This window comes from Folsomia candida, unplaced genomic scaffold, assembly GCF_002217175.1.
Source record: "Folsomia candida strain VU population unplaced genomic scaffold, ASM221717v1 Fcan01_Sc004, whole genome shotgun sequence".
NCBI classification, from domain to species: Eukaryota; Metazoa; Arthropoda; class Collembola; order Entomobryomorpha; family Isotomidae; genus Folsomia; species Folsomia candida.
In genome coordinates this window covers 2,553,374-2,624,151 of record NW_019091196.1, presented here as the reverse complement: position 1 = coordinate 2,624,151, position 70,778 = coordinate 2,553,374, and the positions used below count along the sequence as shown (strand labels likewise).

The 70,778-nt window shown below is 34.7% G+C and overlaps 8 protein-coding genes across 9 annotated transcripts in view; 3 read left to right on the top strand and 5 right to left on the bottom strand.

The window, feature by feature from the left end:
- Positions 1-5,231, top strand: part of LOC110848891 — an 8,176-nt gene extending 2,945 nt beyond the window's left edge. For both annotated transcript variants that reach the window (XM_022096234.2, XM_035851487.1), the window contains exons 3-4: positions 3,016-3,177; positions 4,148-5,231. In XM_022096234.2, the coding sequence (XP_021951926.1) occupies positions 3,016-3,177; positions 4,148-4,726 (741 nt within the window). In that variant the 3' untranslated portion in view covers positions 4,727-5,231. The remainder of the gene's footprint in view (positions 1-3,015; positions 3,178-4,147) is intronic.
- A 1,020-nt stretch (positions 5,232-6,251) lies between these two features.
- On the top strand, positions 6,252-12,012 carry LOC110849376. Its single transcript, XM_022096782.2, has 4 exons — positions 6,252-7,089; positions 8,489-8,542; positions 8,630-8,722; positions 8,911-12,012. Exons 1-4 carry the CDS (start codon positions 7,036-7,038, stop codon positions 9,646-9,648), a joined length of 939 nt encoding a protein of 312 aa, XP_021952474.2. The 5' UTR covers positions 6,252-7,035; the 3' UTR covers positions 9,649-12,012.
- Positions 12,013-12,730: 718 nt separating this feature from the next.
- Positions 12,731-20,753, top strand: LOC110848906. Its single transcript, XM_022096256.2, has 7 exons — positions 12,731-13,298; positions 13,395-13,451; positions 15,887-15,997; positions 16,491-16,608; positions 17,140-17,347; positions 18,630-18,879; positions 20,053-20,753. Exons 1-7 carry the CDS (start codon positions 13,233-13,235, stop codon positions 20,617-20,619), a joined length of 1,377 nt encoding a protein of 458 aa, XP_021951948.1. The 5' UTR covers positions 12,731-13,232; the 3' UTR covers positions 20,620-20,753.
- Positions 20,754-29,529: 8,776 nt separating this feature from the next.
- Positions 29,530-34,000, bottom strand: LOC110848316 (CXXC-type zinc finger protein 1-like). The gene is made up of 7 exons (XM_022095499.1): positions 33,539-34,000; positions 33,193-33,210; positions 32,992-33,120; positions 32,783-32,923; positions 32,259-32,390; positions 31,825-32,157; positions 29,530-29,928 (listed from the first exon to the last, which is right to left on the bottom strand). Exons 1-7 carry the CDS (start codon positions 33,998-34,000, stop codon positions 29,530-29,532), a joined length of 1,614 nt encoding a protein of 537 aa, XP_021951191.1.
- Positions 34,001-42,808: 8,808 nt separating this feature from the next.
- Positions 42,809-44,094, bottom strand: LOC110848315 (gamma-aminobutyric acid receptor subunit beta-like). The gene is made up of 2 exons (XM_022095498.1): positions 43,962-44,094; positions 42,809-43,269 (listed from the first exon to the last, which is right to left on the bottom strand). Exons 1-2 carry the CDS (start codon positions 44,092-44,094, stop codon positions 42,809-42,811), a joined length of 594 nt encoding a protein of 197 aa, XP_021951190.1.
- Positions 44,095-44,940: 846 nt separating this feature from the next.
- Positions 44,941-48,104, bottom strand: LOC110848314 (cell surface glycoprotein 1). The gene is made up of 8 exons (XM_035850663.1): positions 47,618-48,104; positions 47,461-47,553; positions 47,274-47,372; positions 47,108-47,200; positions 46,953-47,033; positions 46,805-46,888; positions 45,656-46,741; positions 44,941-45,333 (listed from the first exon to the last, which is right to left on the bottom strand). The coding sequence occupies exons 1-8, from the start codon at positions 47,805-47,807 to the stop codon at positions 45,107-45,109; spliced, it is 1,953 nt and encodes a 650-aa protein (XP_035706556.1). The 5' UTR covers positions 47,808-48,104; the 3' UTR covers positions 44,941-45,106.
- Positions 48,105-48,794: 690 nt separating this feature from the next.
- LOC110848672 lies at positions 48,795-55,734 on the bottom strand. Its single transcript, XM_022095939.2, has 4 exons — positions 54,914-55,734; positions 54,005-54,318; positions 53,216-53,533; positions 48,795-50,059 (listed from the first exon to the last, which is right to left on the bottom strand). Exons 1-4 carry the CDS (start codon positions 55,419-55,421, stop codon positions 49,574-49,576), a joined length of 1,626 nt encoding a protein of 541 aa, XP_021951631.1. The 5' UTR covers positions 55,422-55,734; the 3' UTR covers positions 48,795-49,573.
- Positions 55,735-57,432: 1,698 nt separating this feature from the next.
- LOC110848313 (UPF0187 protein alr2987) lies at positions 57,433-59,711 on the bottom strand. Its single transcript, XM_022095496.1, has 5 exons — positions 59,583-59,711; positions 58,898-59,102; positions 58,212-58,409; positions 58,045-58,094; positions 57,433-57,555 (listed from the first exon to the last, which is right to left on the bottom strand). The coding sequence occupies exons 1-5, from the start codon at positions 59,709-59,711 to the stop codon at positions 57,433-57,435; spliced, it is 705 nt and encodes a 234-aa protein (XP_021951188.1).
- Positions 59,712-70,778: the final 11,067 nt, after the last annotated feature.

The window sequence follows — 70,778 nt, the reverse complement described above, 5'->3', positions numbered from 1 at the left end:
TCGAAAATGTATAGAAGGATCTGTCAAATTTTGTGAAGTTGTAAAATTTGCCCAATTTTGTGAAGTTGTAAAATTTGTAAAATTTTGCAATATTGTGGCAATTTTGTAAAATATTGTAAAACCTTGGCAAATTTTTCAGATTTTGTTAGATTTGAGTTTATAATAAATAGATCTCCAAACCAAGTGACATTCATAGCGTGCATTATTTTAAAAATTAAAAAAAGCACCACAATTTTTAGCTATTGGAAATTGCATATTTGACAACTTTATACCACGCCGGCTTTACATATTTCATACCAAACTTATGCAACTTTTCATCACTCTGCTTTCTAGAGAATTTGTTAAATATCCCATGAAACCACAATATTTATGTCAGATTTAAGCGACATAAATATGTATTTATGATGCTAAACTATGATTCGTCATTATATAATAACTAGATACATACACTACTTGCCCATGGGTTAATTGTACATATTTACTCCCATTATGGCGTGCCAATTGTTCGTACAAAACAAGTCGTCGCGTAATTTACAAAATTTCCTGTTATTTAACAAGTTTAATCGGAAAAAGATACAGATTTTACCTAACGAATCCGAATTATTTAGCAAAATTCAACACGGTCCAAAGTCGAGGCAGGCGAACCGAAATATTTTTTTATTAATTCCAGTGATATTTGACCAAATTTGGACGATTTTGAGACAAGAATCGAAATTAAATTTCCAATTGAAGACAAAATAACAGATTAATTAACGTATAAATTTTATTTTATGAATCAGAAACTACGAGAAATATTAATCTATAAATAAATATATTTCTAGTTTATTAACTTACCCCGCATTTAAATTTATGAGGCAAACCTTCGTAACTCCGTAAATCCTTCGTAAACTTACGAAGATCAGTTTACGAACCATTTTCGTAAGATTTTGTAACTTTTTTGAGCAAAAATTTCCTTCGAGATGTTTCCACAAGTTTCATCAAAAGTTCGTAAGTTTATGAGTTTAGGGGTCATCCATATACTACGTCATCAAAATTTTTCGATTTTATCACCCAGCCAGCCACCTACCCAACGTAAACATTAAGGGATAGGGAATTTTAACATGGGAAAGATAGGAAGACCTAAGCCACCCACCTACTAAAATTATGATGCAATATATGGACATTCCCTTACGGAGTTATGAGACGTGAATTGAATTGGATCTATGATATTTCTGAATCTCCTCCAATATGCTATAAGTTTTTCTATAGAATTCCTCCCACGAAACATCTAGACTAATTGTTAAGTTGTAATTTGTCTATAATTTTCACAATTGGCGTGTCAACTTTGCATGTAAGATAAATCACGTAACTTTTTTTGAAATGCATAAATTTATTAGCAGAAGGCGGCTATTTATGTATTATTCTCAACTTTATCATTTGGTAACGACCGAAGGTCAAATTTTGTGGGTGTCTTGCCTAACTCGCATAAGTCACTAAAATTTCAGTTTTAAAAAAAAAAAATATTTCTAGGTTTTTTGACATTTTTATATTTCAGCTATTATCTCAAAAATTCGTAAGTTTAGGGGGTTACCGAGTTACGAAGGTTGCAGTGAATCGATTTTATGTATTTATTTATTAAACGTCAGAACAGAAACGTTATGACATGTCCGAAATACTAGCACTTATTTTCATAGACAGGAAATTATAGATGCAAGTTTTTTTTCTAGATTTTAACCAGATTTTGAAAACTTAAAATTTCTAAATCTGTTTAAAATTAATAATTATTAATTTCCAGCGATTAAGGCCTAATTTATACTCGTCATTTTAGCGTCATTTTAATTTCACTTTCACGATCGACTCATTTTATACTTTTTCGGTTTCATTTTGCTTTCACGAAAAATTAACGCCATGCCAACAGCAAAATGATTGCAATTTATAGTTGCGTTCATTTCATTTTGCTTTCATTTTGGTTTCACTTTCACGCCGTTTTCCAAAGTTGAAAGTGTTTCAACTTTTGGGAAATGAAAACGGCGTTAATTTCTTTACAATCAACTGTAACTATGGTCGCACTATATCAGGCTGCATTGTAGGGTTTGTTTATACTTGTTACATCATGTATCCTAGGTTTTATTTTGTGACATATTAAATATTTTTATTTTATTTTGCTTTTCTGAACCGTAGTTTAGGGCAACAATTTAGATTCCTTCCAAATTCAGGATTTTAATTTTTAGTTGCTGTGAAAGCAAAATGAAATGATCGGAAAATTAATGTTTCATGAATTTCTGTGAAAAAGTATAAATTACAACGATGAAAATGACGCGAAAGCTATAGTGAAATTAAAAGTAAATGAAAATGAAATGACGAGTATAAACACGGGGTAATACGCGAAATTTATTAGATCAAAGGCTAAAACCATGTAATTGACGGTGACGAACTTTTCATCTAAATTGTATTAACGTATCGCAACAAAACAAAACTTCCTGTTTTGGAGCGTAAGTTAGTCAATTTATGTAAAATGTGAATCGCAAAAATTTATGAAACTTTCGTACAAAATTGACTCATAAAACCACTAATTTCTTTTGTGTACCTTTTTCTGCAAATTCGCTTAAAAAATTTGCAACAAAATTTGTCAAATTAAATTGATACCAAAAATTTATGTCCAAAAAATAAAAAATAAAATTGTTTAAATCGTGAAGACATATTTAGTTTTGTCAAATTTCCTGTCGTGATTATTTACTTATTTTGGTTATGGTTATTTCACAAATTTCTAAAAAAAATGCAAACAAAATTGTCAAGTTGAATGTCTGAAAATCAACAATGAATGTCAAAAAATACAAAAAATTGCTTAATTTCTCCTAATTTTTGTCTAATATCGTGCCATGATGTTTTATTTATTTGGTGAATGACTTGTCTACCAATTATCGCAAATTACTAAAAAATTTGTATAAAAACAAAATGTAGTAAATTTAATTGATGCCAAAAATTGATACCAAAACAAATTTTTTTTGTACTTAATTCCTCCCCATTTTTGTCTAGTATCGTGCCGTGATGGTGATAATAACAATGATATCGTCGTCGATAACGCGTCGAAAAAGCAGTTATCTTCCGCTCAGCGTTATGGAAGAACTTTTACTGCAGCTCATCTATTTCATCCCATTGTTCACGTCGAGTTGCTTTATCCTCATCGGATTAGAAAGTGTAAGTGGATTTATTTCATGGCTAAATAATCACGCAATTCACGCAGTCCTTGGTAACTTTGTAAAATTTGAAAATTTTGCAAAATACTTTTATAAACTTATGCAAAATAAAGAGACGCTTTGATCTGAGTAAGTTTTCAAACATTTAGTAGGTAATTTTCCTAAAAATATACAAAAAATCACGAATTGTCACCCGTACTAAACAATTTAGGGATTAATCAAATATTTACAATTTCTAAATCCTATTTACATATTTGATTGATGTATACTGGAAAGCTATAAAACTTCAAACCTGACTTTTTCTACTCTAATTTTGAATATTTTTTGCAATATTGTTGTTATTATCCCTTGGAATATCAATTTTTTTAAGAAAACACAAGAGTTTCTATCTAAAAACAAGTACTATCAGGGATCTGGAATAATTATTGCTTTATATATTTTTTTTAAATGTCTTCACGGCGTTACTCTTCCACAAGAAATGTTTACTTTCCTTTAATTTTTTGCCTGATTTGTATAGCGATTTACCTATTTGAAATAAAATGTAGATAGATGAACTCTTATAAAAGTTAACATTATATTTCTACCAATATTTGACAATTTATAACAATAAAAATCAACTCGTGCAGGTCTTAAGAAGTGTTTCGGGTGCAAGTAACCACCACTTGGCACGTGGTTGCACGTGGCACGTGCAACAAATGACGACGGGAAAATAGTTTTCTGCAGTTAGTTTCACCTGTAAGAAACTAATTCACGCCGCCATACTTCATACGGCGTGTGGCTAGATGGCGCACATTTCAATAGCACTTTCTTATTTTTCCCTGCAAGAATTGTAGCAAATCCGCAAGAAACGAAACACTGGACTTCAAAAACCATATCGAAAAATCTTAAAAAATTATTCCCCAAAAAAAACCTCCAAAATTTTTCTTACATTATTTATTAAATACATAATTATGTTTTCCTTAAATTTCCAGAATTCCTTCACCTACATGTTCTACTCCACGCTATCTCTCACATTTACCCTTTTCCTCCGCTACGTTGGCGAAATTTCGTACATTTACGCTCAAAATTGGGACGCCCTTAAGGACAAGTTACCCCAACTTTATCTCCATCTAGCGGTCGACACCTGCCTGATTTTCATACTTTTCCTCTACGCGAGAAACCGACTTCGCTGCAAAGAGCGGGATAAAGATCTTTTAAAAAATTCGAAGGATATTTATCACGAAGAAATGGGGGGCGAAACCTTGATTCATAACGACTTAAAGGAAAACCCGGGAGTGACAACGCCCCTTCTCGGACCGGGTAGTAATATCATAGCTCCGGCGAATTACAATAAAAATGTGAATGTTCCCGCGGAAAAGAGTGGAAATGGGGAAACAGGAGACAGTTTGACTTATTATCATTATCCCCCAATTCGAAGGATTGATTCGGCGCGGGGTAAAAAACCGTTGCCGCCGTTACCTCTAAAAGATGGCGGGGAGTTGGATGACGTTTCCTTAATTCCGCCCCCGGTTCCGTTAGCGGGACCGGATTCGGATGATGATGATGATTAAGGATAATTTCAAATTGTAATTTTTAGAGGAATTTGAATTTTGAAAAAAAAATGAATTTGAATTTGAAAATTTGAATTGAAAGATTTTCACACTGATTGTGTTTAAAATTTTAAACTTAATTATAAAATGAGTTTCAAGGTCCTGACTTGGTTTGTAATATGGAGAAACGTGTCCATACGAAATTGCGATTTGTAATTAAATTGGAATTAATATGTATAACTCCAATTAATTTAGGTATATGTAATTGAATAATTAATAAAACTTGTTATAAAATTAAGCCCCTCCCGAAAATGTAGTTAAATAAATAATTATAGTAAATTATGTATTCATACATAATTAAGAATCTTGGTCTGTTAAATGTGATTCATTAAAACTCTTATAATTAATTAAGCCACTTACTAAATATAAAGGAATGTTAATCTGTGTTATAAATATTGTATATGTGATAAAATTAAATAAATTCCCATCCGCACATGTTTGCAAATACCGTGCAAAAATCTCTTAAGTATGCGAATTACCTTCCAACCTGTCGCTAATTACATTAAAATCTCGCAAAATTGTATTTCCATTACCTCATTTTGCACAAATTTTAATACCAATCTCAATATAAGGTCGTCCCGTACATCTTATATGTCTCCGACTACCTACTAATTCCCTTAATATTCCACGATACCCGGGTATTCCCGATATATACATAAATAGTTATAAACATGACGTCAACGATTTACTCAATCATGCATCAATAAGTTTATGCAAAATCCATGCACAACTCAAAATTATGGCATCCCTACTTCGATCCTTTCTTTGTCTCCATTTTGCATGGATTTTTTTGCATGGATTTTTTTGCATGGATTTTTTTGCATGGATTTTTTTGCATGGATTTTTTTTTATTTATAACCTGACCAGGCATACATACAAACAACTCACCCACCCTGAAACCCGGGTACCGGGTATTTTCCATATATATACCTAAATATTTAAACATAACAGTAATAAATACATAATTTACCACATTTCCCAATTCCAAAATCCATGCAAAACTCAAAATCTAAGCGTCCCTACTTCCTTTCTTTGTCTCCCTTTAGCATGGATTATTTCTTATTTCAATCTCTGACTAATATACGAATTGTACGAAACAATTCCTCATAATACAAGATACCCGGGTATTTTCCAGATATATACCTAGATAGTCAAACATAACAGTAATAAATACATAATTTACCACATCAAAACCCATGTAAAACTCAAAATCTAGGCGTCCCTACTTCCTTTCTTTGTCTCCATTTAGCCTGATTTTTTCTTATTTCAATCTCTGACTAACATACATACGTACAATTCTTTATAATAAACCTGACTAAGCATACATACAACTCACTCACCCACTATGTATGTATGTATGATACCCGGGTATTTCCCCCACCAACCACTTCCCGAATAAACCCACCCGACCATCACACTCGGAACGCTGTCTACATTACATTTCCATAAAGTGGGACATGTAAGGATCGATCGGATCCGAGGAGATATACCTCCACTCGTGCTAAACTTGTGTGTTTTGTGTGCAAAATTTTGTGTTGTTGCATTTCTCCTTGTTTAATGCAAAAGTCAATATTTTCCTGTATTTCCGTCGCCACGAGAATACATAAAATTCGGGGAATAAGTATGTAACAAACTCCGTCGTCTCGTATATATTCCGTACGACTCAAAATACTCAAATATTTTTAATTCTCGGGGAGGAGGAATCTACTTTGTTTACTTGGTCGGATTATTCAAGTCAAGGATTTTCAGTCATTTGTTTTCTTGAGTGTTATTTTTATTTGCAAAAACAAAATTTGCGAAGCGTAATTTAGGTTAAAAAATAAAATTTGTGCAAAAATTCTTGTAAGAGGAGAAGATTTTGTCGTATTCAAGGCAAGGATTCGTAGTTATAATCTGACATTTTTTGTGGTTTATTTGCAAAACAAATTTTGCAAAATGCAATTTTAGTTAAAAATAAAATTTGTGCAAAAATTGCTGTAAGAGGAAGACTCCATTTTGGAAAAAAATGGACGTTTACGCTGGCGAAATTATTTTGTAGGTGGTTTTTGCGAAAACTGGAATTAAATGGTGTTATTACAGACAGACGTTTCGCCAATTTGAGGCGTTTTTAGTGTATTTTTTTAATATCTCGCGAATTTTAAATACGGAGAATTTAATGATGAATCTGACATAAAATACTCATTTAAGAAACGTAAAGAAAAAGGGGATATTAGAAATTTGAAGAAATAATACTCTGTACTTAATTAACAAACAGTGAGAGAAATTCGAAAATGTGTTACATAACCTTACGAGGACTTGTCTACTTTGGGGGAAGTATTCACGTGGTAAGCGAAAATTTGTTTAAAATTTCTGATCACACAAAAATTATAAAAATGTCCCAAAATATTTATAAAATCATGGAAAAAAATCGGGTCTTGTAAGTTCAATATGCACCACAATTATCCAATAAATTGAACTATATATACACGCAGAGGAAATTCATGTCATGCTTTGTAACTGTGTAAAGTGCAAAGATTTCTTAATTAAAAAAAAAATCACAATATTTTTAACAATTTGCGCTGAAGCTTTTGCCACATTTTTTATTCTGAGTTTCCAAAGTTGCCTCATTTAAAGGGTAGTGAAGTGAATTATTTTGTTATGAAAATTTTGAAGAAACAATTTTCTTAATGTCCGAGACGTTAAGTTTGCAAAATAATTAAACAAAATTTACGCAGTTTGCACCTTAAAGTATTAGCACCTTGAGTATTTAATACGAATAACTATTTAGAGTAGAAAAGCTCCCACAATCAGCAAATTTTTTTGTCCCGATACAGACTAAAATAAGGATGTGCACACTTATTTTATTAAAAAAATTATTGTGCAATAATTTTTTTGTAAAACAATAATGTCACATAGTTTCATAAAAAAAATCCCGCAAAAATGAAATTCTCTGGGTAATTTATTTTTAGCACATTTGTGGTCATTATTTTTTCGCTCAAAATGGGGAGAATTTTTTTAACTATGTGAAATTATAGTTGTTACACAAAAATTATTGCACCCTTATTTTAATCTGTATCGGAACAAAGTAAGTTGTTATTTTCAAAATTGACCATGGGCTTTTCCACTCTAGATATATTATTAAATATTCCAACGTTTGCACAATAATTACTCAAAACGACACAATTCTCCTTTCGTCCAAGGCGTCAAGTTTTTAAAATAATTAGACAAAATTTACGCAGTTTACAACACAATAATTTCTCAAAATTGTATAACTAAAACATGCCCATAGCTGTGTTTATACTTCACAACATCATCATTTCTACTCCCAATTCGATTTTTTGATAGATCGAAATTTTGAATTGTCTTTGTGATATTTTTGATTATTGTTATTGGTGATATTTTTGATTAGCCAAATTCTGAAAAACATCATTTAGTCCTGGCATCTTGAATTTAGTTTTTAATCTTCAAATTTCAAAAAATTTATTTATGGCGTATAAATTTGCAAAATTTAGTTTTTGCAATGTTTTTTCTTATTTTTAATGTTTTTTTTATTTGTGTGCGAAAAACAAACAAGACTAGTTAAGAACTTGATTAGATTCATTACGCCATCAATTAATTTGACAGAATATTAATGAATTGACTAACTACTTAATTAAGTTCGTAATTTTAATGAATTTCCGACAGTTAAATATTTATTCAGTAATATTTCATATTTCTAATTTGACTGTTTTTTATGACTTGTAGTATCACGGAGTCCAAATGTTGGTCAATATGTATTACGATCTTTTCTCCACCTCGGTATGTACATGATTAAAATTAATCCAATTTAATTTTATACGATTTCAGAAATTTTCAGAAGTTTTCATATATTTCATAATTTTGTAGGCATCGAAGGAAGTCACCGTCTCCCAGGTGGATATCGTGTTCAATTGTTGCTTCTTAACACTGGGAATTCTTATCTTTCGCGGTGTAGAACAGGTATTAGAACCATTTAAAAAATGTTATATAATGAGTTAATTAATTTCTCAAAATTATTCAAAATTTTCACGAAAATAAAAATACCTATATTTTTAAGGGATCCAAAACCTCGCATAAATAAATTACCTAATAACTTACTTAATTTCTCAAAATTTCCACTAAAATAAAAACCCTTCCATTTTTTTCAGGAATCCAAAACCTTCATAAAATGGCCCACCATCGGATTCACCCTCCTCCTCGCGTTTCGATTCATTGTCGAAATTGTCAAACAAGTCGAACGGGAACGTTCCGGGGTTGGCGGGCCTGTTCGAATGAAACCGCCCAACAATACAATCTCACCTTTCTCCTATTCCTCCATGTCGATCGATGTGGACCCGCTAATCTCGGCCGCCGTGGGAATCTACATCTTTATCTTGTTCGTTTACAACCACTCCCTCGAGTACCAACACCTCCAAGAAGAAGCCGAGGAGGAGGAGCAAAATCGAAGCGCGCGAAATAATACGCGCGCCAATAATTCAAATAATCCCGCGGGCGAAATCCCCTCATCCTGCGGGGGCAGTGACGCCTCCTCGGACACCGTACTGCTCATCAATACCACTGCTACGTCACACATTCAAAATTCCCGGATGCTGGCGGGAGATTCAAATAATAATAATAATAATACGATCGGCTTGGGCAGATTTGGCGGGACGATGAATAATAATAATAACACCGACATAATTATTAATACCCGGTCGAACCCGCTTTTTGAACTGGATGGCGTTCGCGTCGATGGAATGAGACGATTTCCTGGGCAGCATTTACCGAATTTGTTGCTTTTCCCGAATCCCACGAGGGTGCAGCAGCATCATCAAAGGAGGGATAATGACGACGCGGGTAGTATGAGTCCCGATACCCCGCCGGAATATAAGGTGGACGCTGTGTAAATTGAGGGCAGAGGTGGGCGCCGCCGATCGTGCGCCGCCCCCGCCGAAAAAATAAATTTGAGTTCTTATCCCTTCAACATTCGAACCCCCGCCGAAAAACTCACCAAAATTAGCCCCGCCGAAGATTGGTCGGCGTCAACCCCTGAATTATTGAATGGGCTAAATTATGAATGATCTCAAATCTAAATGATGCTGGATTAATGTACATACATTTAAATTTATGAAACTTCGTAAAATCAAGCGTAAAGAGGTTGTAAGTGTAATCGATTTTATGAAATTATGAAACATGGATTTTGAAATGAAATATTTATAAAATAATGTAACTACTTCGGCATAAATCTTAATCATTTCGGTTAAGATACTTATGTAATGACGCAATTTACTCGGGTGGGCGTAACCCCGTGAACACTGTAAATTTCGTAGACTTACAAGAATTGAGAAACTTGTGAAAAAACAATCAGCTTGCAAAATTAAACTCCTCTTTTTATTTTGTAAAATAATTTTACAAAGTTACACAGGTTTATATTTGAGTGATTTGCTTATTAAATTTATAAAGAGCCAATTCACAATATGTAAAATTAATATTGTTGAAAACGTGCAAATTTTTCTAGTTTACGGGCTCATCTACAAAATTCAAAATTTGTATTTCAAAAATTACAATTTTGGGTAAAAATTTTCCCCGGAAAAAAATCCGTTACAATTTGTAAGATAAACACGCCAAAATAATTTATAATTTACATTTCGTGGTTAATTGAATTTAAGATTGGTAATTCAAGCTGTATTTGATAATGTTAATTGATATAAAATAGATAGGCAATTCACGAAGGCCTTGGTAACTTTGTAAAATCCATACACTTACGAAGTTTTACAAACTTTACAAACCCAGTTTTTATTCAAGTCCTTATTTTTTATAATTATTTTACAAAATTTACCCATTTTACAAAGTTACAGCGTGAATATTGATAGGCAATTTGGCCCCTTTAAAACATCCGTCACAAAACTTACACAGTTTACAACGTTACAAACATCCGAGCAAATGCATCAATATGAATGTAAGTAAAAGTCATAGAATTATGATACCGTAAAATTTCCAAGTGTAATTCCCTACCCTAACCTTCGTGTGATTATTCGTAAACTATGTAATATCATTTTCGCCGGGCAATAATTGCAATTGTAAATTCTCATTACGCAATAACCTTACTTAATTGTAAAATATTCCTTCCGTGCGTATTCGTAATCTTCTAAACCATGCAAATAAGTTAGTAACAAAATTGTGACTATTTGCGGTAATAATTTTGTTACCAACTTATTTTAACCGTGTAAACCTTACGTTTAATCAACCTCGTGAATTCTCCGTTGTTCAAAGTGATCCTAGTCTGTAACGTGATTAGTTAATTAATTAATTAAGAAAGCAATAAGAAATAAGTAATGTTTCCTGTTTTTAAGATTTTTTCGAGAAATATAGGAAATTAAATTTTAGAGAAAGTTCATCAATTAAATATGTGACACCGTAATTTATGAATGTTTCCGAATAACGTAACGTAACATATTTAGAAGTAAGATTTGAAAAATGTGTACCGGGACCTTGTAATGAATTTTAGAAATTTGGATTAATTACACCAAAAAAGTCGTGTCTTTCAGTGATTTTGAACCTTGGCGAAAATACGACGGATGAAAAATATTTAAGTTTTCGTTTTTTTTTATCCAAAAAATCTTAACAGAATAAGAAATCATAATTAAGAAATCAATTAAGTTAAGAATTAATTTAAATAATTTTATTTAAAAGTAAGCAATTATTGCTTACATCGCACTTGAATTCCTCCCCTAAATTTTACCGGTAACAAAATTGTCACCGCGTAAGTAACGAATTTACTACGGAACGGTAACAACAATTTCGGTAGAATTTCAAATTGACACGCTCCCGTGAAAAATTCCAGAAGAAGATCTTTACAAATTTAACGGTATCAGAATTTATTACAATCGTTCATCGGTGGTAAATCATTACCAACACGGACGACTGTTAACTAAATATTAATTTATTACCAGCGATGTCAACTTTTTCTGTTTAAATTTAAACTTCCTCGACGGAATCAAAATTTGATAAAAAACTTAAACTAAAATTCAATACTCTAAAAAATTTTGCGGAAACTTTTCCGGGAATTTTTTAAGCCGAAAAATGATTAACGATTACGCAAAAATTAAACCCTAATTGTTCAAGATTTACATACATAAATGTCAAAATTTTACCCTAATTTAAATTAATCTTATCCGACATACGTATGTGTAACACCACTGCTTTCTTACCATTTTATAAAAATTCAAAATTGAATGGAATAAAATACTTGGAATAAAAAATGAAAAAAAGATTATAATTTTGTGTCTAATTTTTTTGGGGAATTTTAACCTTAAAATTGTGCTTGATGCAAATCATCATTGTTTATAATCAATGGTTTATAATCGCATTGATCTCATTTTTTTTGGCAAATTTGCATGATTTTTGGCACTGTCAAAGATTCAGTTAAAGTGCTCCGATATATTTTTGGCATTGATTCAGATCTTAGATTTGCCAGCGATTTAACCATTGGATTTGTGACAAAAAGTTGGAAAAAGGGTGTCGTTCTCGACTAATTTTGTGTGCAATGTGTTATTAATTATGCTGCAATTTTTAAGCAAATATGTTCCAGGTTAAAAATGTCTGCGAAAAATTCACCATATTTAAATTTGCAGTGGTTCTAGTTGGTGTAAAATTTTCAATAAAAAAATCTACAATAAAAAAGTCTACAATAAAAAAATTTACAATTCACCCTTAATACTCTATCTTTCACAAAGTAACTGTACACCTTTTAGCCATAATTTGTGACAAATATTTAATATGCAAAAAATTGGGATTTAAAATGCTATAAATTTTGTTAAATTATACAAATTATTTGAAACCTTGTTTCAATTGAATACATATTTTCGTTAAAAAAATGCATTAAGCTAAACAAAATTTGTGAAGTTTTGCCGTCAAATTCCGGAACCCTGTTTTTTCCCCCAACTTTCACAGACCAGATTATTTTAACGGAGCAGTTTTGCAATAGTGCAAAATCCTCTCCGAACGTGCTCTGCAATATGGATAAGTGGAAAGTTAAGGGGAAAAAAGTATGCAAATTGTGTACCATCTTAAATATATCCCGTCCCATCCCATCCGGCTCCTTAAAACCTAAAAGCGAATCAGAATTAATTATTTCCGCAAATTTGCAATTTTGCAAAAAAAATATACAACTTGTTTTTAGTTTTTTTAAGTGAAGGAGAGCTATAATTTTTCAACTATGTGATTAAAAGTATGCAAATTCTACATCATCTTACATAAATATATCCCATCCTATCCGGCTCCTTGCTACAGGAAATAAACGCTAAAAACAAATCATAATTATTTTAGCAAACTCGCAATTTTGCAAAAAAATGTGACTTGTTATAAGTTTTTTAAAGTGAAGGCGAACTATAATTTTGTGATCATGTGATTTTTAAAAAATTTCTGAGAAAAGTATACGTAGTAATTTTTGTGATATTAAATTTTGTGGTAAGTTTTTTTTTCTAAAAAAATGGGCAAATTTTGGGTGCAACCAAGCTTCCGGGGATTAGCATATCTTGCCGCGGGAAATTTCTTGGTGAGTGTAAATTAAATAAATAAATGAAAATTATAGTTTAAATTAATAATTATTATTTATTACTTATTTTTCATTGATTAGTAATTATTTAATTAGGCAAGGATCATCCTGTTCTTGGATAAACTGGCCAATTCGTTTTTCTCCTATGAAATGGTATGAATTTTTAGCGATGGGGCATTTCACACACTTGGCAAAATCCAAGAATTCTATAAACTTACAAAAGTTTACAAATATTCTGAAGAAAAATTAGCTTACAAATTTCTGAAAACTTGCTCAGATCAAGGACGTCTCTATATTTTGAATAAGTTTATTAAATTAATTTGTAAAATGCACCGATTTTACAAAGTTATCAAGTAACGCGTGAATTGCCTAATGACGAAGAAACGGGAGAATTCAAGCGTTATAAATATAGATTTTTAATATTATTAGTTTTTTTAATTAAAAAATAATTGTAAAACGGCGTAAAATTATTTCTATTTTATACAAAATTATACATTTTGACTAACTTAAACGGATCTAAATAATTCATATACCTTAAAATTTGAGTACCGTCGATTGCAAATTTTGCACAATAATTGGATACACTGTAAAACTACAAAATTAAAATGAAAAACTGGAAAAGATTGATAATTAGGGGTATATAAATACTCAAGTTTCGAAAAATGTCACTTTGTGTTTAATGATAATGTACAAAATAATTCATTCATATTTAGTTTTACAAAGTTACCAAGCACTTCGTGAATTGTCTCAATGTAATTTATTAGTTGTCAGAATTGGTACATGTTCTGCGATTTTGTAATTTTGTTGGACTCAAGGGTTTGATATTTTTTTAATTAGGAGAATTTAACGAGTATTTTGAATTTTGGTGTATTTTTGTAAAATGAGTTGATCTTACAGCCATCAGGTTGAACAATGTTGACATGCCAATATAAAATAAAATTTTGTAAGTATTTTAATTTTGCAAAGTTTGCATATTTAAATAAAAATCGTAGCAAAATTAATCCCACGAATATGTAAAGATTTTAGATTTTTTTTCTAATTTTCAAACCAAGAAAAGTGTTTTTCTAATATTTCTTGATGAAGACATTTTATTTTCTTAAAAATAAATACTCGTAATCAAAGGTAATGCTTATTATTAGAAAATGCTATTAAAGAGATATTTGTTGTAGTTGTCGATGTAGTAATTACATAGATTGGTATTTAAGAGTATTATTTTTTTCTGAAAGTTTTCAATTTTTTTAGGGACCTGGGGATTTTAGACTGTTCTTTGTAAAGTTGGCGATTCAAAAGTGACTCGTGAATCATGAATTCGTAATCCACTTTTTATGTTATTTTTGAGCGGGAAAAAACGGCAAATGACCAATAAAATCTTGATTTTTCGCAAACAATTCAATAGTTTTGTCATTGCTGAAAACAAAAATTAAAAAAAAAATTGTCAAATTAAAAAGTTAGACATTTGTCAGATTGAAAAAGTGAAAAATGTGAGAAAATGTGAGAAATTCGTGAAATTTTAGCCCCATAAATAATTATTCTGAGAATTAATATTATTATTAAGTTGAAATAAGATAGGGCGTCAATGCTTGGAAATTGGTGGATTTTTTTTATAGAAATTTTGTAATTTTCAAAGTGGTAAATTAACTTTCAAAACAATTAACAATTTCTGCCCCTTTAAATTAAGGAGGTGCTCCACGTGTCAAAAATTCGAAATAAGACCTCACAAAATTATGAAATTGATTCCCACACAAAATTGTATCTAGTGATATTTTCCATTATTTAAAAATTTGTCTTTTGTATAAACCTATTACAAACTTTCGGAAAAAAATCCTTAAATTGAGATAAGATTGATACCAGAACTAAATATGAATTATTTGGAAAATATCATTAGAAAGTGAGGACATTTTTGGAAATTTATATATTTTACATAATCCACAAGTACCAGCTTTTCAGTTTAATTGTATAGCTTTATAGTGTGTAAAATTATTGTGCAAAATTTACAATCGGCAGAAAACACATATATTTTCAGGTATATTCTTTAATTTATGTTAGCCAAAAATTAAAAGTTTCGTAATTTGACGCCGTTTCGCAATTATTTGTATATTTTAAGAAACAAAATATTAATTAGATCGCGTGTTCGGCGTGTAAATGTTTATATTTTTATTATAATATATGTTTATAAATGTTTATAAATGTATAAATGTAAGCGTATAAATGTAATATAAATGTTTTCCATTTCATGGTAATTAGACACTTCAATTCACACAGGCCTTGGTAATTTTGCAAAATCCGTATTAAAAAAACAAACTTTTACAAAATAAAGAGAGCAAGGTTACAAAAATTTAGGAGCTAATTTTCTTTCTGAAATAAGTTGGCATTTACAAAGTTACGCAAGAATTGTCTCCGTGGAGAATGAAATGTTTGTAAGAAATTTGAAATCCGAATTTATCAGAAAAATTTGTTAAATTTTGTAAATGTGGAAGAGTTGAGATAGATTTTGTGACTAATTTAGAAGACAAAACAAATTTAATTTAACATTAAGAACATTTTGTAAAGTTTGTATATAATTTTGTATATGTTTCACTTTTTTTCAGGTGCTGCTATACAGTGCCCACCTGGACACCCACATTCTACTCTTTTTCCAAGCCGTGTTCATGATTCCGGTAGCTTTCTTGGGGCTACTGGTTTTCTACGGGGTTGAAAAGGTGGGTTACACATAAAAATTAGGGTTATTGTTTTTCCTAAAATTTCGTAATTTTATCATTTTTCAAATCCCTAATTTTAGAAATATTTTTGTAATTAGAAAACTTTTATCTTGCAGAAATATTTCAATCTCTTTTTATATTTTTTTTCATAATTTCTACTTTTTTGTATTTTTCACAATTTCTACTTTTTTGTATTTTTTTCATTACGTCATATGTATTGTTCGTAATTTTTAATAGAAAATACTTTCACTCTTTAAATTTTAGCAATCTTTTAAACTCGTTTTATAAATATTTTTAGACAATGTCGCAATTTTTATTTTTATTTTTTGGGATTTGTGACGCATTTTTCTCAAAACTTTCACCTTTTTAAATTATACCAATCTTTCAATCTCGTTATATATGTATTTTTTGGACAATTTCATAACTTTTTTATTTATCTTTTCACCCTGTACTTTTTCGTATTTTTGTAAACTTTGACCTTTTTGCATTGTAGCAATCCTTCAACCTCGTTCTGTATCCGACGTTGATGTTACTTTTCCTAATTTTGCTACGATACGGGGCAGAAGCCGCGTTGATTACGATTCACTGGGAGGACCACTGTTTGGACAGAGGTATAATTTTTACAAATTTTCAAAAATTATTTAGTATTTACCCAATTCACTCGGATTTTTGTAACTTAACAAACTTCTAAAAGTTTGTTTCCACAAATTCCCAATGAAAATAAAGTTCCAAATCTATCGTAAACATCGATTACTAAACATCGATTGCGTCTATATTTTCTAACAATTTGTAAAAATAATTGTACACAATTTACTGCGTTACAAAACTTCGAGTGAACTGACTTGAAACAAATTTTGCGAACAATGAAATAATTTCGATTTGATATTATTTACGAAGAGATCTTTTGCACGTCAAGCACCGAAAATTACTGGGTCGCAAAATTTAATACCAGGATTTGCAAAACTTTGAGAAATATTATGTTGTTGTTTTACGAGAAACTAAAAAATTGTTAGTTTGCGAAAAGTTTTTCTTAATACGGGGTGAAAACAAATCCCTTTATGGGAATGTCTTGTCTGTCTGTCCTTCTTCGCAAATCGTCAAGTTTTAATTTCTTGTAATTTTGCAATCTTTAAATATTGCAGGGGCGAATTTAGTCTTCTACTTTGTCCTTGACCTCCTCGCTATAATCGTGCTGCTCATCTACATCTACGTCTCGCTCGCGGCGCCAACCGCGTCCGAAACGATAACGCCATCGAGGATGAACTCGTTACGGAGAAGGCTCCAAAGACTGCACAACTTCCGAACGGGAGATGTCGGAGAGGATTTAGAAGCTGCTGGGCTAAATTCGAAGTAAGTTAATTAATTAATTAATTAATAATGGTGCAATTAAATATGTGGCTTGCTACCAGTGTGTCGAATTATGCCGTAATCGGCAAAAGAATGTATTTTGCACAATTTTTTTGGCATAATCCTCCAGAAAATTTCTACGGATTTAATTCTGCCGAATTATATGCGCATAATTTTCTGCACAAATCCCTCTGATAAAGTTTTTGCAGATAACACGGCAAAATATCCGTATTAAATTTTTTCATAAAATCGGGCCAAATTGTTGCAAAACTGTGGCACAAATTTCTGCAAAAAAAATAAATTTCTATATAACATCGAGCCAAAAATATTTTTACTCGGAATTGCTTTCGAAGTTTACATCTGTAAAGTTAATACATGATGAATTAAATTTTAATCAAGAACAAAATCTTGGATAAATTATTTAATCGTTAAGTATCACTACCATAAATAAATTTAAGTAATACTTAATATCGATTAATAAATTTTAATCTAGATTATATTGAAATGCTTTACATATAAGATTAAAACAACATATTTTCGTAAATAAATAATCTTGTTTAAAATAATAATACATGTAGCTCTTACATTAGTGATTAATGGCTAATAATAATTTTTTGTTTACGAAGTATAATTAAAATAAATTCATATTTGTTTAACCTCATAAATTTTGAAAAATATTTTTGAACTATTTTTTTCACATCTATTAATATTAATTAACGTATAAATGATTAATCATTAAATTCTTCGCTTTAGTCCTCAAAGCAATTCACGCAGTCCTTGGTAAATTGATAACATCCGTGCGTTTTATAAAACTGTTATCAAATAAAGAGATCTGAGTAAGTTGACAAAAATTTTTACTTTCATTTTCCTTCGAAATGTTAGTAACAATTTGTAAGTTTACGGATTTTACAAAGTTACCAAGTCCTGTGTGAATTGCATGTCTGTTTTTTTTACAGCACTTCATAACAATCAATTGATTATCAAGAACGTAATAATCTTAAACATAATTAATGCACGAATTGTAAAAACAAATTTTCTTGGCGTTTTTAGCGTACAAATTTTAATCGTATTTTTCTTTGGGATTTTTTTTCGAAAATTATATTCTTAGAAATACAAATTTTGGATTTTATAGTCAACTAGAAAAATTTGGGGTCCGACAATGGACAAATTTCAATCAATTTTTTGTGTAATTTTGTTCCAAAGTTACGAAGCACTGCGTGAATTAATTTCGTACTCCTACAAAATGATTAAAAGTTGTTGAAGTTAATTGCTAATTAATTGGCAGGAGTAGCACCGACCCGTTAATCACGCGCGTGACGGGTGTAACCAAGAAGAAGAAAAAGCCACCAGCGCCACCTCCCGAGGACGTCATTAGTCTGGAAGAGGCTTTAAAAATCCCGCCCCCGCGGCCACCCCCGTCGCCCAAATTTAATTACAAACTCCGCCGAAATGTCGCCCATTTGGAGAAAGACGAGGAGAAAGTCCTCGTCCAAGAGTTGGACAAGCAGAGGTTACGAAATTCGCAGATTTTGCAGGTAATTAAATTGGTGGCATACACAATTATTTTTAATCGTAATTAAATAATTGTACATAATTAAAGTAGAAATTCTAGAATTAAATAACTCTTTTTTGATTATTAAAAAAAATTGTATCAATAGTTGATGCACCTTTTTTATAATTTATGCGCCGAAATTAAATTAAATTGACGATACAAACATTCAAATCATACAAAAAATAATTCTGTGAAAATTTAAAATATTTAATTGCTATTCAATTAATTTATTATTCTTAGTAGTTTACAATTACTTATTTATTTAATCCACCTCTAATTTTGATATTTTTCGTACTAAAAAATATGATTTTTTTTAGAAATCAAATACGTAAATCCCGAATAATGCCAAAAATTGTTACCCAGCCGGGAATCGAACCACGGCTCCCTTGAATTCATGTCAAGTGCTCTGACCTCTGAGCTACTAGGGCAATTAGTAACATTATAGGGACTTTTACTGATATTTGTCTGTGGCCTTTTTCTGTGAATTTCTACTTTCTTTTACGGTGGTAACGAACTGTTGCCTACCAAAGAAAGTTCACTTTTGGCCTAAAAATCATGTTTACATACTCATCCTCAGTATACTTTACTGCCTTCACATAAAATTTGAATTTTATAATTTGTAAATTTCATAGAGTTTTCAAAATACAGATGAAATGTAACTGCGTCAAGTCGGAGTTGAAATAATTATCTAGTCTCGAAATCTTTGTACGTATTAAAAAAAATAAGTTTTTCAAGTAATTTAATAAATAAGGTTTTAAATCATATTTCCAACCTTATTGGTGTAGTCCGTCGCCAAGAGATCGAAATCGCCCTCCACCTTATTGGTGGAATCCGTTTTTAAAAGGTTAATAATTTAATTGCGGGATGAATCAATTCGTTTCCTCCGCGTAGCCGTTAGTGATTGACGAATCCTGATTTATGAGCGATGATTTTTTTTATTTTTGTGATATCAAATCGTTTTATTGGATGTTTTTTAATGTCGAAAAATAAATTATTTAAATTAATGATTGATTTGCACATTAGCAAAATTATGTTGTATTTTCAGACCTAGTATAATTATTATTGGACGGATATTTTTGCCTTTTATGAAAATTTTAACCGTTCTATTTTTTAAAATTTCCAAATCTAAAAATCTAATTTTATTTTATTTTTCTAGGAGGACGAAGAAGGCGAAAAATTAGCCGAACGCGATACCGAATCTCCCACACCAACTTTCACCCTAAGTTTAAAAAAAGTTTTACCAGTTTACGAAAACGAGCCGAAAAGAAGGTCTCTCCTTTTTGAAACGGATTTGGACGAAGTCGCAAATTCCGTCATGTTCCAAGGACAAACCGGAAGTCGTCCCATTACACCGGAAGTGAAGTCATCGTCATCAAGGGGAAGTCGTCCAATCACACCGGAAGTGAAGGCCTCGACACCGGAAGTGAAAGCATCACCAGTTGAACCAAACCCATCGCCTCTTCCCCCTGTCGAAAATGATAAGCCCGACCAAAATTGTAAACCGGAAGTTGATAACCCTGTCGAAGAAGATGACGATGAGTGGGAGTACGAATACGAAGTGGAGGACGAACCAGAAAATGATAAGGCAGACGAAACTGCTTTACCACCCGAAGAAGAAACCAGAGTAAAAGTGGAATCGGGTAAAATTCCGGAAGAAGAAATATGTCAGCACGAACCGGAAACCACAATTTCTGATAAAGGATTCAAAACGACGGCGGTATGATGAAGGGGGCTGAATTCGAATAATTTCAAAATGTTTATGGGGTAAAAAATGTGTAAGTTTAAATTATGTGTCAATCTGTTTGTTTCGTGTATGGAAATAAAAGCGAAAATTTCTTTTAAATTCGATTCAATAAAGAATCATTTGGAAGGACATAAAGACAGACCATTGGCTGATTGGCTACATTAGCCCCATATTTGAGTGAAATAATAGAAGACCGATAAATTTTTATGGGTGTTTTTTTGCCCACGTTATTTTGTGCGTATTTTTTTCGGACGTTATGTTGTGCGTGTTAGTTTACGCGAGTAATTTTGGGCATGATATTTTACAAAATTATTTTGCACATTTGATAAATATTTTCACACGACTTGACGCCATTAAGGTTATTTTTTGCTTTGTACGAAATATTAATAATTGTAGGTCCAGCACGGTCTTTGTTTTAGCAATTTACAAAACTACTTGCAAAATTAGGTGTAAAATTCATAATGCAAAAACACTTTACGTTTCATAAATTAATTTTCAAAATTTGTACGCACCATGTTTGTCAAAAAATACAGAAATATTCAAAAATTTCTAAAAAGATCTGGGAATCCCAGAACCTAAGAAATTTGCATGTTTCTTGTACAGATAAATTTGCAAATTTATAAATTTGCAAATGGTTAATGTTTAAGACATAATACCCGCTATGATAAATATGTAAATGAGAGACTTGTTTACAAAAAATCAGATATGCCAATAGATCAAAAGTTCAGTTTCTTTCCATCCTAACAAAGATTAGGCCTGTTTATTCGTTAATAAATATATGAACATTCATGGTGGTTGATAAAGTATATACAAAATTTCTACATAAAAATTTACATTTGAAATTTCTCCATTACTTTTTGGGTTCACAAGTGTGACTTCCATGAATATATGCGCCACAAGATGAACATTGCGTGGCAGGACCGCTGTCATCATCCGACCCCCAGCTTGGCCACGTCCGCGTCCCACAAGTCGAAATTCGGGACGAGGATCCGGTGGTCACTCGGTGGTGAAAGAGATGTTGGAACGTCATCGTCAAGGCTTGTGATAAGCTAATTGGAGGAAACAAGACGAAAATTACTTAAAAAGTTAAACAATAATTGCACTCTTAAAAAACCGGTATTGAATCATTATCGGAGAACTTAAATGACTCTAATGGCACTGGTAATAACGGCCATTACCGTTTAATAATGGTGTCTCAATGAAAAATTCACTATTCAGGAACAATCTACTACCAATCCGGTAGCAAGTTATTACCAAATCAATACTAGTACAGAGTATATACCAGATTTTTAACAGTGTGTATGAAAAAGTTAAACCAACCTGAGATGCAAAATTGATTTGAATTATTTTTGCTACAGTTTTCTTCTGATAGTCTCGAGTTCCAACAAAGTTGTGAATTTTGGTTCTTCCTAGATTCCATTTTATATGCAAATTTACACATTTTTGGTCATGATACAAATTTCATGAGCTTCATTCACAGAAAGGTCGATGCATATAAACACACAGTATTTAAAAGTCGAGTTAGAACAAAGTTGCGAATTTTGTTCGTTCGCATTTTCCATGAAGATTTAATTATTTTGCTCATGATTTTAGTTCATGAGCTTCATTCACAGAAAATTCGATGCATTTAAAAACAAAGTATGTAAATGTTATTATCTAAATTTTAATGGGATTCATCATGATATCGAGACTCGCAAGTGAGTCAGGTTGCCGCACTGGGTTAACATTGCTTATCTAAAAATAGCCACGTATTTAGGAGCATGACGCGGATTAGATTAGTATAAGCCGCACAATTAGATATGGTTATAACAGATGACTCAATGATTACACTGTTAAAATTCTGGTAGAGTCAGATATATATTCCATGCTGGTATTGATTTGGTAATAACTTTCTACCGGACTGGTAGTGGTTTGTTTCTGGCTCACTACCACAACATTACTAAACCGTAATACCCGTTATTACAGTGCCGGTAGAGTCAATCTACATATATGTACTCCGATCTGTAATAAGTTAATACCAGGTTTTATAAGAGTGTTTGTATGCATATATGCAAAATGATAAGCAACAACTTATCATCGTCATCGTTCTGTTTTTCAGTCATGATCATGACAATTCATGACACTCACTTATCTTGCACAGCTTCATGAAGTCGATTCTCAAACCGGATGTGGCTGCATGTGAGCATTAAAACGGAGACAAACTGTGCACGCATTTCTTATGGGGAGCTTATCATGACAAACATGAAGATAACCTATCTCTCGTAAATTTAAATTGAATACATGATAACTTCTTAACATCTTAAATTTGATTTGAAACGTTTCTCAAGATTTCTTGCCGTGTCAGACACCCTAAATTATCATGAAGGGCAGACACTGTTGTAGTATACCACATCCGGTAATATACTCCGAACTCGTACTGATTTTGTAGTAACTTCTTACCAGATTGGTAATAATTGGATTACACGGAGTTTAGTGGAAAAATCGAAGAAAAAGTTTGCTTTATTTCGTCAATATTTCGAATGCTATCTGCCATTGATAATTGTTTGTGTTTCTGCCTGGTAAATTTTTTATTACTATAATATCACTAAACGGTAATGCGCGTTATTACCGTGCCGGTAAAGTCATACTTGTACTCCGACCAGTAATGATTTAATACCAGTTGTGTACCTCACGGCTCACCGCGATTTTAGACATCAAACTAATTACAATCACCTAAATAAATATGTTCGGGTGAAAAAAATTGCGATAAAACTAAACTGACACCCAGTTCTAAAACTATTCGTGCAAAATTCTTATTAAAAAACTACAGAAACGATTAACACAACACGCAGCTTAATTTAACGATGATATTGATAAGTGCATGGTTTACAATTTATTCGTAATATTTTTACTCCCCATTTATCCAATTGTATCATAAATTTGTACAAAATTTAAATTTTTGCACCGTTTCCAAAAGTAATGAATCGCTCCTTTAACCATTTCCAAATAAGAATTTTTTCCCGATAACCATATCGTGGGGATAAGTTGAGATTGCGGCCTTGATTCAGAAGCCTGCCCCACTGCCAAAGTAGCCTCGGACGAGGTAGCTGACGCCAAGCAGGGTGACGACGACGCCGAGTCTGGTCGAACCGTTCATGTTGCCATTACTGTCGTTAAAACCGTTGCAAAAGTCCGTTCTAAAGCACATGGTCGGTCTCTCATTAGGATCAGCAGTTCTCGGTAGTATCCTGTTAGTAATGTTGTATTTGTATTGAATAGCACTATGTCCAGAATCGGAGTGCCAGCAACCTCTGCCCAGTGTTTTATGGGCGAAACAACGTAAATCAAAGGGGTCTCCTTTAAAGCAAAAAGAAAATCGCGATTAGAAGAGATTTCAAAATTTTAGATTGATTAAAAAAATAATTAAGCTTGACGGAAAATCCTCGCGCTTTATTCGACCTGCTGAACACGTGACTAGATTGATTGACACGTGCCGCAAATAATTACATGCAATTTATCATCGTAATTCTCCATCTACTGGTACGGCAGTTGTCGTAAAATCTCAAATTGCACATTTTTCAAGGTCAACGCGGATGATTCTAAATTCAAATCCGTCACGCTTAATTATTTTAAAATCAATATTACAAAAAACACACCAGTGACCCAGGCGGATGGACATTCAGCCTGGCTGGATGCTTGCTTTTGGGTGTCTGTATTGAAGTTTTCGCATTTCCCGGAGGCGTTCACTTTCTTCCGATAATTGATAACCGAGGGGTTGTCTTCAGAAGAGCCAGAGGAAGGATTCTTTGCCAGCTCGGCCGCGTAGTCGACAGTTCCTCGGCAAATGTAGCATTTGAGTCCTATCGAGGAAAATAAAAAGATGCAAATTATGTATAAGTAGTAATCTGTTTCGATCAGTTTACTTGCATATTTTTCTCAACTCACCATCCGCCGAGGGGACGAAGACCATCGTGACGGCGGTGATGGTGACGACGAAGAGCAGGGCCGAGATTTTCATCTCGTTCCAGCTCGAAATACGGGGTTGCGGTCCGGAGTGAAGGAAGGCTGGGTTCGGAAGATGGTCAACTCGAGCAGAAAACAAATTGCGAGACTTGGACAGAAAATAAAACTGTCCGCCTTGAAAAGTTGAAGAAACTGAAATTTTTTGGCACTTTTTCGTCAATTTTCAAACTGGGCGTTCTGGGGAGGGAAGTTGGCAGGGAAATTTCGCTCTGAATTTCAGAAATTGTAAAACTTACGGGGCTAACGCCGTGATGATAGAAAAGCTATTAATTATGGTGATTCATTAATTTCTAGTTTGGACCATTGTTTCCAATTCTAAGTATTTTCACCTGATTTGCATTTGTATGTAAACCAACAATGAAATGAAAACCGGGCATAATTTAAATTTTATTTAAATATTTATGTACACAGGAATAAATGTATCTAGTAACTATTGTCTATTCAATATGTAGGGTGAAATTTAGATTGCTTTGTCGGTTTTTAGTAACCATATACTAATAGGTACATAATTAATTATTGAACCTTGTTTATGTATATGTATAATGCATATTGGGGAGTATTATTATCCCCTCTTGAGTAGGTATACATAATATGTATTACATAAAATGTTAAAAATGTTAAAATGTTAAAATGTGACAGTTTTACATCGCCAGGACTCAGATTTCTCTGCTTTTCAGCCTCAGATGGCGACTTCTTGCCATAATTTCGTAGCAAGTTGTCTCATCCCCACAGAGAACGGACTCTGCTAGGGGCTGTACACAGTGACATTGCCATTCCGTATGGCTGGGCTCACCCTGTCACGAGACAGCACCTACCCCGTACTAACACCGAGCCGAGTAGGATTAGCAATAGCTTCCCGGCCAGAGGAATCGAACGTGTGACTGCGTGGTGACAATCCTACCCTCGTACCTCTGAGCCATAGGGCCTTGCTTCTATATATGTATGTAAGTATTGCAAGTATTAAATTTTATATATATATGAAATTTATCTATAGATATAACCATTTTAGTAATCCGATCCGATCCGAAATCCGTCGGATTGATCCGAATCGGATCGGATTGGTCGGTTAATCCGCCTCGGATCAATCCGATACCCGGATTAATCCGAGTCGGATTGATCCGATGACCCCAAAATCCGATCCGATCCGATCCGCACCCATTCCTACTAAGAAGGCAAAAAAAATGCGAGCCTGGGACAGAAAATAAAACTGTCCGCCTTGAAAAGTTGCGAGAAACTGAAATTTTTTGGCACTTTTTCCTCACTTTTCAAACTGGGCGTTTTGAAGGAGATCAGTTGGCAGGGAAATTTCAGGCTGAATTTCAGAAATTGTAAAAACTACGGGGCAGGGGACGTGGGGCGTGGGGATAGAAATGCGATCAATCATGATTAATACCTATTTCCACGTGTACGTACTTATTTTGCATACTATGAACTGGCATAAGTATTGATTCTTAAGATAATTTGCATGTGTATGTATAAACGAAAGATTGTTAAGGGACAAAGGTATTTCTTTGGCCTGAATTTTGACCATGTTGCCAGCATGGAGGATTTGTGAAATTTCTTTTAAAAAATCGTACAAGTCTTCTTCTTCATTTTGATGTATGTCTCAGAAATCCTCCATGTTGGCATCGATGTGAAAATCACATCCGAAGGGGGTCGGTTTTGACAAAATATGCAGTACTCAACCCCAAAAATACCAAATTATGGTAACTATGTAACATATTTGAATTTTATTTTATTATCGTGATGATAAAATTAGCCCCAGCCAGGACTTTTGGAACCGTCGTGTCCGTCCTTCTGTCTGTATATCAGGATTATGATAACTCCCGTTAACCTTATCCTATCGACTTGAAATTTGGTACACATGTAGTATGGGGCAAATGGTGAGTTAAGTACGAAGATGAGCAAATCAGTTAACTGGTTGACCGGTGTGGGTCGTCTGGATGGGTCGGGTATTATCACCAAAAGTTCAAAATTGTCACAGAAAGCTGAAATTTGGTACAGAGATTACTAATGGCTCCTAAAAAAAGAATATTGATTGAGATGGGAGAACTTTTTGTCTGCAGAGACCCGAGGGAGTGACCCATACCGATTTTTAAAAATCGTCATATCGAGTTGAAATTTGGTAAAGAGGTTGCTTCTCATGAAAGAGTATGCAATTAAAAGTGAGCAAGGTGTAACCAGAGTGGCCCATAGGGTGACCCCTTTCTAAAAGTTGGTATTCTAAAAGTTGGTAGACCGATATTCGAGACATTGGTCATATGCACTATTGATTGGGAAATGGTTAAGCGTTATGGAATTTCTCAGAAAACACGTGCGGGCTGAAATTCAAATCAAATCCATCATCTATTTCCCAATCAATATGCACAAATGTGTACAAAAGTGTACAATAGCTGCATCCATAGTCCATGATTTGTTAGTGATTTGGTGATGCTTTCACAGGTTCATGATTTCAGCATATTAATCACCATAAGAGTTATAAAATCGACCAATCAGAAAATCGGAATAAAAATATTTTTTTAAATTAAGACGAAATCATGAACAAATCACGGACTATGGATACAGCTAATGTAATGACCGAATTACTATTTGAATCACCCAGTAGGGTCACCCCCACTGGTTTTCTAAAACGGTCGTAGAAGACTGAAATTTGGTATGATCCGTAGGGGTTTCAGCCGAGAAATTTTTAGCCTCCATACCATAGCAATTTTTAAAACTACGTCTGCGTACGAAATATAGCTTTGGATGTTCAAGATTTTAACGAAGCGAGCCCCACGGGTGTTGGTGGTGAAGGGGGCAGATTTGTAATTACTTCAAAAATTTAGAAGCGGATTCTGTTCCCGACTAGGACTAAGGAAAAATGAGATCTGTACTGTAGTTTTTTTAAATAATTAATATTACTGGTAAATACCATACGAAAAGACATGAGATTTTGAAATTAACAGAAATATGAATAGCTCGGCTCGGGCTATATCAAGTTCACCGTTGTTGAGTTAAAATTAAAATTAAATGGTTACAAATCGGCTCCTGGCAACAAAAAAAATGGGTGCTGCAAGGCCCAGGAAAATTGCTTATCCCTTAATAATCTTTAAATTTTAACTAGGTATTTATTATGTACATGTATTAGAGTAAAAAATAAGATAACTAAACTGACACCCAGTTCTAAAACCACACTTCAGAAAAACTCGGTGTAAAATGCTTATTAAATTATTATGCAGACGACCAACAGGCAGCTTAATTTGACGATTATATTATAAGTGGTTTACAGGTTATTTATAACATTTCCGCTCCGCATTTATCCAATTGTAAATAATTATTAAAAATTTGTACACACTTTAAATTTTGCACCGTTTCAAAAAGTAATAAATCGCCTCTTTAAACATTTCCAAATAAGAATTTATCCCTGATAACCGCATCGCTTATCAGATTCAGAAGCCTGCACCGCTGCCAAAGTAGCGTTGGACGAGGTAACTGACGCCGAAAAAGACGACGACGAGTCCGGTCGAACCATTCATGTTGCCGGTACTGCCGTTAAAACCGTTGCAAAGGTCTGTCCGATAGCACACGCTCGGTTTCTTGTTAGGGTCAAATGTTCTCTCAACGTTGAATTTAAGGTTGTATTTTTCTCGAACTCTACTATATGCAAAACCCGAGCCAACGCACCCCCTTCCAAGTTCCTTGTGGGCAAAACAACGTCTGCTATCTTGGTATGAAAAGAGAGAACCATGATTACGAAAGGTTTCAAAGATTTAGGACCGATAAGATGTGTTGGCGTCCGTACCGACGAAGGTTATCGGTCCGTTGCTATTTTGAGAACAATGTTGTACACTAAATCCGCGCAGGATTGAACTTTTATAGAAATTGAGAATTCTGAGAAACTATACCACTTTCAGTCTCATATTCCTTTAAATCATGCTGACGGGGGGAACTTAGTTTCTCAATTTCTATAACAGTTCAATCCTGCGTGGATTTTTTAGTATATTTGGTCGAAAGCCACACCTTTGTCCCAGTCGGATGGACATTCTGCCTGACTGGATGGTACTTGTTGGGTCTCTGTATTGAAGTCGTCGCATTTCCCGGAGGCATCCACTTTCTTCAGATAATTGATAATTGAGGTACTATTTGCAGCAGAGTTAGGATCTTTTGCCAGCTCGGTCGCGAAGTTGACAGGTCCTCGGCAAATGTAGCATTTGAGTCCTACCGGGGGAAATAATGAAAAAATGCGAAATTGCGAATTAATCTGGGTCATCAGCTTATTTACATATTTTCTGAACTCACCAACCGCCGAGGGGACGAAGACCATCGTGACGGCGACGATGAAAAGCAGTGCTGCCGAGATTTTCATCTTCTTTGACGTTTCAAGTCCAGTTCGAAATGCGGGGTCGCGGACCGTGATGAACAATGATACAAAGGTGGCCAACTCGAGCAGAGAACAAGGTCAAGCAGTAAAAAATACTGGACTGCGACAGAAAACACGACTGTCCACTTGACATTTTTCGAAGGTTTTCAAACTGGGCGTTTAGATCAGTTGGCACAGAAATTTTGCTGAACATTTCAGAAATTATAAAAATTACGGGGCACAGGAGGGGAGGAAAATTGAGGACTATTGCTTTCCAAGTTCTATTTTCAAGTGTATGCCGTATTTCGCACATGGATATGAAATGGCATAAAATGATTCTTAATAAAATCAAACCTGGACTGGACATAATTTAAGTTTTACGTGCTCTAGATTTTAATTTCTGTTCAAACACAACCAAAGTTTTCTTTCACACTGAAAATTCTTCAATAAATCATACATTTCAAACCCGACATTAAACTTAAAATTGAAGTTAAAATACAAATTAAATCTTGAAAAACTCGAACTTGTCTTCATGTCATCAGTCATGGTCAATCGATCGTGATGATCTCGTGTTCTTGGTCACATTTCACTTCGTCATGATGCGCAACTACATTGTCCTCGCCCATGTTGACCACATCAGATTGCTTGACCGACTCAGCAGTTTGTCCCTTGTTCTCGATGTCCTTGAAAGACGCGTCCACGACTACATTTTCCTCGGCCGTTTTGGTCGCATCAGATTTCTTGACCGCCTCAGTTTCCCTCTTTTTCTCGATGTCCTTGAAATACGCATCCTCTTTGGCCAAAAGTTCGACAACTTGGTGCGGAACATAGCTCGAGTCGTGGGCAATTGTTGAGTGGAGCATCATTCCCACGACGCCTTGACCTCGTTGCCGCATCGCGGCCCGGACTCGACCTTCCTCTTGGACAAGGGTGTCCAGCTTGGACCACTGCGAGAAGCAGGCAAAAAATGAAAGTTAGTCTTTGAAAACTACGGCAAAAAAATTTCTATATCGTTTAGGGCGTCGAAAATATGAAGATTTTCCGGCTTTCGATTATTCGGGTTCACCAAAAGTTTGGTGAAACCGGTTTTTGATTAATCAGGAAAATTTTAAGAATCCGGATTTCAATACTGTGTAAAACCGGTTTTATCCAGGGAGCTCATGCTCGAACACGTCGTTAGCTTAGCGACGTCGTAAAAATTAGTGACACATGCTCAAAATAATTTTTAGCGATGTCGGTATTGCTAAAGGACACCTTTGAGCATGTGTCCTTAGCACTTGTCGTTAGTAGCGACACCGACGTATGCTCAAAACTTTGATTGTCGGTAAGACCTTGGAATTTGTCAAGTTTTCGACGCCTAAATAGCTGTCGAAACGAGATAAATTTGTCGTAATTTGCTGTTAATTAGGATCCGTTCATATATTATGTAAACATTTTATGGGGGGAGGGGGTCGAGATGCTATTGACGATTGTTGACGAGGGATTGGGTATGTTGGTTTGCATATGTTGATGCCAACTTTGTTTCGGGCAAATTGAGTCGCTGGATTGCGAAATTCTTAATGAGTTTCCGCAACTCAGCTCAAACTCATTATTGTTCAAATCACTCATTTTGAAACGAGTCGTTTGAAATGAATTGAATGAATGAAATGAATTGACTCAAACTCAATTCAACTCATCCTCAGCAACTCATGAGTCAAATGCGTTGACTCGAACAGTTCGAGTCGAACTCATTGGCAGTCCTAATCGAGAGAGATTGAAGGAAAACAATATAATTATGCCGCGGTTACGTGCTTATCAAAAATGAGATTTATGAATTTTTAGATAATTCGCAATTTTTTCGCAATTCGCAATTTTTCACAGTAAATTTGCTTAAAAATTAATTGGCAAATTTTTTCAAAACGATTTTTTTAAAACGATTTGTTTATAGTATAAAAATTTAGCTTTAGATTAAAATATCAAAGTTGCATTTACCCTCAAATTAATTTAAAAACTAATTTTAAATTTTGTGCACTCAATATTAAGAGGACCCGTATTTTTACATTTTTCTGAATACCCGTTTTAGTCCGTAACGGAATTTTCAAACAAATTTTAAGCTAAAATCTTGATTTTGTAAATTCTGTAACTTTTTAAATTATGACATAATTTTAAAAACTCGAAAACATGTCTGCTCACAATGACTTCCCCATTTTACTTCAGAATTTTCTTTGATAGTTTGACAAGTTATTACAAGTGGGTTGAAATTTTATCCCACTCCTACACCTAAAATAAAGTGGTAGTAGACGTAAGAACAAAACTCCTCAGTTACCAAGATCGTTGTGAACCACTCCCTTAATCGGAAATAGATTACAAATTTTAACGATTTTTTTCCGACAATGTCGTTAAACTCATAACGACAACATTTTCCGACGCCTTGACGACAAATGATGAGCATACGTCGTTATAATTTGTTACTAAGGCGTCGTTAATTTACGACGTCGGTAAGTTAAGGACGCGTTCGAGCATGAGCTCCCAGGTATTTAAAACAAGTCTAGTAATTAATGTAGAAAATCAGAATTTTTAAAAATTTGTACCAAGGATAAACCGGTTGTGAAAACCAGTTTAAAATCGGTTTTGCACAGAATCGAAAACAGGTTTGCTAAAATTTTCTAGATTACTTGAAAACCGGTTTTACAATTTTCAGATATGCGTTTTTACAATTTTATTTTCAGTTATAAAACAAAATGAATTTCTTCTTAAAATCCAAAACCGGTTTTTGAACCAGGTTTGTGAAAATTCTAAAACCGGTCTTAAACTGGTTTTTAATCGGTTTTACAAAATCAGAAGCCCTGATATCACCACGTCACCTGCAGATCCCGCTCCACATCGATGGCAGCTCGTTGGACGCGCTCCCATTGAAAATGCTTGTTACACTTGGCCCGATTGTAGCGACACATTTCATCCTTTACCGAAGGGTGCTCGATCTTGGAAGGAAATCCGCACATGATTTTGGCCGGATTGAGAGCGGCGTCATTTTTGTGCTTCTTGATCCTCTTGACCTCGTGGAGGATGCAGAGCGAGGCGTACTTGCGACAGTACGTGCCCGCCCTGGGGTCGTAGAAGTCGAAGAAGATCGGTAACTGGGAGCAACTCGGTTTGAAGGGAAGCTTGTAAGAGACCAATTCATGCTTGGATTCCATCTGTAACGTATTTAATTATCGATTAATTAAGTAATTAAGTAATTAATTAATAATTACTATTTATGTTTGACCTTTAAGTAACAGTTTTCCATATGTTTAACCAACTTGTTCACTTTGACATGCTTCCCGCACGAGACACAGTCCATCGACCCCTCCTCCACCGGGACCGGAGAATCAGGGGGGTTACCTTCAAACGGAAGTTGTTCCACGGCCAAGATGTACTCCTCGAGTCGCTAAATATTGCAAAATTAGATCAAAATCAATACTGATCACGTAGGGCTCGATGGCTAATCGCCAAAATCGTCAAAATCAACACATTTTTAATCATTTCTCGCCTCTGGGAATTTATTTTAAAATTCTGAACGACAAATTTGTAGTCAGTGAGCTAATTAATAGAATGGCGTTCAGTTTTTTGAGCCAGTTTTGACGAGTTCCAATTTTTCTGAAGGCTTGTTAAACTTGAGATCTCCTCCTTCAAAAAGTGTCAAAATCTGGAGCTTATATTTTTCAAAAAATTGGCAACTCTCTCCTCTACAAATTCGTCATCTAAAATTTCAAAATAAATTCCCAGAATCGAAAAATGATTAAAAATCTGCCGATTAATCGAGTCCTTCATTCAACTCACGAGCCTCTTCTTTTCCAAGCTGCTAAGAACTTCTCTCTGCGCCTCAATCTTTCCTCGCAGTTCGCGCAACTTGTCCCGATCGCGGAGAATAGCGACGCCCTTTTTGCTTGCTTTCATAGCTTTGAGTTTTAATGGCATGAACTATAAAATGCAAAATCAAGAAATTATTATCGATACATTTTTAAATTAGTCTATCTAATTTCCCTCACCTCATGCAATCTGTGCGTCATCAGTTCAATACAACACGTCTGACTGCAATATTTTGACCCTGGTCGCGCACTCTCGATGCAATCCAAGCCGAGACATTGTCGATCCCAGTCGTCGTCGTCACTCTCGCTCTAAGAGGAGGCAGGTTCACCATTTGTCGATTCCAGTGGTTGAGAAAAGTAGAGTTTATGTTGGCAGGATGCCTTCCCCTTGGTCGAAACCTGTCGAAAAACAGAATTAACATCAATATTTACCATTACAGGGACATTCGTGAACTTCACAACGCAAAGAGGTCTGCGGGGGTGGTCATGGTCCAATGATATCGGGACACATGTTAAAAGGTAAAAAGAAATGTCTTGGTCGAAATTTATCTGAGGGAACGTTAGTAAACTTCATAACGCAAAGAGGGGTCGGGGGGGAGGTCAAGGGTCAATGATATCTTGCCTAATGTTAAAAGGGTATGGGTGAGTGTCCAAAAAACTAAAAATTTGCATATTATGAAGATTATCGACGTCCCCCAACACCAAATTATACCATGTCGTCACTCACCTTTCGTCCACTTCCACTTCCACCCTCACTTTGATGTCGCTTCTTCTTACTACTCGACGTGGGGGTTGATTTCTTCGAGGGGGTAAGTTTCTTAGTGGGGGTAGGTTTCTTGGAGGGGGTAGTTTTCGTCGTGGGCGTAGATTTCTTCGCCATCTTCTTCCCCGGCGGAGTCATCTCCATCTTGGCCATTGATTTTGCTAATGAGAATGACGACGACGACGACGACGGTGGGAGCGATGACATGGCCAACTTTCGACGTAATAGATCCATCGAACTGACCAGGTCGTTTTCCCCTTCGGAAGAGAGGTCCACCACGTTCACCTCGTCGTCAACCTCGGAGGCGGTGTCAGTCTTGTCGTCAACCTGGGAGGCGGTGTCAGTCTCTTCGTCACCTTCAAAAAAATTACGACGTTCCGAGCAAGAAGAACGGTCCCCCTGACCGTGTGGATGATGGGAGGCCATTAATTATGGCGAATTTAAAATTTTAACTGTTAATTTAATTTTAATTGCTGAAACAACTTTTTGTTGTCGTCTGCTTGGAGCGGGTGTACGTTGACGATTGAGACTTGAGAAAAAACCGAGTTTCTCAGCTGGACAACCAGGTGACGTCTCGTCGTCACTGAACTGACGAGTTTTTGCACTTTATATTTCGCAATTAAATTAATTTTCACAGTTAATTTTTAATTATTGAGATTGTCAATTTTAATTATTAAAATTGTTCTGCAGCTGTATTTATGACAGCCAGCGAGAGACTTTGATTTAATTTGACTGACAAAATGATGAAGTGCAGTTTTTTTACAAATAAATAATTTCTGATCTATGTTTTCCCCAAATTTCAAAATTTTTATTATTAATTATCTTTATCTTATCATTATCATCATTTTAAGCTAACATTGCATGCGTGAATACCACTGCCCAATACACCACGGCAAAAATTGTGAAGGTCACAGGGAAAATAATTTTCGACCAGTTATCAATCTCCCTCCAAAGGACGACCCTTGGATGGAATTCTTCCCCGAATTGGTCATGCCTCTCGTCCCGAATTCGGGACCAAATTAGGGGCAAGGTGGCCCCACAACAGACCCGTTTTTCTACCAGGGAGGGTAAATTACTGGTGGCGATACTCCGTCCCGATAAGACGACGGAACCAAGGCGGCGTTTCGGGTAGGGGGGACGCTCGGCAAGTTGGGGTGGTGGTGGTGGGGTGGAAGGTTGGGGGGGAAGTTGTTGTTGTTGATCTCGTAGTTCTTGCCATAACCAGAATGCTGAGTATGGTGTGGGGGGTGTGGTCGGGGATAATTGGGGGGTTGAGGTTTCTGCGGGTTTTTTCCAGGGTCGGGTATCTACGGATGAAGATGAAAGGAAGAGTTTAAGGAAGGAATGTTATTTATGAATTTTCTAAAATGCAAAAATTGCTTGAAGCAACCTTGCGCAATTGGCAAAAATGGATGAACGTTTGAATATCGCTGTATTAACTTTGTATATTTTGTAGAAATCAAAAATCCAGAGATACTGCTTCATTTGTTATATGTAAGAGTTCAAAGTGATCCAGGATGAATAATTATATTATAAAACTGGTTCAATTAGGTATGAAGAATTTGAGAAATTGTAAGAGTTTGACGTCAAAATAAAATAAAGTGATGAAAGTCAGCCCTTGATCTGTATCAATATATTTATAATGGATTTATCCACCTACTAAAAAAAAGTTTACTATTTTTTAGTAATTCGTGGTCTTTGAAAAGTTGCGTTTGTTAATTTACGAAAGTTAGTGAGCTGCAAATATTCGAGTGAATTGTCTCGAAATTTGCTTGAATCTTTGTAATGCTTTGTAATAACTTTGTAAACTTTATAAATTTTGTTATTTTACAAAATCGAGAAACACGCCTTTGACTTTTGTCAATTTATTTCAAGTGGATTTGTTAACCTTGATTTTTGATGGGATTTTGAAGTTTACGAAAGTTACTAGTGAAAATGAAGTTGCAAATATTCGAGTTAATTCTTTCGCTCGATATAAACTTATTTTAGTATTTTACCCAAATTTTATAAAATTTTGAGAAAATCACTACAAATTTCGAATACCTGGTTTCATTCCGTGTAGCTGTGGCGTTGTGGGGCTTGGTTCGGCACTTGTGGTCGCTTGGTTGTTCGCTATAAATTCGTACTTCGAATGAAGAGAATTGTTCCGATCCAGATAGATTTTTGTGAGGGACAAAACCTGAAAAATGTATTTTTCGGTGGTAGCAATTATTAAGGCTAGCCTCCATGACGTGATCGTCTCAAATATCATTGAATAATTTAAGCTGCGCGAAATTTGCATCCACCTTCGCACTTTGAATTACATTACCCGAATGAGCCGAATTATTTTATTATTTTACACCAGTTATTTTCATTTTGGCGTAGAAATCATACTAACTTGAATAATTTGATCGCCAGTTATTTTTATTTATAACACCAGTTATTTTTATTTATAACACCAGTTATTTTTATTTATAACACCAGTTATTTTTATTTATAACACCAGTTATTTTTATTTATAACACCAGTTATTTTTATTTATAACACCAGTTATTTTTATTTATAACACCAGTTATTTTTATTTATAACACCAGTTATTTTTATTTATAACACCAGTTATTTTTATTTATAACACCAGTTATTTTTATTTATAACACCAGTTATTTTTATTTATAACACCAGTTATTTTTATTTATAACACCAGTTATTTTTATTTATAACACCAGTTATTTTTATTTATAACACCAGTTATTTTTATTTATAACACCAGTTATTTTTATTTTGGCGTTGAAAATGAAAATAACTGGTGTTATAAATAAAAATAACTGGTGTAAAATAATAGGATAATTCGGCTCATTCGGCTAATGTAATCGCGGATCCAGTACTTCCTTCAGGTGGACGGACTCGACTCATCACAAGATTTCCCATTCCCATACTTTTACATACATAAATACACAGCAATATTCATCAATTTCAAACTAATTTTGCAAGACTTAGAAATCGAATTTCGAAATTCTGTACACCGCTATTTTTGATAATTAGCTGCTTAAAAATATGCACTTAAAATTTATAAATATGGATAAGCCAATCTTGCCTGATGATTAGCATGTGTTCTTATGGAAATTACACTAATTGTGGCATCCAGCCATTCTCAAACTACCAAAATGTTTGATGTTGGCTCGAGTACAACGACCACGACATGCTCTACAATATTGTCGAGCAGAATTTCGAAATTCGTCCTAGTTGCTGAGAATTAATTAAAAATATAGGGTCGTGACGTCACTGTTATGACGTAGGCGGCGCGTCATGGAAGCTTGCGTTAAGATATACATTTAACAGATCGAGTCAGATTGGGCCATAAATTAATTTACAAAGCTAAAAAGTTAGTAGCATTAAATTTTGGAAATTTTATGTAAACCTAGTCTATTTTTATAACTTAATAATTTCTGCGAATTGAAGTAATCAGCTCGCCGTACGAAAATCAAGAAACCAATTTACGCCACTAAATTTTGCAAATTTTCGCAATTTTATAAAAATCTCAAAAAAGTAACCAAGAAATTCTCGCTAAAAAAATCTTTTTTTGCACCTAATTTAACCCGCAACAAATGCACGGCGCAAGAAACGACTTCCCGCCTCTAAAATACGGCGCGTCGCCAAATGACGCGCATACCTGTTCACTTACATTCATTTGACTGATTATGACAGTGAATGAAAATGAATTTGTCAGAAATCGGGATGATTGACTTTGAACGAAAAATGAATTTGTCAGAAATCGGGATGATTGACTTTGAACGAAAACTGAATTTTTGAACATGCAGTTTCTTGTACCTTTGCATTTCTCACGTTTCTTACTTTTCATTGCAAAAAAAATGTAGCAAACCCGAAAGAAATTAAACCCTAATTTTTCCATTTTTGACATAATTTATGGGTGGTCCATAAATTATGTCACGCTGAGGATGGGGGGGAGGGGTTCCAAGCATCCGTGACAAAGTGTGACATACGGGGAGGGGGGGTTCGGCCGATCCGTGACATCACGTTTTCCAGACCTAACTTAATGCAAACTTTAACTCACATTTTAATTCTCCGACTATGACTAAACTAAAGTTTCGTAATTATTTCGAAATATATGTCCAACTGAACATCAAACCTTTGCATCCAAAGCAATCAAGTTTTAGATTTTGATATTTTCAACCAAGTTTCCAAAATTTTGTTCAAACCTTTAAATAATTTGCACAGTATCCAATTATTTCTAAATTACAAAAAAAAATTAATTCATGATGCCATAAAGTCTGCACAATTTCAAAAAATCGTCATAATTTTGCAAAAATTCATTTAACAATTAAAAAACATTACTAAATCTCCAAAAATTTGCACAATTTAAAAAATTCGTACAAGACGACCCTATTTTTTATGGTTTCAAAAATGTGTACTAATTGAAGACAACTGCATGATTCAAAAATGTTAACAATTAAAAAAATGTATCGCAATAACATATAAGAAAACTGAAAAATTTGACGGATTTTTTCAACTTTTTTGAAACTCTTAAAAACTGAAAATAATAAAAAATGAACAGGAATTTTGGAAATGTTATCCACAAATCTATCACGCTATGACTTTTCACTCTATCACGGGTGTGATATGAGTATAAATAGAGCTAATATTTAATTGTTGCTATCCTGTAAAATTACACGGGTTTCACTCAGTTAACGCGAAAAATTTCGTTTCAACCGTAATTTATACTATGTACATCTTCTTTGACAAAGGCTTCATGAATTATCGGCCAAATAAATTTAATTTATGCAAAATCCTGGTGACTCAGTACATAAGACTCCTCTCTCAGTTTTGAGGGTAATATTAATTACCCCTTATTTACTACTCGCACCTCATTTATAGAAGATATGTATATATGTATCTTATCCCTGGTATAGGAAAAATTAACATTTTCAGGCGTGACGTGACAAGAGGGGGGGGAGGGGTCACGACGAGCGTGACAACAGGGGTGGGGGGGTCCTAAAAAAGGGCTTTTTTGCGTGACATAATTTATGGATCACCCCTAAATAATTATTCTTCCGAATTTTACCTGATTTCCCCTCCGCTCCACTTCCGTCACTGAATAGACCACTTTCACCACCACGAATTCCGCCAGGGCGCAGAAAACCCACGAAATACAGCCGAAAACCCAGACGTCGACCGCTTTGACGTACGCGACCGGCGGAAATTCCGATTTGAGACCTTGCAGATGTATTTGCAAGCTGAGGATGCACGCCATCAGGAGATAACCTCGGGCCGCCGTGACGTCCAATTCCAGCCAAAAGCCGAACCAGGATAAGGCCACGATAAGCGTGGAGGGTATAAAGGATTGTACGAGATGGGAAGAAATTAATCGTTCAAAGCGAAATGGTCCGACGAGCTGGGAAACGTTTCCTGAATAGTTTTTATGGGAAATTTAACTATTTATTTAGAAAATTAAGGTAGAAATTAAATTCCTACAAAATACGCAAAATTGAGACAATATAAAAAAAATATAATATTTTCACATATTTTCCTTTTAGAAATTATAATTTCGGTTTTTATGAATTTTTTATTTCCAATTTATTAAGTATTAAGGACTTGTTTCATGAATTGTAAAACAATTTCGGAACTTAATTTGACTGAGGTGAATCTGAGCAATCCTTCAAGTTGTAAATTTCACATGAATTAAAATTCTCATGAAAAAAGCAAAATTATAATTTCCACAGAAAATGCGTAACGCTTTTCCACACGTGAAACTTTATTGTTTCATCTTGACGTAAGTTTTAACGAATTTTAAAAATCGTTTCTGGCCTTAATAATGTGACTCGGATTATCCTGCTCCATTTCAATAAGTTTAAAAATTCACAAAAATGAATATCCTGATCAAAAAAGCGGAATTATAATTTTTACGGAGTATGCTTATTCCACGTGTGAGTGGAATATTATATTGTTTTGAATGTGTTAAATCTTGACGTCCTCTTCATGAATTTCAAAAACTTTTAAATTCTTAACTTGACTCAGATGTTAAACGCCTCTTCGAAATTTAACCATAATTAAGATTTTCTTAAAAACCACAATTATAATTTCTACAGAGAATGCATTACGCTTTTTCCAAATGGGAATATTATATTTTTTTAATTAGTTAAATTTTGACGTCTTTTTCATGAATTGCAAAAAATTATCGGGGCTTAATTTGACTAAGATATGCTTGAAGAATCCGGAAATTTCGCAAAAACTAAAATTGTCATAAAAATCGAATTAAAATTTAGTGTACACAAAATTTTTTAAATTTATTAAAACGACGCCAAAATCTTAAAACTTTTAAAAATTAATAAAATGTTCACACGTGTAAAAAAAATTGTAACATAATTTTCTGGGTAAATTACAAGTTCAAATTATTATTTTTTTAGATTTCGAACTTATTTATTAGCGCAAAGTGTAACAGAATCTATAAGTCAAATGAAGTGCTGCAAAACAGTTCTTAAAATTATTGAAAAAGACGTCAAAGTTTAGCAAATTTGAAGAAGTTAAAACATTCACATTTATTTCAAACGTTTATAAGTTAATAAAGTAATTATGTAATTGCACAGTTCGCATACTGAATTTTCTTCAAAAAATTAGTAGAATCGTTGAGTCCTTAGAAAAGGGATAGAAATATGTTTATAAAATATTTTTCACTAAAAAACCGAATTATTTTGCAAAATTTTCAATTCAGTATAATTTCGCAAAGCTTTAAAGATTATTAACCCTTTAACTAAAATTCAGCATGAAAATTGTACAATTACATAATTTATTACTTTATTAACTTAAAAACATTTTAAAATGTGATTTTGTAAGTTTCTTTAAATTTGTTAAATTTTGACGTCTTTTCGTGAACGTGAAACATTGGTCTTAACTAAATTTAATTCAGATCTTCAGGGTCGATTGCCGCAAGGTGAAAATTTCACAACAATAAACACATTATTGTAAAAAATAAAAATTAGAATTACTACCGAAAATGCGTTTGAGTTTTTCAACACGTGAATATTATAATTTTTCGATTTTGTTAAATTTTGGCGTCTTTTTCATGACTTTCAAAAAATTTTCTGGGCTTGACTCACAATGTAGGTTTCCGAACTAAATATGCTCATAGATTTTTGATCACAAATATAATTTGCAAATTGCACTGTCTGCTAATGCGCAGATTTGGCGGAGATATTTGCACAAAAATCGGGGAAAAATGCTCAGCAAATTTGGAAAATGAAAAATTTACCAGCGTTTGGGGTGCGTTTTCTCCTTTTTTTTATGCAAATATCTCTGCTAAACTTGAGCATTGGCAGATAGTTCCATTTTCAAATTTCATACTAATTATATTTGTGATCGATTGGCACTAGTTTGGTCCAAATCTGTGAGCATACGTTGGGAGACCTCCATTGCCAGATTAGTCTGCTCCAATCTAGTTATAAATTTCACAAAAATTAAAATTCGTACAAATACAGAAATTATAATTTTTACAGGAAATTCGTTAGGCGTTTTCCTACGAATTTGTTAAATTTTATTTTGACATATTTTTCATGGACTTCAAACTTTGTTGCTTTGCTAAATAAATTTGAATCAGGTCCTCCTGATCGATTACAGAAAGTTGGAAATTTTACAAAGATTAAAATTCTCGTAAAAGCCGAAAATTTAATTACTACAGAAAATGCGTTACGCTGTTTCAACACATGAATAAACACATTTTTAAAATGTGATAATTGTAATTTCCTTAAATTTGTTAAATTTTAGCGTCTTTTTCATGAATTTCAAAACCTTTCTGCACTTAAATTGAATTAGATTAGAGTCACGATTCCTCCAAGTTGGAAATTTTCAAAAAAATTAAATTATCATTAAACCTAAAATATCATTTCTACAAAAAAAATGCTTCTTTCACTTTCTCCTGTCCATGAATATTTTTAATATTTTCGAATTTGTTAAGTCTTGACGTTATTTTCACTAATTTAAAAAATTGTTTCTAGGCTTAATTTGATTTAGGTACGCTTTCTCCGACTCCAAAGTTGGAAATTTCACAGAAATTTAAAAAAACGAAATTATAATTTCTTCAGGAAAATCTACGCTTTTTTCAGGTAGAAAAGGTTATATTTTTTTCGAATTTTTCAATTTTAACGTCGTTGTATTATATTTTCAAAATTGTTATTCTGTTTCTTAATTTCACGCAGATTATTCCCCATCATTGCCACCAAGTTGAACATTCCATAAAAAATTAAAATTCTCTTAACAAGCGAAATACCGAAAAAAAATTTCCACCTGTGAATATTTTTAATAGTTTCGAATTTAGACTTTGACGTCTTTTTCATGAATTTAAAAAAATTCTCCCCGCATCTCTTTTCATAAAGATTGTTATGTTGTCTGCAATTTTTGATGTGCAAAATGTTGGTGTGCAAACTTTCGATGTGCAAAATTTTGTTGTGCAAAATTTTCGTCTGCAAAATTTTGGTATGCAAAAAATTAACCGATTCATCGCATATCACGAGTACCTTGTAGCGGAACATATTCGAACCTCTTGTACGGTTGAATTTCCGGAATAACGACCATAAATTGGATCAAACGCATCGGCCGGATGTCAAACCCCCTCCACACAAATACCAATCGGTTCGTGTCATACGCAACTGTGGACACAAAATTGCAAAATTAATTAAATTCCAAAATTAATTATGCATATTTAACGTATTACTTATCGCCAAAATCGTTAAAATCAACACATTTTTAGTCATTTCTCGCCTCTGGGAATTTATGTAAAAATTAACGACTAATTTGAACGACTAATTTGCAGATCAGGTCATTGCAAATTTTTTAAACCTATAAACTCCAGATATTGACAATTTTTTTATGGATTAGATCTCACGTCTAAGAAGCCTTCAGAAAAATTGGAACTCGCCGAAACTAGCTTAAAAAACTCAACGCCATTCCATCAATCAACTCACTGCATACAAATACGTCGTCCAGAATTTTAAAATAAGTTCCCAGAGCCGAGGAATATTTAAAAATGTTAGCCAATTTCGATGAGCTACAATTTTTCTGAAGACTTCTTAACCTTGAGATCTCCTACTTGAAAAAGTTCTCAAAATCTGGCCTCCAGATTTTGGAGTGCATATTTTAAAAAAATGCTGTACAAATTTGTCATCCAGAATTTTAAAATAAATTCCCAGCGCGGAGAAATTATTAAAAATGCCTTGATTTTAACAGATTTTGGCGAAAAATTGTTAATTAATGCTCACAACTCTGCACCAGTATCGGACAGTACTGGACGTCCAACGGATAAAATTCAAAATCCATATCACACGCCACCGTGGCGTTGAGAATCATGGTGTAGGCGAGCGTGTGGTTCGCAAAAATTACAAGATTCGCCAACTTCCCGTTGAACCCTTTGATCCCGGTGAACTTGGAGTTGACCAAGTACGGGTCCGGGATCCAGATTTGGGACGCGAAACCGGGCGGCGCAATGACATAAGAGGTCGACGACGACGTATTCGTACAGGCGTCGGGGTCAACGGGGTCAACATCGTCGGGGTCAGGATCGGGGTCAACTAGACTCACGCGGGGATCAACCCAGGTCAACGTCCAGCGCATGTTGACCCGGAATTCGAGTTCCGACGTGAGAATTGGGGCGACCGTTTGGACGTAAACTTTCAGCGAGACTTCGACCGGATGTGGGAGTGGGGGGAAGGCTGGAAATTTTAATTTTAATTAAAATTTCATTTCATTACAATGTCAAAAAATGAAAAGTACATTTTTTAATATTTAAAATTTAGAAATTTTTAATTTGGATGGGAAACAGCAGAGTGAAAAACTTTATAAAATTATGGAAATTTTATAAAAATTTTGCACAAAAGTATAGTTCCTGTTGGAATGAAGACAATCTGTTGTGCCCGATAGCGAAACAAAATGTGAAACAAATTAATAACCAACGGTGTCAAAATTTTACAATTTTTTATATTTTAAGTCTGTCGACTTTGCAAACAGTGGATTGAAAAACTTTAGAAAATTGTGGAAACGATGGTAAAATTTTCGCATGCAAATATAATTCAAACCGGAACAAACAACATCTTTATCAAGTAATTGCGAAATAAAAATGTTTTAAAAAAATCATAACGGTGTAAAGAAATTACTATTTTTGATATTTTAACTTTATGGAGTTTTAAATATTCTGGATTGCAAAAAAATAGCGTCAAAAACGTTGTATGTAAAATCGTGGAAATATTTCTAAAATTTTCACATGAAAATATAATTGAAGCCGGAATAAAGTCTAATTAAAAAAAAAACTAAAAAAAATCTTACAACGATTTCAAAAAATTGCATCGTGTTTTTCCCATTTTTAATATAATTTTCAAAATTAAAAAAAACATCGCAGTTACCTTACCCTTATCATAATCCGCCGATAAGGTAACCCCACCCGCAGTTCGATTAAGACCGAGGCAAAAATGCTTATCCGACAAGGAGAATCCCAAGGTCAAGTAGGTCACAAGGACGGGAACTTTGCCTCGGTTTGGCATTTTACCCGGGTATTATTTTTTTCTCACAAGTATCCGACCATACCCTTCACTCCGACTGGACTGGACCATGAACCCAGTAGGACCGGGTAACTGCGATTCGTTATTGGTACAATATTCACCAAAAATTAATAACTACATATTTGCCCGAATCCTGATTTTACCGGATTATGCAAATTACCACGTTATGCAAATTACCCTTATCGATTTCGCATAATCGTAAAATAATCGATACCAAATCAATCAAGGTGAAGACAGAATTGCAGTTGGACCGATGTAACGTTATCAAAAATCATGTAAAATTTTTCAGACTCATAAATGCATTGTTGTCGACATGAGTTACGCCCACTAAATTTTAACATGTGGCGCAAATGGAGGCGTTACATCGTCACTTATGAATTGCCCTTAATATCAGAAAAAAATCAAATCAATGTTTGCCCAGACAAGTTATTTTTGCACTTTTATTACAACAGTAATCAACAAAAGGTATCAGATTGAGCACCAATTTAGTAGCGGACAATAAAATACGGACACAACCTTCCACAATTTTTTGAAAGAAAGAATGTTCCCAAATTTTTAAAAATTCTTGAAAAATGTGTCTTCAATTAATAGAAATTGATAAAAATGGAGGTCTCCCACCGTATGCTGTCCGATTTTGAGCAAATTAGTGTCAATCTATCGCAAATTTAATTAGGATAAAATATGCGCAAGGCACGATCTCCCAATGGGCACGTTTGGCAGAGATATTTGCATCCGAAGAGGAGAAAACGCGCAGGAAATTTGGAAAGTTTGTCGACTTTAAGGAGTGTTTTCTACTCTTCGGATGCAAATATCTCTGCCAAACGTGCCCATTGGGAGATCGTGCCTTTCGCAAATTGCATAGTAATTAAATTTGCCATCGACTGACACTAATTTGCTAAAAATCGGAGAGCATACGGTGGTAGACCTCCATTGGTTGAAAATAACCTAATAAATTTACTTAAATTTCGCGTAAATTTTGCAACTTGTGTATCATTTATTCTAAGGGTTCATCCATATCGACGAATGAGAGGGCGGGTTGAATACCGCAATCTGAAGAGTCTGAAGAACCTGAAGAATCCGAAGAATCTGAAGAATCTGATGAAACCGGGAGGGACGAAGCGTCCGGAAAGAGCTTGAAGCCGGAAGGACGACACGGAGGAAAGATTTCGATGCGAGCGTAAGGAAAGCGGACCAAGGCGTACAAAAGATCTTCAATCGGATCTGGAAACAAAAATTCGAGTTAGAATTTTGGGACATCTTTTTACTTGAAATTTTAGTAACGAAATTTTTAGAAATACTAGAAGTTGGCAAAAAGATGTAATTTCGAGTGTTTTGTTTCTTGCGGGTATGCTACTTTTTTGCAGTGCAAAGCAAGAAAACGCAAGAAATGCGAGGTGCAAAAAACTGGGAGAAAGTGCAAGAAATATGCGCCATCCAGCCACGCACAGTTTCAAGTATGTACCCAAAACATTGGAAATTTGGAAAATTTGAAAAATTTGGAATTACTTTAGTCAATAATTTTTCCCAAAAAGTTTCCACCCACCTTTCGCCCAGTTCGGAATCTCCTTCCCTTCCCGGTACGCCTTGGAGTCTTCCTTCCCCTCAAACTCGGTCAAAATCGAGTACGGAGTAATATCATAGGATGACGACTCCTTTCGAGATGACGCCGATTTTTCCCCACTTCCGGTCCCACTAGGACATTCAGTTTCATCAGCGGCAGCCTCCAATTCCTGCGCGAGCGAACGTGGCGTCGTTCTTGGCGTGACACTGGAGTCGTTTCGGGTCACAATTTTGTGAAACGGTCGTCTCGGCGTGGTCGCCGAAAGCGGGGGAAACAGCAGCGGAGACGAAGACGAGAACACGTACTCGGCTCGAGGGGGATCTTCCTCCTCGGAAAGTGTGAGACGTCGTCGTCGCCGAGTTGGTGTCGAAATTGGGGGTGGTTTGTCATCTTCGTTCTTTTGTTCATCCTCCTCCTCCGAAATTGGCGTGGGGGGAAGCTCCTCCTCCGAAAGTGTGAGTCGTCGCGGCGGAGTTATTGATGTCGAAATTGGTGGTGGCGGTTCATCCTCCCCCGCCGAAGTTGGTGTGGTGGGAACTTCCTTCTCCAACGTAGTGAGATGTCGTTGTCGCCGAGTTGGCGTCGAAACTGGGGACCGTTTGTCATCTTTATTGCTCGGTTGATCCTCCCCCTCCGAGATTGGCGTGGGGGGAAGCTCCTCCTCCGAAATTGTGAGACGTTGTCGTCGTCGCGGTGGACTTGTTGGCGTCGAAATTGTTGGTGGGGGTTGATCCTCCCCCTTCAAAATTCTGGTGGGGGGAACTTCCTTCTCCAACATGATGTCACGTCGTCGTCGCCGAGTTGGCGTCGAAATTGGTGGCGGTTTGTCATCATCTTTCTTCCTTCGTTCGTCCTCCTCCTCCGAAATTGGCGTGGGGAGAGACACCGGCGTTAAGGGTCGCATTGACGGAACGTTCTTAGGCTTTAGACCGATTCTTGGGGAGAAAATGCGTGGCCGGAAGAGGGACGAGGATGGAGTTATCGATCCGTGGATGATTTTTCTCGCGAGAACGACAGGATCTGGGGTCGGTGGGGTGGAAAAGATGGGGGATGGTGGTAGTGGAGGGGCTGGATTTGAGTAAATAATTTAGGAGTGGACCGGGTTTAAAATTAGGATTGATAAGAACTTACCCGACTGTCGTAATATCGGCGATGAATCTGGTGGACGATCATTTTGTGGATCTGTTGGTTTATTTTCTTTGTCTTTGCGATCCTCTAGAAAATAAATTGGGTGAGTGATAAGATGGGTGGATAAGATGAATAAATGATAACAACTTACCCTCCACTTGAGCAAAAGTGACCTTCTTTTCGCCACATTTTCGTCCTCTTTTCGCACTCTTGCTCTTTTCCAGACTCTCAACTGCAAAGATAAGAACAGATATTTGATAAGATCCGAAATTGAAAATTTTATGTCGTAAATGATAAACAACTTACCCTCCACATATTCAGCTGTGGGATTAATACTAACAGCTAACTTATCTTGGCAACGTTTCCGTCCTCTTTTCGTACTCTTATCTGAACTCTCAACTGCAAAGATAAGACCAAATATTGGATAAGAACCCACATTCTAAATTTTCTCTCGTGAATGATAACAACTTACCCTCCACCTGTTCAATTTTAGGAGGGGCAGCAAAAGGGACCTTATCTTCGCAACGTTTTCGTCCCTTTTTGGCACGTTTGCTCTTATCTGGACTCTCAACTGCAGAAATAAGATTATTGTGATTGATAACAGATATTTGATAACTACCAAAATGCCAAATTTTCTCTCGTGAATGATAACAACTTACCCTCTCTTTGTCCAACTTTATCAGGAAGAGCGGCCTTCTTTTCGCCACATTTTCGTCCTCTCTTCGCCCTCTTGCTCTTTTCTTGACCCTCAACTGCACAAAGCAAAGATAAGATCAAACTTTTGATAAGAACTGATAAAAATCTAAATTTTCTCACCTTGAACATGACCACTTTTCACATCGTCCTTCGTTTCCTCCACTTTCGCCTTCTTCTTCGCCACCCGTTTGGATTTCGATCGTGAAGACGGCCCCGCTGCTGGATTTCGCTCAATTACGTCGACAGTTGTGGTCTTCGTGGCCGCGGCGGCGGTGATGCGACGTGCCCCTGCTCGAGTAATGACAACCATGATGATAAGTAGACCAGAAATTTGGCGAAAAGTTACTATTTTTTGCGAAAAAAAATATTCCTCCCCAAAAATTTTCCATTTATTTATTTTCAGAGAAGAAAATTTTGCCCACAATTTCCCTGCCAACTTGTGGAAAAAGTATCGAGAAAATTCAGAGCGAATGTTCCCATTGTTCCCAGTAGGAACTTGTCTTAAAATTTCAGGCGACAAATTTGTACGCAGTGAGTTGATTAATGGATTAGCGTTGAGTTTTTTGAGCCAGTTTCGAACAGTTCCAATTTTTCTGAAGGCTTCTTAACCTTGAGATCTTCTCCTTCAAAAAGTGTCAAAATTTGGAGTGTATATATTTTTTTAATCGGCAACTCCCTGCTCTACAAATTTGTCGTCCAGAATTTTAAAATAAATTCCCAGATGCGAGAAACAATTAAAAATGTGCTGATTTTGACGATGAGTCCTACGTTAATATAGGTGTTTCTTATTTCACCAAGTTTGTTACCTAATTTTGCAAAATTGCAAAAATGTGGCAACAAATTTGCAACGTCATGCTCTACAAATTTGTTGGCCAGATGTTTAAAATCTGTTGGCTAAGCTAAAATGCGGATAAATGATTAGAACTGTGCTGATTTGAGTCATCTACTCCTCCTACATTAATCAGAAATACGGCCACGACAATTAACAATTTCGACCGATAACAAAATCGGATTAGGATCATGCCCTGACGACGACATGAACATGCAGTGATCAAGGACCTCGATAGAGACATGGCTGCAAATAAGGTTTACTTTGATAAGTTGGAAAAGTCCGGTCTCTGCAAGGACTTGAACTCCCAAAATAAAGAAGATGACGCCAACCAAGCGGAATGCCCAGCCTATTGGAAAGGTATGTTGTAGCTTTATATATATACATACATATTTATATTTACACAAGCTGCAGAGGTACGACGAGGGCAAAATGCTTTATCAAAATTTCGAAATTTCGGTTATCCGATTCAATTCAATTCAACATTTATTCGAGTGTTAATGGATATCAGGTTACAAAAAAACTGGTTTGAAAACCATATAAAATCTATAAAAAGCAATAAAAATGAAATACAATAAAATAAATACGAGTCTCATAGGTCCGAAAGTCGGATCACCGACTCAACTCCTCTTTTTTGCCTTGCAGGAAAATTTTGTTACTACAGTAAGGACGTCACGAAAGGTGGCAGCGGATGCGGGGATGAAGATAATGCCCGTCGTTTCGGACCCCTTAACCAGTGCGGGGATGAAGATGACTCGTGTAGATGTGACAGGGAACATCAGAGAGACGAGCAAGGCCAACAACGTGAATGATGCGTCCAAACTCGTCGTCGTCGTCGTCGCCCTGCTCGGCGTCAGCTACCTCGTCCAACGCCACTTCGGCAGCGGTTTCTGAATCAAGGCGGCAATCTGATAAGCGATGCGGTTATCAGGGATAAATTCAGATTTGTAAATGTGTAAATTGTGAATGCCATCCTTAAATTGAACGAGACAAACACACGCTCACATTTTTCCACGTATGAGACTAAATTTTTGATAAATTATTACAATTCCTAGTGCAAATTTTTTGCACATTTTTGCACTTCATACTATTTATCGCTCAGCAATCTTTGAATTGACATATGTATGTAAACAAATATGTATATGCTAACATTTTTCCGCTTATGTGCCTAAGTTTTTGATAATTTATTACAATTTTCACCGAAAATTTTTTGCACACATTTTTTGCACTGCATACATATTATTTAATTATCGATCAGCATCCACTTCATACAGAAATTTCTGCCCTTTGATCAATTTCCGATTGTAGCTCGTACTCTGAATAAAAACTAAATACTTGTCGGAATCTTTCGGACTCTGTTTTCCCACCTTGCCCGCCTCTATCCCGGAAAATTCCCGGGCAGCGGCCCACCCCGTGTAAAAATCCCCGGAGGTCTTATCCATGAGAACGATTTCCTTCTTATCGGAAACATTCTCGGGTTTCGTAAACTGATAAAACCCGCGCCCAACTTTGAAAACGAGGCCGCGGTCTTGCGCAAAATCCTTGATGGATTGGTCCTCATCGACGACCAGGACTTGGAAGCGGCTCGGACTGACGGGCAGCAGACCGGAAGCGGACGTGACAGAAGTTGCCGTTTTTGTACTTCGACCCCTTAATTGGTCGAATAATCCTCGTAAATTGTTCACCATTCGTCCCGCCGTGGATAATTCGTCTTCAAATTGTGCGAGTCGATTCTAAGAAAGGAATGAAGGAATTATATAAATGTGTAAACTGTACAAATTTTACAAAATTTCGGAATCAAATTTTTCCAGAAAGATTTTCAATTTAAAAGTTTGTATCTTAATAATTTGCTAAGTTTTAATTGTCGTGAATCTGCGATAATTGTGAAACTCAATTAAAAACTAACTCCACGCAAGCTTTGCACTTATGTTTAGCATAGTAAACTTTGCATAATTTTACAAAATTTCCGGAGTCAAATTTTTCCAAAAACCTTTACAATTTAAAAGTTTGTATCCCAATTTTAATTCATGTGAAACCGTGCAAATTTTGTAAGGTGAATTTAAAATTTAACCCAAAACTAGTGTTATATAAAAGCTTAACGCAAGTTAGCACTTATGCGGAGCACAGTAAACTTTGCAAAATTTGGCAAAATTTCAGAGTCAAACTTTCCTCATAATTTTGCAAACCTACGAAGAACAAAATTCCTTAGAGTATTTAATAATAATAACTAGAGTAGAAAAGCCCCCAAAATCAACAAATTTTTCTGTTCCGATACAGAGAAAAATAAGGGTGCAATAATTTTCGGTGGCAACAAATCTTGCATAGTTTCACAAAAAAAATCATGTAAAAATTTGGATTTCGGATGAAATTTCCTAAATATATTTCTGGTACGCACTTTTCCTGACACTAAAATTATTTAGTCGTATTTCTACGCTCGAAATGGGGAGAAAAAGGTGCAGTAACTGCATGTCGAACAGCGCCGGACACAACTCTATCTTTCTTCCGGTATTGGAAACAAGAAATGTCAGTAAACATTGGTCATTAAATAGGATTCTTCCAGGTTCCCCAAAGACGAAAAAGAACGCCAAAATTGGATACATTTTGTACGAGTGGCCAACCAGATTTCTGACTGGACTCCAACACAAAACTGCTTTATATGTTCTGATCACTTCCGGGCTGGCTGCTTTCAAATATGCGAATCACGAGCTAGAGTGCAAAAGGGTCATTATCCAACCTTGGCAAACGGAAATGAAATCCCAAATGTAAAATTAATATCCATATTATTAATTATATAGCTCTCTGTAATCAATCACGTATTTCAGGAGAATATATGTACGGTTGTCGAATCAGAAAATTCGAACTTGTCGGATTGCGTGAAGTGTTCTGATCTTCAAGCACTGATAGAAATAATACAAGAAAATCTAGCAGCTGCGCTGAAAGGTTGGGCGTTGTGCAGGTCGAAGCTTACCTCAGCGGTACAAGAACTTCATACGCTAAAGCAGAAGGAACGCAGATCCCAATTAAAACGGAAAAATGATTCCTGTCATTCAGAAAAGAACCTGGAGAAAAAATTCAAAAGTAATGCTACTCAAACCACCGTGACAAAATTTCGCAACTCTGAATTATCTGGGATTCTTGTCGAGCTACTTAATTGTCACTCAGCTCACAAATCTGCTAAGTATACCGAAGCGGTCAAGGAATTTAGCCTAAATATGCACTATTATTCAGCTAAGGCATATGATTTTCTGAGGAAGTCCGTTGGGAATCAACTTCCTCACCCACGAATTTTTCATAGTTGGACAAAATTCATAGATATTCGTCCCGGTAATTAGTTGCACTATTCAATTAATATTTAGCAATTTGTTGACAATTTATATATCCAGGTTTTATCAAAATTAAGATTAAAAAGACAATCAATGGGGAAGTTACCGTTACGGAAAAGTGGATTTTGCTTAAAGATTCTAGAGTACTTGCGTCAAAGGCTTATATACTTGCATATCAAGTATTGAGTTGCTTCTGAATGATATGTCGTCTGGCCTAATTGAATTGTCGTAAGTTTTCTCAAGATGCTCACAAAATTGGCAGGAGAATGACCATGACTTATGCAATTTTTAGTTATCTTCCGGTCTACAAATTGTGCCAAGATGCAATTGAAATCTTCTTCTCTATTATACGATCACGATTTGGAAATAATAATAATCCTAATTCTATGCAACTTGAATCAGCCTTGAAGAGAATAATATGCACGAATATTAAACCAAGCAGCACTGGAAATTGTAATGTGGAGGATGAATTTTCAACAAATATATGTCCATTGGGAAGAATTTTTGAGCATGTTGAGGCGGAAGAAGACGAGGAAGATGAAACACCAGAAATACCGGACACTATTATTTTATCGCAATTTGTCAGTAATGTTGTGGCCTATATTGCTGGGTTTGTGGGCCGATCCTTATTTAGAAAAATTAGCTGTGCGGATTGCATTGCGGCATTGGTGCCTGAAGATATGTCTGCAGTCAAATCAAGATCTGACTTTGTACTTATTAATGAAAAGAACAATGGAGGACTATTTATTCCATCAGCCGACTTAATTAAGATTTGTGATATCACTGAAAAAGAAATTCGAGCCTGCAAATTACGTGGATTATCCGAAGTAAAAATGAAAAATATTGTTGATAATGTCGTAAAAAGGAGTTCAAGATGCCAGCTATTTCAAAAGCTTCGAGTTACAAATTCATTATCGCATTCATTATTTGGTGACCATGTGATAGCCCTTATTCGTAAAATTTCAGAACAATACACAAAAGTTCGCCTTCATTATATGGCAAAGGAAGCCACCTTAAAAATTTCTCCCCAGACTAATCGAAGTGTATGTACGAAGTCTGTTCACTTTCAAGGAAATTAATCTTGTGTTTAATTTCTACATAATTTAATTATAATTTGGTCATTTAGTTATACGATGCATGATGTAGGGGGGTTTATTAAGTATTTTTTGACCAGAATTAAATATTTTTTTGAAGCTATGTGAGATTATTGTTGTTATACAAAATTATTGCACCCTTATTTTAGTCTGTATCGGAACAAAAAAGTTTGTTATTTTCAAAATTTACCATGGGCTTTTCCACTCTAGTTATTATTATTAAATACTCTAAGCAAAATTCTAATTCACTCGAATATACATATGTAAATTTGCAAACACTTGTGTTTGCAAAAGTAAGTTGTAACTTAAATTTTTGAAATAAAACTAAATTCACGCAAACTTCGCACTTATGTGTGGAAAAAGTTTGTAAATTTTACAAAATTTCGGAATAAAATTGTCCTTACAATTTTTACGACTACAAAATTTGAATTCACGCGAATCTATGTAAACTTTATAAACAGTATTTAAGTACCTGCTGTGACCCTCCCGCATCCGCATTGTCTCCTTCATGGTAACAAACCGCGACCAAAAAGTCCGTAACGCTCGAGAGCTGATGCAACCTTAAGTGAAAGCCTAGCGTAACGCTGGCCAGTTCCCGGTAAAAGAAGTCCGCTCTCGATTGGTCCAACGCTTGTACGGCGTAGACCCGAATCCCCGCCTCCTTCAACTTTCCCGCCTCCACCCGCCAATCAATTTTACCCGGGTTATCCCTCACTTCATGCGGAGGGGCATCCCCGATCAGCACGAGCGACTTGTTAGCCCCCTTCGTCCAGTCGAATTTGCTCCATACCTGGTCAAAAATTCAGTTTTCTTTCAAAAGTTAGTCATCCCGATTTCTGAATTTTCATTCACATTCAGTCATTTTCGTTCAAATTCATTACATTTCACTTCACTTCATCGGACTTCATTTCTTACTTCGCCCCATGTATAGGATAGGGTGAAGAATGAAATGAGTGAAAAATCCATTCATTCATCCGAATGCGAGGGACCAACCAATAATTCTTTCAATCATTTTCATTCAAATGTCAGGAAATTCATTTTCATTCAAATGTCAGGAAATTAATTTTCCTTCAGTATTCTCATAATCAGTAAAACTAATGAAGGTGAACAGGTATAACAAAAATCCTTTCATTCAATTCGAAATGACGGAATCCGTCAGTCATTTTCATTCAAATGACAGGCAATTCATTTTCATTCATTATCACAATAAGTAAAATGAATGAATGAATGTGAACAGGTATATAATTAATTTGTTCCATACGTGTCGCAAGACGAGTTCGTAACACTCCGGAAAATCTCCGCCATACGTGGACCCTACATTTGTGACGAAATCGATTAGCGTGGCAACGTCCGGACCGGCGCAGAATTTATACCCGTTCGCCGCCTTGATCAAGTAGTTACTCCCTTCGTCGCAGTAATCGCCATGGGCCAGGATTCCGATCCGGATGGAGGGAATGTTGGTCGTGAGGCGGGACAGGGTGTCGCGAATGACGGACCGCACCGTGGACAGGCAGGGATACATGCTGCCCGTCGTGTCGAAGGAGAAGACGATTTCGACCGTGGCGGAGGCGTCACCTGGCGGGAAATTTATTTATTTTATTAAGGTGCCATAACTCCGGCATAGATTTTTAGTCTCACTCTACCCCTGTTCAATTACCGTCCAAGTAAATATTTTTTTACCGACAATGGGGACGCAAACCATGTTCAACCCAGATTATTTTTTGCCCACCTCAGTTTGAAATAGTAACTCTTGAGAAATTTTGTTTCAAATTTTGAGACATTTTGCTCGGCACTTGTAGATTCGAAAAATTCAGCAGGTTTTGAGTCCCGCAAGTTCGCGAAAATTCCCCGTTTTTACAGCAGTTGTGCGTTTTCGCGAACTTACGGGGCTAAAAAGTTGCTAACATTTTCACATCTGTAAATGCCGAACAAAATTTCAAACAACAAGAGTTACCATTTCAAACTGAGATGGGCAAAAAATAATCTGGGTTGAACATGGTTTGCGCCCCCATGTGAGCATTTTTACAAATAACTTATTTTCTTTAAATTTTGAAACTGAATATTTATGAAAGTTTAAGGATTTTACAAAGTTACCAAGAACGCGTGAATTGCCAAAACCGTGATTGGTCATCGAATCCTACCTTAATATACGTCCTTCTAATTTTCTTACCTGAACTAACTGGAGTCGAACTTGGCCCAGATGACGAAATTGTTACGGGGCGTGTCGGCGATACGGTTCGCCCCCTTTTGGCCGGTGGTCCATCGGAACTTGGTGGCGTCACAGGTCGAGGGACGCTACCAGGAACTTTTTTATACAGGAATGTCGTCCCTCCAATCAAATTTCGATTGTAGCTCGTGGATTGCACAAAAATTTTGAATTTCTTCAAAATTTCAGCGTCAATTTCATACTTTTTCTTATTTTTCTTATTCTTTCCCTCCTCCAAACCCAACACTTTTCGAACCGATTTCCCACAAATTAACGTTCCCGGATCGGAAATTCGTTGCACTAGGATTTCCTTCGTGTCCTGAATCGTTTCCGGTTTTGATAGCTCGTAAAATCCGGAACCTTTCGTAAATGTAAGGCTTTTCGATTCTATGAAAGTTTTTATGGAAATTTTACTATTTTCGTTTCCCCCAACACGGACAGATTCGAATTGGTTGAGGGAAATTGTGTCCATTTTGATTAAATAATTGTGAATTTGGCAAGGTTTAAACTTTAAGCGATGTGCGAAATGGAGTTTCACTGAAGTATGTATTTATTTGCGAATAAAATAATGCAAAATTAATTGCGAATGTAAAGAGACAATTGAATGATTAATTGTGAATTTTGCACGGTTTAAAATACGATTGATGTACAAAAATCGGGCTACACCGTAGTATGTTTATTGCGAATAAAATGATCTGTAAAACACGACTGATGTGCGAAATCGGGCTAAACCGAAGTATTTATACATATGCATGTATTGCGAATTGCGAATTCTGAGTAATCTGCAAAGTGAACAAGACAAGACTTGTGCATGGCTACGAGACGAATCAGTCATACGAAAATCAAGGTCTCTTTTTGTAATGGAAACATGTAACAGGCAAAGATTAGATTAGATGACATGAAGCAGCACAGGTTACAACGTGGTTTCGCATGTATGAATTTTTTGCAAGGATTGTATTGTGTATACAAAAGTATATCGCGTCAAATGATTTGTGGCTGCATGCAGTCAATTTCAGTACTCCAGTCTCATCAGGTATTGAATTTACTGTATTATTTATTTATCATATTGCGATAACACCTCAAAAACTTACAGTTTGAAAAGAATTATGTACATATATCATACCCAAATTAATACGCTTTACTTTCATTCTAGAATTACTTTCATACATTTTTATAAAATTCAAATAAAATTCAAGTTCTTATATGCAAAAATAAATTCTTAATTAATAAATATGATAAGTAAAATAAGTAATTATAAATTCTTAATTGTTATATTAATATAACATGTTTTAGAATTTGAATTTTATTTGAATGTAATTCTGGTTGTATGTAATTCAACCAGAATTACATCTGAATTAAAATATATGTACATATACATATATGTATACTTACTTTTTCCACCGGAATTTTGGTGTGACTATTACGGCATGGCATGACTTCCCCAGCAAACTTTTGTTGGGAACAAGGTTCGATTTTTATTAATAATATTTTCAAGTTCAAGTAGTAGGGTAATTATTCCTGGGAGAAATTGGGAACTTTAAAACTTTTATTTTTTCTAAATTCGGAGTCTAAAAGGCTACGAAAAAGGAGTACATATCTCAAGAAATTCAATAATGTTATCTAATCAAAAGTTTATTATTTTTAAACGTATTTTTTTTACATTAATTATTAACCAGGTTTAATCAATTATCAATCAGATTTTTCTGCCTCGTCCGCAATCTTCTTTGCATTTTTTTTATGATACGTAAAAACTATCACTAATTTCGTTAAAAGCTTTAAATCATCAAATCAGATAATATTATAATATTAGTTTTTCACAAATACATTTTCCTAAATTTCCAAATTTCGACATATGTCTTATTTTATTTAAATACAAGCCAATTTAAGTTAACTTCACATTTGTCACATTTACATACATATTATCGATAAATTAGCATATTATCATACATGACAGATTAATTAATAAATTGGTATAAAATAACTTTATAAATCTACACAGCAATATTAACTTACCTACAATTAGCCATACGGTGCGGTTATAATGAGAAAAATCTTATTTATATGTTTAAAGAGCCGAATTATTATTTAGATCAATGGGAAGCAAAAATATTATGAATGTGTAAATTTTATCCTCTTTCATGAATAAAATAATGGTCAAACATTAAAAAATCATAACTATTTAAATTTTCTAAGACAAATTGCTTACAATACAAATCTTTTAAGTGCCAGGGGTATCGGATTGTACTTAGCTGGTTTACAATTAACTCTCTCACAATTGCATACAAAAGTGCTTCATGATGGAAAAACTTGTTACACTATCAATTTTGTGTAAATACAATTGTTGTCAAGAATTATAAAACAGGTTACAAAACGTGCAGTGATATTATTCAATAATTAATTAATTAATTTCGTGCCATTATGTAATTAATAGTACATACGTTAAAGTTCTGAAATTTAGATTTTAAATTATCGTTTTGCGTCACCTATTTTTTCAACATGGTATCCGTCTCTTCATCAGCGGCTGACGATGACCCTGATTCGTTGATGATGACGCATTTTAAGGAGTCATGAAAACCCATTCCAGAAACACGGGCAGCGGTCATGGCCTAGAAATAAAATAAGGTTTTGGATAGTACAACGTCGATGTAAAAGTGGATATTTGAAAATCGTACCATAATTGTTCTAACCTCCTCTACCGGGTGATCGATGAGTTCTGAGGCATTTAGTTGAGATTCGGGGGCGAGCGGGTGATTTTTTTAGTGAAAACATCCAGCTTTCCGTGTTGGGGATGCGGCATCCTATTATTGTGTGGATTTCTTTTCTAATTAGTTTGCACAACTCGTCGAGGGGCTGGAAACATCAATAATCAAAGAGTTTATTGTGAAAGATTCAGCAAAATTTAATACTTTAATTAGCACAAAATTTAATGAAAAACGGTATCGTTTTTTAAATTGCTAAGCGGCTCGAAAAAAGTGACGCAGTTAAATTTTTTTAAGTTAAATTCCCAAACCGAGTGGAGAATTTTAATTAGCTTTATAACCTATTGTAAATGTAGAATCCCATAATTATCCTTAATAATTAAACAATGTAATTACCAAATCGTTCGCATCATATCCGAAAGGATTCTCAATTTCTCTCCCAATTCCTATAGTTGCATCAATTGTATTTACGTAATATTATTTGACACTTTATCATTCTATGGGGCACCATCCCATAGAAACGGTGTCAATTAATCGTGGTATTTATTTATTTTTTTTATTACCCAAAATTCGAAGCAAAGCAAATGACGCCAGGGTAACGGCAGGGATGGTAAACCAATCTAGTACGCCAACCATTTGGTAGGGGAGAGAGAGTAGATAAAGCCACACGGCTTGATGCAAATGGACAGAATAAGCGAGTGGAATGGGTGTTCTGAGGATACGTTCAAGACCTGTAACACATTCCACAAGGGTGGTCAGGGCTGGAAGAGAGAATAATTCAAAATTATTGGTCGCATATGCAAATATCATGGTTACATCTCGTAAATACATATAATTTTTTAAAATCCAAATATTACACATTATATTACTGCACTGTTAAAAATCTGGTATAGACCACGCAGGTATTGATCGTTATTAAAGCTGCTACCGATTGGTATTAAAATTATTCCATACAAATTCGCTATCGATATGGTAAAAACCCGAATTATCACTACACGATATTTGAACCACTTTATATATGAATACCTCTTGGTATTATTTTCGTACTGGATTTATAAGTGTGCACAACACCAATACATTACATAAAAATTAAAAATATGTATGGCTGTGCACGTTTCCGAGAATAATTTCTGGAGACGTCCAAACTCGCCATTGAACTGCACACATATTTCTAAGTGAACATGGCAGCATAATAAAATGACTAATTGACGAGTTAATTATGTAACTGTTAACTAATTAAGTTACTTACCATTATTCATCAAAGTTAGGGAGGAAGGGTCGATGATGTCGCGGTCTTTGACACTTTTGATGTAGGAAGCGATATAATAGCTCAATTCGATGGGGATGTTGGTCGTCAGCATAGTTTCGCCGATAAACGTTCCCTTCGTATCAAGGGGTTGGTTTAAGCTCTGGTTAGAGAAGTGGGGGATATGTCCGATGAGTTCTTTTAAGTCCTGTGAAGAGAGGATTTTTATTCATATAGATTGCCAATTAGGGAGGTAATTTCATACGAAGACTTGGTTGAAACTTTATGCAAAGATTTTCTTTTCAAAATATTACAATTTTCGTCACTTTTAAGGATAATGGGTGTCAGTCATGAATCATGACTGACACCCATTATCATATCATGAGTCATGATATATTTTAATAAATAAAGAATTTATAATAAAACCAACAAGGCATAGTTGTTTACCAAAATTTACCAAAATCTCTTTAGAAGAGATTTTGGTGATATTTTTTTAAATTAGGAAAATTAACCAAAAATTGTCAGTTACAAAATTTATTAACGTCTTAATAATCTTAACGTTAATAAATTTAATTTAAATTTATTAACGTCATTAATTAATGTAAATTTTGTAGCATAATTTTTGGTAAGCCTTTTGCAAAGCAACAAATTTATGTGAATACCCCCAAAAATTAGTGTATTTTGTTACATCTTTATCATAAGAGTATTCCTCTCGGAGGTAGTTTTTGGTTGCGTAAGCAAATGCGAGCAATAGGTTAATTGCGGAAGCTTTCTCCACGACGTCTTTTGACTCATGTCCTTCAGTCTCCCTCACCATGACCCAAATACCGGGTCAAAGTCTGAAATGTAAAACAGTATGGAATAATATTAAGAATTTTAATGAATTTAAAGATTTGTAGCCAGCTGAATGAATTAATTAATTCTGCATCAGCTTTATAATAACACGTATTATTGCGAATACTTACTCGAATAGCGAGGGTCATAGTGGACCAGATTTTTCGACCTTCCCAGTATCTGAAGATGAAAAGTATGACGAATTTAATACCAATTTGGAATAAGACTACCTACGACATTTGATTATTTGCCAAAAGATCAATGGCGTAAATCTCTGCAATTTAAAAAAAAAAATTTTGGCGGACAAGTACGGATTGGACTAGTAAGAAATAACTAACTAATAATTATTTTGCATATTTTACAAAAAAATCATATGTGCTGATTTCTTAGTCAATAATTTAAAATTGTAAAATCCAATCTATAAATTGTCCAGTTTTTCACATTCCACATTTTTATCTCCATCTTATCCTCATCATCATCATTTAAATACACCAACCTATCGTAGGCAGTGTTGGTCCTGAAGACTAGCAGCAAACCGGTCACCACGCCCAAAACTGGAAACGTTTGGGGCAAGTTCATCGTTAATCCGTCGACATATTTGTGGATGCAAACTATCGCTCCGGTATAGACTGCGATCATGAAGATCTGCAGCCATATGTTGAGGATCACGGTTCCTCTTAAACGGAACATGAAGGGTCGAGCAATCTTGACTTATCGCACTCCAATTAAATTGGGAAAAAACAGAAAATCTCAACTTTACCCCAGTTTATTAACACTTTTATAACTTAATCCCTGTTTGCCTCTTTACGTATCCTCACCACGACGCAACTTTAGCACTCTTTATCTGACAGATATTTCACATACACATGTAACATTGTTGAAATTTCGTTAAAAAATTTCTAGCCAGACAGTTATGAATTACACCGATCACAACCAAAATCTCTGTTAGCAAATGATAAAATTTGTCTCACCAGTTACCACATAAATTCACAGATAATTCAACCTTTGCCAAAAATTGTGCAGATGATACATAATTTAGATAAACTCGAAATGTTATTTGCTCGTTACATATATGTATTGCATTATGTATATCAGAAATTTTCATTAAGAAAGCGAAGTTTGATCATTACGTAAATAAGTAATCCTGCGATTCAATCACCTATAAAATGTTATTATTACTCAAACTTGTCCTATAATGGAGGTCACCCCTTAGAATCTTACATTTTGATAGACTTAGTTGCAATCAATTATAAATTGGAAAAGCATTTCATTATCCACCAATGTGCAGATGTGGCAAATATATTTGCATCCGAAGAGGAGAAAAGCTACCTTAAAGTTGATAAATTTTACACTTTCCAAATTTACTGCGTGCTTCCTCCTCTTTGGATGCAAATGTGTCTGCCAAATCATTAGCAGATGTCATACCAATTAAATTTAAATTCTAAATTAAATTTAGCTGTCTGGCTAGAAATCGTTTAACGAAATTTCAACCATGTTACACGTGGATATCCCCGGAGTAGAAATGTCGCAACCGTTTTCTGCCACAATGTAAGACAACTAAAAACTAAAATCTCAATTATTTGTGATAAGTTAAAGTTACATACATGCATGTTGATTTTCAGCTTTGGAAGCATTTAATTGTGATGAGCATATATGAAAGAAAAAAATATCGGCACCATGATTCATATGGTATTCTTTTTAATAATCAATCACCATAAAAATTAGAGTATGCGTGGTTGCAAAATCAAAATTGAGGCGGTTCCACAGCAGTTTCGGCAAAACGCAAAGTGACAACTTTCATAATGCGTGGAATTGCTATTACAATGTATTTTGACGGCACGATCGCTAAAGTACTTACAATGGAGGTCTCCCAGCGAGTCCTCTCAGATTTTGACCAACTAAACTCCGTTTCACATTACGCGAGTTATTATAAATAATAAAATAATTCGGCTTATTCGGGTAATGTACACAATGTGATGAACTCACGTAATTTGAAACGGAGTTTAGTGTTAATTGATCACGAATTAATTAGGACGAAATTTGCAAAAGATACTATCTGCCAATGGGCACGTTTGGCAGAGATATTTGCATCCGAAGAGGAGCAAATGCGCAGTAAATTCGACAAATTTTACACTCTCCAAACTTACTGTGTGGTTTCTCCTCTTGGGATGCAAATATCTTTGCCAAACTTGCCCATTGGTAGATCGTGTCTTTCGCTAATTCATACTAATTAGATTTATGATCGATTGGCACTAATTTGTCCAAAATCGGAGAGCATCCGCTGAGAGACCTCCAATGCGAGTAGGATTCTTGTCAGAATTTCCCAGCTTGTGCTCTCCGATTTTGAGCAAATTAGTGTAAATCGATTACAAATTTAAATATTGCGAAAGACACGGTCTCCCAGTGGGCACTTTTGGCAGAGATATTTGCATCCGAAGAGGAGAAAACTCGGAATAAATTTGGATAGTGTAAAGTTTGCCTAATTTTGGGCACTTTTTCTCCTTCGCGGATTCAAATATCTCGGCTAAATGGCAGATAATGTCATTTGCAAATTTCATGCTAAATTTGTGATCGATTGACACAAGTTTTTCCAAAATCGTAGAGCATACGATGGGACACCTCGATTGTGAGTGTATATGCTTCTAGTCATACAAAACAGGGTGATCAAACTCGTATATGCATAAGTACTATGGGCCACAGACGCCACAGTGAACGTAAGAAGAGTTGGTGAAAGGCAAAAAAGGGTCTGTGAGACACAGTATGAGTTTGTATATCTAATTCAAATCTGTGGTGAGATACTACGTAAAAAATTGAAACTTTGCCACAATGTGAAAGACATGAATAGAAATTTTTTCCCCATAAAATTATTCGATATTTGTGACTCATAATTACATGTCGGTGGTCGGATATCAAACAACTTTGTTTTAATAAAATTACATTGTACAATTTTGCATCGATTAGTTAAAACATTATAATCGTAATTATCCGTACGCGACTTATTTAAAAAAGTTTGCATATTATGGACAGACTGCGGATATGCATTTCTTTTCAAGTTTTTCCCTTGATGGTGATCCACTGCAAAATTTGCAAAATTTTGTGGGTGCGCTATGCTCTCTAACTCCTTTAGATCATTTGATTCATTTCCCTAACTGATTTGATTTATTCCCGCTAATATTTGAAAAATACATATACTAATTTTTTTCAAAAATATACACATTTCGTAAAGATTTCAACGATACAAAACAAGAAATTTTTTGTCAGAAAAATACAATACGACTACAAAAAATCCTACCATTATGGTAAGAAATACGAATTTTACGAAAATGTTATATTCTGATGATTTTTTCTTACATATTTTGGCGTTTATTTAGTAATTCCGAAATACATATTTCAGAGATTTTTCGTAAATACATATCCGCCCTGTGATTATGACCGACTTGAAGAACATAAAGTAAGTACTTTTTCGTCCTGTCAAAAAGCCCGTAAAGCATTGTAATAAGCAGCTTCAAATTTTATTAAGTTTTCACTTTGCTCTTCGCCGAAGCAGTGTTGTGCAATCCTAAGTACGATTTTATAACCACGGTTTGCCAATTATATAAGGTGATGGTTTTGATACATAAATGGCAATTAAATAGTCCTTTGGAAACCGGTAACAAAATGTGCACAAGAAAACAAACATGATTAATAAATTTATATGGGTTAGAAATACATATAGATGACCTTATACTGAAGAGAGCATTTTTCTGAAGAGAGTTACTTGTCTGTATTGAGTAATAGTTACCGAATTTTGTTACCCATAATCGATTTCTGAACAAATTTTTGAAACGTTCGTTAATTTCCAATATATGTCAATTATCCTATTTGAGAAGATTAAATTTTAAAAATCTAAACCTACATAGATTTTTGAAAAGTGTTCATGCTAGTGATCGCAGATATAATAATTTCAAAGTTAAATTGTTATATTTTTTTTTAATATTTAGCTCTGCCCGTGAAGCAGGTATGTTTGCATTTCACGGCTCACGATGAGGTAAATTCATCTTATTCGCTGGGGTATTTAACAAACATTCAATGATTTAGCAATTTCTTTAACATTATTTTAGTAAACGATGATAGCAGGGACCTCATGACAGGTTAATTTGTTGTCAACCTGGATTTTCTGCTTGCAATTTTTATGATGTTTAAAAGTTAGAGAACACACGGCATCAAATGAAAAAGCTGAAAAAAATTACATATCCGCCCTCTGTTAATGACACATTGATCACAATTAATTAAGCACTGTAAATAAAGTTTAGTCAAATTGCCACTAACACAACTATTGTGTAAAATTTACCCTGACAAAGGTAAAATTTACTCAAGGTTGAGCAAAAATCTTTCAAAGTTGGATAAATTCTAACTTTTATTTGGTAACTTTTGCACAATAGTTGTGTTAGTGGCAATTTTACTTAAAATCGAGTAAATTTTAATCAAATTTATTTAGAGTGAGCTATTACGGGTCACGAGTTTATGAAACTAACTGCACAAATGCTCAAGCTGCATGATGAAATTTTTTACTTTGTGAAATGGACGCTATATTGGGCACCTGTTTTCTTGTTTTCTTTGTTTTCTTGCCCCATCCCACCTAGGAAATTTCAATGGGTTTATATCATGGGAAAAATATGGCAGTGATAAATATAAGATTTGAAAATTCCAGATTTGTTGCCCTCAATTGTCCGGTCGGAGGTGTTACTAGGCTGAGTTTATTGTATTCATTAAGATTCCATAAAAAATAATAAATCTTACATTATACAATTTCCGTTTTAACAAAGATAACTATTAATACTGCAATTAAGATGGTTTTGAAATTTGGCTTTTTGGAACTTTTTTTAAGGTAATTCGTAAATCATGTTAAAAAACTTCAGCGAAAAGAAATACATAAATCGCATTTATTTGCAAACCTTTTACTAGTAAAATCGTATCTAACGTTATAAATGGTCAGAAGATTTTAAATATTTATAAACTGTCCTGACACAAATAAATACGATTAAGGTACCAGAAGAAAAATTTAATCGGCGAATTTTAAGATATAAATTCTGGCCCTAGTAACTATTTTTTTCATGCATTTTAGGAAAATTAGGCGAAAAATTATACGTAGCAACCACATTTTTGGTGTGGGTTTTTAGTTTTCAAAAATCAGCCCTGGATTTTTCCGTGTACATATTTTTATGATTTCAATGGAATTGAATGCCCAATTAGTTAATCTAGACATCCATAACTGTCTGTATTGGATGAATTTGGTTTTAATGCGATCTATTTCGCTTTAAACAAAGTTTTCTTGGTTTGTGTAATGGTTTTTCATTTTTATTTTACATACTATGTTCATATCACAAAGCAGACCCTTATGGATGTATCCGTTATTTATCTGGGCACAATTTAAGCATAAAACCATGATTCTAGGATGATCGGTTCATGCGCTGCTAATTTTTGAATGAAATGGAATCGTTGTGGGGTCATGGCATGATTTCAAGGGTACCACTGATCTGGCCAAGTTTATGCTGCTTTTAAAAAAATCTTGAATTGTTTTGCTCCAACTTTGCTTCCTAGAGTATAATTTTTAAAATTACGCAAACCGTCGAAATCGAGGGGACAAACCCAACCCGTTTCTAAGCAAAATTCTTCTTCTGGTACCTTAAGTGCATTTAAATACTTTCACTCTACAAAAAATATATTGATATTTTTTGAAATTTTCTATCGGTCAGTCATAAAATTTATACTTTTCAATATGCATAAATGGAAATAGTTATTGTTTTAAAACTTTATAATAAAGTTGTCTAATAAAGCAAAGAAGAATATTTTACGTGTGCTGCGAAAAATCAGGGTGATCATCGATTAATAATAAGAGTAGAATTCTCAGTAATCTCGTTTAATAATAAATATATTTCAAGTTTTATGCCAAATCAATAGACCAATCAGTATAATGCTTTCCTTAATTAATTAATGCACTAACGTATGTAGATACCAATGGTGGAAATAATTTTGCAACGTGTAAATGTTAATTAATTGGTTTATTAATACATTTTTTGTTAAAACGTCTGACACATTAAACACATACTTAATTATTTTCGATACTTTTTGTGATACATTTTTTGCGTAACTCTGCGACCTTACACTAAAAGTAATAAAATAATCATATGATAAATTTCGGTGAGACTTTTACAAGAAAATACTTAATAAAAGTGAAATGAAACTTAATTATCTTTAAAACCTAAGATTAAAATATTTATTTAGTTATTCAGGTTATGGGTGCTTTCCATGTAAATTGTAAAAATTTAACTATCCACAAATTACAATAAAATTAGACACGAATGAATTAAATTACATCTGATGAAAGTTTAACGAGGGCACGTAGAGTTGGTCGCGAAATCTTTGAAGTAATGAAGGGTTCCATTCGAAATTATTATATGGCCTGTAGCATTGGCATGAGTAGTCAAGTTCGATAATAGCGGCATCATCATCATCTCCATTATTCGGCTTGTGTAGAAGAAATTAATTAAATTGGGAATGATGACGAGTAACAGCAACTGCAACATAAAAGGGTAAAACTGTAAAAAAACTCTATTATGCCATGGCTACACTACTGTCGTAAATTTTTTCAGAGTTAACTCTAGAGTTTAACGCTGAAATAAAAACTCCAGCTACATTGCATTTTGTACCGTTGTAATTTTCAGGGTACCAAATCTCAGAGTTATTTCTCAGAGGTGGGACTTTTAAAAACTTACCATCTAAAAAATAATAATTTAGTTTAAAATAAAAGTGTCGAGAAAGAGTTGACGACCAACTTTCGACATGGATTTAACAATAATTAGCTCGTCAATTTTTCATACTTGGAATTATTTGCGACTCCATTGATTTAAATTTTCTTATAAATTAAATGAAGACTAAGAATTTATGTTTGGAAAAATAAGTGGACTCTCGTCAGTAAATAAGAAATCCCGCTTAAAATTTCAATGTTTAACACTGAAGTAGCACATTGGTATAGCTAGAGTTCGTAGTAAAACTCTGAACTCTAGAGTTTTACTAGTGAAATTTTACTAGTAAAACTCTAGAGTAAACTCTGTGTCGTCGAGAATTTACATAATTATTTTCTAAACAAATATATGAACTTTTAATGATAATGAGAATTTGCATGACATGATGAATATTAAATTTTGTATGGGTTTGAGACTGGAGACCGGTAGGGAAATTTGAACCGGCTCCAGTCTGCCTGCTGATAATTGAGTTTTGTTCACATTTTTATCTTTTACAATTTGTATTTTTCTAAAGTTTTGACCTCTCCTCTCCTCCTCTTTAAATTAAATTAAATTTCAAGGTGTTCTTTTGTGATTGGTCGAGAGGAGGAGAGGAGGAAGTGCTTTGTAAAGTTAGCGTCGCTTTTTCGTGTGATATTCGTGCACAATTGTGAAAATTAAGACAGTGTCCCTCCAGCTACGAGAATAACAGCACGATTTCTCCACTCGTCTCTCTAACACTCAAAATTTGTAATTGGCTTTTGTGTGTAAAATAAAATGACACCAACCCAGTAACCAACTTGTGACCACACCGCCGCCTTATTTACGCCTACATGGTCACATGTTGCCACCGTTAGTTACACAAAAGTCACACCACACAAACAGAAACATACAGTTCTCTGTTTAAAAAAAAATACACTCTGAATTGGTTGCAAGTTACACATGTAGCTGGCCTTATGCATTTTCCCATATTATCAGTAAACTCTAGAATATTACGACAGTAGTGTAGCCAGGGCATTACGTGGGAAATGGGGGCAAGATTCACTTATATAAACTTATGAGTTATAATTCCCCCAAGGTTTAAAACCTTCATTCATTTTTCATATTAAAAACATAGTAATTCCAGCACAGTTACAATGAGCTCAGTCAACCTTCATCTATTTCGTAAATCTCGCAAATTGAGCATACCAACATAACTTGCGAAGTTTTGCGAGATATGAGAGATTTCGCAAAAATTTTACCGGAAATCCATGGGTTTTTTTATCGCAAATTTACCCAGCAATTGTTTTTATTTCCCAAAATTATTTCGCACGCTCATCCTTACCATTGCTAGAAGGAGAAATTAAATAAATTCATGGAAATAATACCAAAATAAGTGTTTTGCAGTACATTTGCGAGATTTGCGAATCCCCTTACGACAGAAATATTTTGATCTTCACAAGTTTTGCTAAATGAGTTGTGACGCGAAATAAGACATTGTCGTGAGTACGCCCAATATGATAATGTACTTTATGGGGTGACCAGACTACTCATTAATAGGGCCAAGCGTGATAATGTGATAACCCCCTTTTGAAAATTTTTAATGGATATAGAAAATGTTTAATGAATGTGCTCACGCTGACAATGCTGTTCCACGTGATGGAAAATTCAGCGACAACATTGTGCTGAATATTTATGGGGAGAATCTCGTCTCGAAAAGTAACATGAGGTGTATTTCTTGGGAAGATCGGGTCGCCTGGATTTTCCATTAGTTGGGAAGACTCAAAGTCGTATAAGAACTCTTTGAGGGCATTCCACTGCAAAAAATTGGAATAATTTTACTAACGAGTCGCGCAAAGCGGCGCGTTATTGGTATGATTGGTACACTCTTAGAAAAAGGGTTGCGATTATTACCAACATGTAAACGTACATGGCTCTACCGCAGTTTTTATGAAATTGTCACCAACTAAGTAGTTCTAAATTTATAAGCTCTGGTGACAGTTTAATACCAAGTCGGTGAAAGTTTATAATTACTCGGTGACAATTTTAATCACTCGATGACAAATTTACAAATCAAACGTCGTTTACTATATTGTGTTTCTAATTCTAGTTCGAAAACTGGGTCAGTCAGACCACTCCCCACAGAGCCAGGGGGTGTGGTCCAAAATTAAATTTAACTGAAGTATTCATATGGTGCCATTTTAAAGGAAATTTCACCAGGAAATCAACATCGTCAATATTTTTGACCTCCGATCAACACCGTTTTGCTAAGAGTGTAGGCTCATTCCATTTGTAAGCAACACGTTTGATCGAGTACCAGAAAATAGAGGTGCTAAACCCTGCTCCCTGGTGGTGGTTGCCTGGCCATATATTTTTCTCTCTTTTGCAAGAGAACACTACACAACTCACACTTTGTCAATGTTCCCGGCCACGTAGGAACACAGAATTATTTACTACTGTCTACACAAACAGCCCATATTAATTTTACCTTTTCGAAAAATTGACAAAACTCCAAGACGGACAAAAATCGCGTGGGGTTTTAAACTTTTTTGCTTCCTCAGGCCCAAAGGCATCGATTGGCTTATCTCTCAATGAGCGATTCTTGTCCGTCTTCTCGATAATCGAGTTTTTAAATACATTTCAAATTTCAGATTTTTTTGAATTTTTAAATTTTTTAAAATTTTTCATAGCAAAGAATGATCAATGAATGAAATCTGTAAATGTAACCTACCCCTTTGAACCAACACTTACCCGACGAAAGCATTTTCAATGCATTTGCAAATTTTCTTTTAAATACTATATCTTTGCGAAAAAAATTAATTTTCAAATATTGATTTTTATGACATGTTTTATTTTATATTATGCAACTATGATATGATTGTGGACAAGATATCAAATATGGGTGCGACGACGATCGTGTGGGTTCAGATGGAATGAGCCTGTAGAATTAGAATCTAATCAAGAACGTTCATGATAAGGTATCAGATATCGGTATACTCACCTCCGAATTTACACCTGCCAACAAACTTATGTTGAAAATAAAAATGCATGTGTTAAACACCGCATCAATATAATTAGATACTTCGTATACTGCTCCAAATGAGAAGAAACTCGAGTACAATTCAATAGTATCCAAGAGACCCAAGGTAAGGGTGAAGGTTTTAGAAAAATTATTAATTTTCATTGTTAGTCTCCTAACCAAGAAAATCCTATGAAGAATCTGCAACCTATCTGCCTCCGTGCAGCCTGGCTGTAATACTTTTCTCGTTTCCGCAGACAATTCTGAAAGTGCGTTGTAATTTAAGAAAGCCAGTTGCAAAGGGTATAGCTGTTGTTGCACTTTTGTAAAAAGTGCAATGTTGAATAAAAAAATGCAATAGGGATAGAAAGAACTATCCCGAGAAAAGAGTCAATATTTGGGCAGATATTATTTTTGGTCACCCTACACACAATACTAAAGACATGTCTAGAATTATAGTTCAAATAAGAGGCTCCAGCCTGATTAAAAATTGTCAGGTCAGTGGAGAAATGAAAAAAAATGCGTGCATTAAGAAAACAATATTCATTAAGGAAAGTGTTAGTAATCCCTGAAATAGTCATAAAAAAGTATATTAATGAAATTGTAATATTCAACCCTTTCGCTTAAAAATATCTAATCATTCAAATCACCTTCGAAAATCGGGTTTTAGTTCTTCCGAAGTTATCCATCTTCCAGTAAAGACGTAATATGTCCAATTGAGTGGATTCCGTAGTGAGATTAATAAAGCTGAGAAGGGTCCAAAGGGTAACGTGGAACGCTCTGAAGGTCGGAAGGGGATAGAAATGTCCATCCTCTCGCCACAGATTTTGGTAGATAGCAGTCATGAAAAAGGCCAGCAGTGTAAGTACATACGTTGAGACGACTAGAATCTATACAATAAATACAACTTTTTATCATAACGGGTGAGTTTTGGTTTATATTTAATTTAGGAAAATTTTATAAAATCTTGGTATTTGCATGCAAGTTAACTATTTGTTAACAATGTCATTAAAATGCATAGCAGTTTTTATATTGTGCCATTTTAAAATAAAAGTTCATCACTTTGACATTCCTTTTTTTACATTCTTTTGACGCGATTTTATTGTTTGGTACACTGCTAAAAGTGTGGTGGAGTCACAATGTGACTGTCACATATACACTCCCTGTTGGTATTGATTTGGTGATAACTTCTCCCAGGGTTGGTAATAGTTTGATTCCGAGTTTCATCACTGCAACCGTTATCACCGTGCCAGTGAAGTCATATATCAATGCACCGGGTGATGATCCA

What these genes read in the sequence shown, in the direction of transcription:
- LOC110849376 (XM_022096782.2), top strand. Translation starts at nt 7,036, where the DNA reads ATGTGTTACATAACCTTACGAGGACTTGTCTACTTTGGGGGAAGTATT. An exon ending in ACGATCTTTTCTCCACCTCG is followed by an intron (nt 8,543 to 8,629) that starts GTATGTACATGA and finishes ATAATTTTGTAG; the next exon opens with GCATCGAAGGAAGTCACCGT. An exon ending in TCTTTCGCGGTGTAGAACAG is followed by an intron (nt 8,723 to 8,910) that starts GTATTAGAACCA and finishes CATTTTTTTCAG; the next exon opens with GAATCCAAAACCTTCATAAA.
- LOC110848906 (XM_022096256.2), top strand. Translation starts at nt 13,233, where the DNA reads ATGGGCAAATTTTGGGTGCAACCAAGCTTCCGGGGATTAGCATATCTT. An exon ending in TTGCCGCGGGAAATTTCTTG is followed by an intron (nt 13,299 to 13,394) that starts GTGAGTGTAAAT and finishes TTATTTAATTAG; the next exon opens with GCAAGGATCATCCTGTTCTT. An exon ending in CGTTTTTCTCCTATGAAATG is followed by an intron (nt 13,452 to 15,886) that starts GTATGAATTTTT and finishes ACTTTTTTTCAG; the next exon opens with GTGCTGCTATACAGTGCCCA.
- LOC110848316 (XM_022095499.1), bottom strand. Translation starts at nt 34,000, where the DNA reads ATGGCCTCCCATCATCCACACGGTCAGGGGGACCGTTCTTCTTGCTCG. An exon ending in TGACGCACAGATTGCATGAG is followed by an intron (nt 32,924 to 32,991) that starts GTGAGGGAAATT and finishes TGCATTTTATAG; the next exon opens with TTCATGCCATTAAAACTCAA. An exon ending in ATGTCAAAGTGAACAAGTTG is followed by an intron (nt 32,158 to 32,258) that starts GTTAAACATATG and finishes AATACGTTACAG; the next exon opens with ATGGAATCCAAGCATGAATT.
- LOC110848315 (XM_022095498.1), bottom strand. Translation starts at nt 44,094, where the DNA reads ATGCCAAACCGAGGCAAAGTTCCCGTCCTTGTGACCTACTTGACCTTG. An exon ending in ATCGGCGGATTATGATAAGG is followed by an intron (nt 43,270 to 43,961) that starts GTAAGGTAACTG and finishes TAAAATTTCCAG; the next exon opens with CCTTCCCCCCACTCCCACAT.
- LOC110848314 (XM_035850663.1), bottom strand. Translation starts at nt 47,807, where the DNA reads ATGGTTGTCATTACTCGAGCAGGGGCACGTCGCATCACCGCCGCCGCG. An exon ending in CACAGCTGAATATGTGGAGG is followed by an intron (nt 47,034 to 47,107) that starts GTAAGTTGTTTA and finishes TTATCTTTGCAG; the next exon opens with TTGAGAGTCTGGAAAAGAGC. An exon ending in GATTCCGAACTGGGCGAAAG is followed by an intron (nt 45,334 to 45,655) that starts GTGGGTGGAAAC and finishes TTTTGTTTCCAG; the next exon opens with ATCCGATTGAAGATCTTTTG.
- LOC110848672 (XM_022095939.2), bottom strand. Translation starts at nt 55,421, where the DNA reads ATGGACACAATTTCCCTCAACCAATTCGAATCTGTCCGTGTTGGGGGA. An exon ending in TTCGACTCCAGTTAGTTCAG is followed by an intron (nt 54,319 to 54,913) that starts GTAAGAAAATTA and finishes ATTTCCCGCCAG; the next exon opens with GTGACGCCTCCGCCACGGTC. An exon ending in ACGAACTCGTCTTGCGACAC is followed by an intron (nt 53,534 to 54,004) that starts GTATGGAACAAA and finishes ATTTTTGACCAG; the next exon opens with GTATGGAGCAAATTCGACTG.
- LOC110848313 (XM_022095496.1), bottom strand. Translation starts at nt 59,711, where the DNA reads ATGGTGAGGGAGACTGAAGGACATGAGTCAAAAGACGTCGTGGAGAAA. An exon ending in AATACTCTTATGATAAAGAT is followed by an intron (nt 59,103 to 59,582) that starts GTAACAAAATAC and finishes CTCTCTTCACAG; the next exon opens with GACTTAAAAGAACTCATCGG. An exon ending in GATATGATGCGAACGATTTG is followed by an intron (nt 57,556 to 58,044) that starts GTAATTACATTG and finishes TTTTATTTCTAG; the next exon opens with GCCATGACCGCTGCCCGTGT.